Consider the following 56,029-nt stretch of genomic DNA (forward strand, 5'->3'; position numbering starts at 1 on the left):
TTCTGCATCGAACATTAGTAATTCAAATTTTTTTGTACTAGAAAGATTTAAAACTTATTTCTCTCACTCTTAACATTTTAGAAATACCAGGGTTGTCCCAATTCTGTTCAATTTGACCCAAGTAAATTGATTATAAATGTTGTGTGGTCACAGTTATTTCCTGAGACTCACACTCGCTTTTTGCATCGGAAGACAGTAATTCAAATTTTTGTGTACCGGAAAGTTTTCAAACTCATTTCTCTCGCTCTTAAAATATTAAAAACACCGGGGTTGTCTTAATTCTGTTCAGTTTGACCCAAGAAAATTGATGATAAAAGTTGTATGTTCAAGATTTCTTCTTGTTGGGACTCACACTCACTTTTTACAACGGACGATAGCAATTCGAATTTTTGTGTATTGAAAAGATTTCAAACTCATTTCTCTCGCTCTTAAAATATTAGAAACCCCGGGTTTGTCCGGATTCTATTCCGTTTCACCCAAGAAAATTGATGATAAAGGTTGGATGGTCACAGTTTCTTCCTATTGGGATTCACACTTTAATTCTGCATCAAACGTTAATAATTTGAATTTTTGTGAACCGAAAAGATTTCAAACTCGTTTATCTCGCTCTTAAAATATTAGAAACACTGTTGTTGTTCTCATTATGTTCCGTTTGACTGAATAAAATTGATGATAAAAGTTTTATGTTCGCTGTTTCTTTCGATTGGGACTCACACTCTTTTTTTGCATCGAACAATTGTAATGCGAATTGTTGTGTCCCAGAAAATTTTCAAACTCATTTCTCTCGCTCTTAAAATATTAGAAACTTTAGGGTTGTCCCTTTTCTATTCCGTTTGAATCATCAAAATTGATGATAAAAGTTGTATGTTCACGGTTTTTTCCTATTGGGACTCACACTCGCTTTTTGCATCAAATGATAGTAATTCGTATTTTTGTGTCCCAGAAAGTTTTCAAACTCATTTCTCTCGCTCTTAAAATATTAGAAACGCCGGGGTTGTCCCATTTCTATTCCGTTTAACCCAAGAAAAATGACGATAAAAGTTGTACAGTCACGGTTTGTTTCAATTGGGACTCACACTCGCTTTTTGCATCGGACGATAGTAATTCAAATTTTTGTGTCTCAAAAAGTTTTCAAACTTGTTTTCCCTACTCTTAAAATATTAGAAACGGCGGGGTTATCCATTTCTGTTCCGTTTGACCCAAGAAAATTGATGATAAAAGTTGTACATTCAAGGTTTCTTGCTATTGGGACACACACTCGCTTTTTGCATCAGACGGTAGTAATTCAAATTTTTGTGTACCGAAAAGATTTCAAACACATTTCTCTCGCTTTTAAAATATTAGAAACACCAGGGATGTCCCGATTCTATTCTGTTTGACCTAAGAAAATTGATGATACAAGTTATATGGTCACGGTTTCTTCCTATCGGGACTCACTTTAATTCTGCATTGAACGTTAGTAATTCGAATTTTTGTGTACCGAAAAGATTTCAAACTCATTTCTCTCGCTCTTAAAATGTTATAAATACCAGGGTTGTCCCGATTCTATTCCGTTTGACCCAAGTCAATTGATTATAAATGTTGTGTGATCACGATTACTTCCTATTGGGACTCACACTCGCTTTTTGCATCGGACGATAGTAATTTTAATTTTTATGTACCGAAAAAATTTCAAACTCATTTCTCTCGCTCTTAAAATATTAGAAACACCGTGTTTATCCCGATTCTGTTCCGTTTGACCCAAGAAAATGGATGATAAAAGTTGTATGGTCTCAGTTTCTTCCTATTAGGACTTACACTTTAATTCTGCATCGAACGTTAGTAATTCAAATTTTTGTGAACCGGAAAGATTTCATACTCATTTATCTCTCTCTTAAATTATTAGAAACACCGGTGTTGTTCCGATTCTGTTCCGTTTGACCCAAGAAAATTGATGACAAAAGTTTTATGTTCACGGTTTCTTCCTATTGGAACTCATGTTCGCTTTTTGCCTCTGACGACAGTAATTCAAATTTTTGTGTACCGGAAAAATTTCAAACTCATTTCTCTCACTTTTAAAATATTAGAAACACCAGGTTGTCCCAATTCTGTTCTGTTTGACCCTAGAAAATTTATGGTAAAAGTTATATGTTCAAGGTTTCTTCCTGTTGGGACTCACACTTGCTTTTTACATCGAACAATAATAATTCGAATTTTTGTATACCGGAAGGATTTCAAACTCATTTCTCTCGCTCTTAAAATATTAGAAACACTGAGGTTGTCCCGATTCTGTTCCGAAAATATACATTGAGCTCTAAAGTGATCACATATAAGACATTTTTAGCATCAAACCCATCTGCACCCCAAAACTAATGAAATCGGCCTGTTAACGTGCTTTAGGGTGTTTTTTTTTTTTTTTTTTGTTTAAAAATTCTTTTAAAATGTCTTCTTTTTTTTTTTTTAGTATTTTATGTTTTTGGTGTTTGTTAATTTTTTATTTAGAGAACAAAATACATGAATTTTAACAAAAGTGAATGCATTTTCTCTTGAATATAGAATGTTTTATGTACTAGAGGAGCCAAGTTGAACTTCCCACAAGATGAATAGTTCTTAAAGCAAAGCTTATTATTAGCATGATTTTGTTAAATTATCATTCATCTCTAAAGATTAAGCTACCAAAAAACAGTGAAATTAATTATAAATTTTTATGAGTCCTTAAGTGGACTGTAGGCCTCTCTCAACCTAATAATGGACTGAACTATGTTCTCAATGCAAGCACCAAGGTTTGCCCGGAAAGTGCAACGGCAGCCTATAATAGACGAAATTAAGGCCCACGCTATTCTCTTTTATCATGCATTATTAATCTGTAATTTTACTACTAATATGCTTGAATTATTCTTAGTGAATAATTTATCATGTATATATAGTTCTAAAAGAAACTGTTTCTTGTGCTGAAGAATTTAAATTCCTAAAAATTACACAAAATCTTTACAAATAAAAAATATTCTGAGATGATTGGGATCCATATCTTTCACTTTTTTCTTCTTCTTTTGTTTTTTTTTCAATTAAATAAAGGGTAAAGGGAACGGGGAAGATTACATGAAATACAAATAAACGGTGGGCAAGACAACAAAACCCCCAAAACAAGTTAAACAACCACTGCTGGTAATATAGAGATTTGTTGTAAATTGGGATTTCATAATGGTGTTTTGGTAGAAGAGGCTTTTTGTTTTCTGAAATTTTTTTGTTGTCGTTGGCTTTCTGGTTGTATATGGGCTAGCTAGTGTTTCTGATCTTTTTTTTTTTTGGCAGTTTAGTTTCCGTATTCTGATTTGTACTTATTTTGTTTAGGGGTTGTTGTTAGTGACACTATAGTGTTCGCTTCTCGTATTTGCTTGGTTGATATATACAAAGTTACTCATTCATCCAAAAACTAAAATAAAAAGAAAGAAAGAAGGTGATGTAACGCAGCTTGTTAACCGCTGCTTCTAACGAATCAAGTTACAAGTATTATAAGAGAAGTGAAAACTGAGATAGAATCGCCATGGTCGACCATCCCTATCAATCATGTCGATCATGGCTTAACTATAGGTAGTTAGATTTCTTTATTGAACCAAATTTCTTCTGTAGGAATAGGATGGAGATGGAAGAGATGTTCTCCTTAAAAGATTGCAAGATGCAAGTAGCAGAAGGCCTGAGGATGGGCGACTGGCCAAGGCACAGGGCTGAGATGGATAGGATGGCTATGGCTTCTTCCAGGTCATAGTCCCAAGCTAGCCGTGGATCCACCATTTCCGCCACCTCCCTAGCTCCCAATTCAGTGACGTTCCTCAGCTTGGGTCTCAGTATAGATGTCAAAAACTGCCCCCTTTCAGAGCAGAAGGCCTCCATCCCCGTGACTAGTTCCAGAAGGACGACACCAAAGCTGTAAACATCGTTCTTCTTTGAGGCTATTCCCGTTCTCAGGTAGTGGGGATCAGTGTAACCAGGGGAGCCCATCATCACTTGCTTTATCCTTAAGGGAGAGGAGGAAGAAGACGAAGAATATGGAGAAGATGAAGGCGGTTGTACAGTCGAAGCAAACCCCATCTTCGCAAACCCGAAATCGCAGAGCTTGCAGTTGAGATGCTCGTCCAGCAGGATGTTTGAAGCTTTGATGTCGCCGTGAACAATCTGGGGGGTGCATTTTTCATGCAAATATTCAAGTGCTTGCGCAAGCTGGAAGGCTACGGTCATGCGGCTTCTCCACGAAATCACTGGCGATTCCCTTTCTGCATCATGGAGCTTCTCTTGCAAGCTTCCTTTGGGAACATACTCGAATACCATGGCCCCTTGTTCTGAAATTATGCATTTCAGATCTCAAAACTTAAACAAAGGGAATTTATGAGAAATGATATACATATTAAAAAGAAAGGGGGAAGAACAGATTAAAACACAGACACCAACTCACTTCCGTCATCGCAGTAGCCAAGAAGCTTGACGATATTTTCATGGCGAAGACGGAGCAGGATGTCTAGTTCCTGCTTGAACAATTGGTTGAGACGCTCGCTGCCAGTGTGGATCTTGACTGCCCCCAGGCCCAGGGCCACACTGGAGCCCGGCAAGTTAGCCAGATAGACTGTGCTGAACCCTCCAGATCCAATCACCTTGGAGAAGTTCATAGTCACCCTCTCAACCTCGTCCCAGGTGAATTTCCTGACGGGACTGTTATCCCTCCGCTTCTGATCATCAAGCTCATGCCAATTACTGTCAGTGATTCCATTGCCAGACCGTTTCTCACCATGCTCCTGGTGATCGATAACAACACGCTTGGATCTGCGTCTAATTTTGAATGCAAGGCACTTGAGGAAGGCCATGGCAAAGTGGCAAAAGGGAAGGGAACTCCCAAGTGTCAATGACAAGGTCAACGTGCGTGGGTGGGTCTCTTGTCCTGTTCCTGTTGCTGTGATTTTTATAGGAAGATGTCGGTGGATGTAGAGTTGGTATAATTGGAACAAGGATAATGGTTGGCGTGGGCTGAGAAGCGACCGAGAAGGCGAGTTGAGAAAAGAAAAAGGAAAATGAAAGGGATGGACCAAATAACACCAACGCCCGCAGACAGATTCAGACCCCGTAGACTGTAGAGCGTGTGGATGAACCCTCCTACTCTTTTGCTCTAGATTTGTTTAAGTCCCCGCGGAGGCAGAATCCAACAGTGCCTCCATTCCGATCCAGACATGAAGAAATGAAGCTTCCAAGGCAGAGAGATCTAATGTTTGTTAAACTGTGAGAAGAAAAACGAATAACGGGAGAATTTCTACAAAATGGAACAATCAAATATGATTATCTCAAATCGTCATTTCCAAATATTCTTGCTTCCCAACCGCCGGTCTTTCGTTTTTTTTCTTTTTGTTCTTTTTCTTTTTGGGCCCTTTCTCAAAGTCAAATTAGGATTACCAGTCGTTCACTGAATCCCTCACTTTTTAAGTAACAAGAAGCATCGGCTTGTGGCCCACCAATAAAAACTCGATTTCCGTGTTGCTAACCACGTTTAAATTTATAAATTATTTTTCTTTTCCTCTACCTAATACCTTTGAAACTTTACTCTTTGGGATAGCAAAACGCACAGCTAACCACCAAGCCAAAGAACTCACAAAAAAGAAACCACCGAGCCAAAGGAGGACGGTCAAAGAATCAGTCTTCCTGCCTTTATTTATTTATTTATTTTTTTAACACAGAACCATTTCTTCATTATCATTCCAGAGAATACATCCCCAAAGGGGTACATAACCAGGAACATCGCCCAAAGGCAAGAAATCAAAGGCTGAAGGCCAGTCGCAGTGAACAGAAATAATGAATCTTTGCCCACAAAATCAGGAACACCTGATTTGAAGCAGCTACCAAACATAGCGGTAGACTGTGAGACAAAGATGGAATATACATAAAAACACAAACAGCAAACTCAAAATACCAACACCGGCAAGAAACGGCTGCCGGAGACGGCACGTGTAAAACACGCACCATCTCCGGGAACCTCCCTCACAACATACGACCTTCACAAGCAGAGATCGGCACCTTCCAAGACCGAAGAAAGCAGTTGTGGCCCACACACGCTAAAAACAGAACTGAAACGCCGGCGCGTGCAGGTCACGCCGACCGGAGACGAACAGCACAGCCTCAAAAGATAACCAAATCTGACCAGAAAAGGCCGACCACTGCACTCGCAAGTTCCTATTGGAGAAAGTCCAGTCGAGGCTGACAGATCTAGCGTTAAACAAAACTCCACCGGAACCCTCCAACACCTGCCGTTCTTCACGGGCCAACACCTGAAAATCACTGCTTGCAACAAGAAAAACAACAGAAAAAAGAAAAAACCCCAACAAACCTCCACCAGTTCAAGCACTGGGAGGAACAAAACTCCAACAGCCAGATGGCTTGGAGACAAAAAATCCTCGACCCAACGGCCAGGGGAAACACCAGCACCCCGGAGGGGGAGACACGGAGCCTCCCCCCCCCAGCGAACGAGCTCACAGGGTTTTCTCTCTCTCTAGAAATTACAGACCTTCTCTCTCAAGAAAGGGGAAAGAGTGGACGACTTATCACGACACGTCTCACTTGTGGAAAAAGAATGTAAGTCCAAGTTCCTGCCTTTATTATGGCGTCAAGATTTTGAGGAAGCAATGTGGTTTGTCTATTTTGAGGGCCGCATTGGGGCCTAAAATGCAGTACGATTTTCTCTCAATTGCGTTTTTGTCTGGGGTTGGATGAAACCATGATTCCAAGGGCCGCATATTGTTTTAGCATTTCAAGGTACCGAAGGGATGAGCCTGTTTGGTTGCATTTTTTGAATACAGGTTTTCTGTTTTCAAAATAACAAAACAAGTTTTATTTACTATTCTGAGATTTCTATTTGGGTAAAAATAAAGTTAAATATATTATGACCTGTGTGGTTTCAAATATTTATTTTTTACTCCATGTGTTTTCATTTTTATTACAAGTGATACATGTACCACGTGAAAAGATGGAGATGATACTTCCGTCAATTTTTTTGTTCAAAACTTACGTATTTTCACATCAGCGACACGTGACACCATTAAAATTGCGACACATGGCAGCCATATTTTTTTAATTTTTTAATTTTATTTTGTGGCTTTAAAAAATAAAAAATAAATAATCATGGTTTTTAATTTTAAGGCCTTTCTTTTTTTTAAAAAAAAAAAAATGTAGAGATGGCTTATCCCAAGGGCCAAAATGGGGTGGCCGAAACCACCCCGATTTGGTTGGGCCTTGGGAATGGCTTAGTCACCCCTAAATTTTTTATTTTAAGCCTTAAAATAAAATAATTTTTTTTTTAAAAAAAAAAAAAAAAAAGAAGAAGTGCAGCCACGAGTCGTAATTTTAATGGTACCACTTGTCGTTGACGTGGAAATCTGTCAATTTTGGATGAAAAAATAGATGAAGGTACCATCTCTGTCTTTTTTTTCTTCTTTTTTTTCTTCTTTTTTTTGATGAATTAAATCATTTTATAACCATCTCATCGTCTATACAACATTCCAGCAAACTAGAACTCCAACACTCAAGGCAGAGCCTTACACGCTGCAGAAAACATCAACACAATCACACCTAAAGCTAACTAACTCATCAACAATACAACATTGAAACAAACAATTACAGACAAGAGAAAAGATTCCACTTGGCTACAAGAGACATCTACAAGTTTGATTTCTGAAAATGACTCTGAGCCATAATCCTTGCTCTGACCCCCCAACATATCTGTGCCAATATATCTTCTTCCGAGCGAGGATTATTTCCATGCAAGGGAGTGTTTCATTGCTTCTAGAGGTGATACACAATTGCAGCAAAGCAAAGCCTACCCAAGCAGGTTTTCAAGCTTTTCCCCCACAACGTTTTAAGGCCCCAATCTTCAACTTCATCCCAATTAGTTAGCACAGCAAAAGAACAATCCCCCATGATAGCTTTTCAGATCCGACCACTAAAGCTACACCGAAAAAACATATGTTCTCTACTTTCCTACACAGCATAACAGAATAAGCATAGACACGGGCCCAAATACCCCTAGGCACTCATCTTATGCCAAGTGACAACCGCATCCCTAAACACCAGCCATAAGAAAAATGAATGTATCGGGATAGCCATAAAAAACCATACGGTCTTCCACCAAGGCACAACCTAATGTCTACTCCTTAGCTTCTCCCAAGTTTCTGGACAGGAGTATTTACCATTCTTAGACTCCCAAACAGGAAGATCATCTCCCCCCAGCTGAATATCCGAAAGGCTACCTTGGGTTTCAACAATAGCCTCAGATCTAAATGAAGGCCAAAACCATTCTCCATTCCTAATAATATTTGACAGCTTAGCATCAATGGAAAAACCAGAGTCATAGACAGCCCTATAGCCAAATCTATCAAACATGCAGCTAGCAGGATGCCAATTATCCAACCAAAGAAAGATCTTTATACCATCTCCAACTTTGAATCGAATTAAGCTCCTGGCAAGCTCACAGATCTTCAATAATTTCTTACAGCTCCAAGAGCACGAGGTAAGAATAGGAATTGTCCACAAGCTCCTACTCCTAAGTCAATTAGTCTCAGTCCAAGCAACCCAAAGAGGACTACCTCCGTCTTTTTTCCATAACACAAAAGGCAAAAAAATAAAAATAAAAGTACAGAAGATAAAAAATAAAAATTTAAAATCACGTGAGCCGTAACTTTTTTTTTTTTTTTTTTTTTTTTTATAAAAAAAAAAAAAAAAAAAAAAAAAAAAAAAAAAACTTGGTTAACAATAACGTAATCAAGAAGAGAGGTGACCAAAACCTGAGAGAGCCAGAACCAAAAAAAAAAGACCTTATTGTTTTTTAATATCTAATGACAAATCCTTTCTCAGAAAGGTTTAGATTTAATGCATTTTTCATGTGGTTGCATATTCTCTTAAAGCACGCCTCCTTAATTTTTTGGGCTTATTGGGGAGAATAATGATTGTTGTACACCAAGTGTACAACAATCATACAACACCCCTTCACAAGGGGTGGGTCCCACACACTACACTTGGTGTACAACAATCACTCCCCTTATTTTAAACAAGTCGATAGGATTGCTGACAATATAGATCCTGACCATTCGTTTGTACTAAACGGTCAGGAATATCATCATCATCAAAGTCTACAAAAAAAAAAAAAAAAAAAAAAAAGAAGAAAAGTGAAAAGCAAGTGCGACGGGCCACACCATTAAGTATTTGAGGTGTTCGGAGGTGACCGAACACCCATATCAAATGTCTTGAAGGTGAACGGATCACTGCAAAACTTATTTGCGGGGTGGTCGCCCCACCCCTATCACATCAACTGTTTTAGGATAGTCCGGCCACCCAATCAATTGTTTAAGGTGGCTGACAATTTTCAAACAATGCATCCAAGTGGTCGAAAACCCTTATCAATTGTTCTTAGGTTGTTCAATCATCCCATCAATTCCTTTGGGGGTGACCCAACTGTCAAAAAGAAGAGCAAAAAGAAGTGAAAAGAGAGGGGCAACTGACCATCCCAAAACAATATATGATTTTAAGGTTACAATTAGTGACAATTAGATCAAATAATTTTGAACCGTTTGATGCGTCCAAAATCATTATAAATACTATGATTTGGTCATATTCATAGACACAACAGTATTGGGTTGTTTGATAAAGATTGTTGAGTTGATTTTTTTATTTTTTATTTTTTTTTTATTATTATTATTTATTAGTAGTAAAATAGAAGAGCCAAAAAAAGTGATAAGAGAGGGGCAACCGACCATCCCCAAACAATATATGATTTTGTGGTTACAATTAGTGACAATTGGGTCAAATAATTTTGGGCCGTTAGATGTGTCCAAAATCACTATGAATATAATGATTTGGTCATATTCATAGACACAACACTATGTGAGTGTTTGGTAAAGATTGTTGAGTTAATTTTTTTTATTATTATTACTAGTAAAAAGCAATTGATGTGATATAAAGTAGAAAGAATTTGTATGAAAAAAGAAAAAAAAAATTGTAGTGTAGTAAATTTTTTTTATTTGAATAATAATAAAAAATTATTTATATGATATAAAAAGTAAAATTATTTATATGATATAAAAAGTAAAAAAAGTTAAAATGTTTTAGAAGTTGACTATTCTCTAATTTTGTCAAATCTTTTAGCATTCATAAAGGGGACAAAATATGTTATAAAGAAATCGTAGATGCGATCTAACCTTGAAGTCTTAATTTTATTTTTGCTTTCATATTTTTGCTTTCATATTTTTCCTTTTACAACTCATATTTTCTCAACAATTTTAGAACATAATTTGAGTTACGGAGGCAATGTCATCAATTCAAGTGATGAACCAAGACTTCGTTTGACTCTATCATTTTGACGGACAAAATTTCACTCGCGGGCAGCAGAAGATGTGTTGTTCCTACTCACCACATTGAATTTTAGATACATTCTGGATGATGATTTGGACCAAATTCTTGGTCCTACTCCAGAAGAAACTGACGAATTGAAGGAGAAGCGGTAGGAGGACGATTTCCTTTACAAGGGACACATCCTCGATCCACTGTCGAATTCCATCTATGATATGTACCGAAGATCTCAGATTCTCCATCGGCAAAATAAATTTGGAAAAGCTTGGAGACAGTAAAAAATTAGAAAAGGCAGGTATTTCACCTGCTACACAAAAATTTGACAGGATCGTGATGCACAAATTTTTTGACAATAAATTCCAGCAGGAAGAGGATAGCGACATGATGAGTGCATGAAAAGGAGCGGAGTATTTTCGCGAGGGATTTGATTGCTGCGTTATAGGGGTATAGCATGGTACAACACTCCTCCACACGAGAGCGAGACTCAATGTGGTGTGAGAAGGTATTGTATCTATGTTGTGCTCTTATAGTAAATCTAACGTTTTCCTTTTCGCTCCTCAAATGATTTCAAGGCCCAGGACAAGCAGGGGGAAAAAATGCGCAAAACAAAACGTTGGTTGAAAAGGACACGGACAAACAAAGCGCAACGCAGGGGATTTCAGATGGTGTAGAATGTACGTAGAGAGGCTCGCTTTAAATTTGAAAAATAAAAACTGAAAAAGCGAACAAAGACGTCAAAAATCAACATCACACAATCCGAGAGAGACTCCGTTTGAATATGATTTAACCAAGCCAAATCCCCCTTCCGCCTTCTGGAACCCAAAGTGAACTGACTTTGCTCTCCCAATTATTCTACAAATATTCTACAATTACAGACAAGAGAAAAGATTCCACTTGGCTACAAGAGCCATCTACAAGTTTGATTTCTGAAAATGACTCTGAGCCATAATCCTTGCTCTGACCCCCCAACATATCTGTGCCAATATATCTTCTTCCGAGCGAGGATTATTTCCATGCAAGGGAGTGTTTCATTGCTTCTAGAGGTGATACACAATTGCAGCAAAGCAAAGCCTACCCAAGCAGGTTTTCAAGCTTTTCCCCCACAACGTTTTAAGGCCCCAATCTTCAACTTCATCCCAATTAGTTAGCACAGCAAAAGAACAATCCCCCATGATAGCTTTTCAGATCCGACCACTAAAGCTACACCGAAAAAACATATGTTCTCTACTTTCCTACACAGCATAACAGAATAAGCATAGACACGGGCCCAAATACCCCTAGGCACTCATCTTATGCCAAGTGACAACCGCATCCCTAAACACCAGCCATAAGAAAAATGAATGTATCGGGATAGCCATAAAAAACCATACGGTCTTCCACCAAGGCACAACCTAATGTCTACTCCTTAGCTTCTCCCAAGTTTCTGGACAGGAGTATTTACCATTCTTAGACTCCCAAACAGGAAGATCATCTCCCCCCAGCTGAATATCCGAAAGGCTACCTTGGGTTTCAACAATAGCCTCAGATCTAAATGAAGGCCAAAACCATTCTCCATTCCTAATAATATTTGACAGCTTAGCATCAATGGAAAAACCAGAGTCATAGACAGCCCTATAGCCAAATCTATCAAACATGCAGCTAGCAGGATGCCAATTATCCAACCAAAGAAAGATCTTTATACCATCTCCAACTTTGAATCGAATTAAGCTCCTGGCAAGCTCACAGATCTTCAATAATTTCTTACAGCTCCAAGAGCACGAGGTAAGAATAGGAATTGTCCACAAGCTCCTACTCCTAAGTCAATTAGTCTCAGTCCAAGCAACCCAAAGAGGACTACCTCCGTCTTTTTTCCATAACACAAAAGGCAAAAAAATAAAAATAAAAGTACAGAAGATAAAAAATAAAAATTTAAAATCACGTGAGCCGTAACTTTTTTTTTTTTTTTTTTTTTTTTTATAAAAAAAAAAAAAAAAAAAAAAAAAAAAAAAAAAAAACTTGGTTAACAATAACGTAATCAAGAAGAGAGGTGACCAAAACCTGAGAGAGCCAGAACCAAAAAAAAAAGACCTTATTGTTTTTTAATATCTAATGACAAATCCTTTCTCAGAAAGGTTTAGATTTAATGCATTTTTCATGTGGTTGCATATTCTCTTAAAGCACGCCTCCTTAATTTTTTGGGCTTATTGGGGAGAATAATGATTGTTGTACACCAAGTGTACAACAATCATACAACACCCCTTCACAAGGGGTGGGTCCCACACACTATGGGACCCACCCCTTGTGAAGGGGTGTTGTATGATTGTTGTACACTTGGTGTACAACAATCACTCCCCTTATTTTAAACAAGTCGATAGGATTGCTGACAATATAGATCCTGACCATTCGTTTGTACTAAACGGTCAGGAATATCATCATCATCAAAGTCTACAAAAAAAAAAAAAAAAAAAAAAAAAGAAGAAAAGTGAAAAGCAAGTGCAACGGGCCACACCATTAAGTATTTGAGGTGTTCGGAGGTGACCGAACACCCATATCAAATGTCTTGAAGGTGAACGGATCACTGCAAAACTTATTTGCGGGGTGGTCGCCCCACCCCTATCACATCAACTGTTTTAGGATAGTCCGGCCACCCAATCAATTGTTTAAGGTGGCTGACAATTTTCAAACAATGCATCCAAGTGGTCGAAAACCCTTATCAATTGTTCTTAGGTTGTTCAATCATCCCATCAATTCCTTTGGGGGTGACCCAACTGTCAAAAAGAAGAGCAAAAAGAAGTGAAAAGAGAGGGGCAACTGACCATCCCAAAACAATATATGATTTTAAGGTTACAATTAGTGACAATTAGATCAAATAATTTTGAACCGTTTGATGCGTCCAAAATCATTATAAATACTATGATTTGGTCATATTCATAGACACAACAGTATTGGGTTGTTTGATAAAGATTGTTGAGTTGATTTTTTTATTTTTTATTTTTTTTTTATTATTATTATTTATTAGTAGTAAAATAGAAGAGCCAAAAAAAGTGATAAGAGAGGGGCAACCGACCATCCCCAAACAATATATGATTTTGTGGTTACAATTAGTGACAATTGGGTCAAATAATTTTGGGCCGTTAGATGTGTCCAAAATCACTATGAATATAAGGATTTGGTCATATTCATAGACACAACACTATGTGAGTGTTTGGTAAAGATTGTTGAGTTAATTTTTTTTATTATTATTACTAGTAAAAAGCAATTGATGTGATATAAAGTAGAAAGAATTTGTATGAAAAAAGAAAAAAAAAATTGTAGTGTAGTAAATTTTTTTTATTTGAATAATAATAAAAAATTATTTATATGATATAAAAAGTAAAATTATTTATATGATATAAAAAGTAAAAAAAGTTAAAATGTTTTAGAAGTTGACTATTCTCTAATTTTGTCAAATCTTTTAGCATTCATAAAGGGGACAAAATATGTTATAAAGAAATCGTAGATGCGATCTAACCTTGAAGTCTTAATTTTATTTTTGCTTTCATATTTTTGCTTTCATATTTTTCCTTTTACAACTCATATTTTCTCAACAATTTTAGAACATAATTTGAGTTACGGAGGCAATGTCATCAATTCAAGTGATGAACCAAGACTTCGTTTGACTCTATCATTTTGACGGACAAAATTTCACTCGCGGGCAGCAGAAGATGTGTTGTTCCTACTCACCACATTGAATTTTAGATACATTCTGGATGATGATTTGGACCAAATTCTTGGTCCTACTCCAGAAGAAACTGACGAATTGAAGGAGAAGCGGTAGGAGGACGATTTCCTTTACAAGGGACACATCCTCGATCCACTGTCGAATTCCATCTATGATATGTACCGAAGATCTCAGATTCTCCATCGGCAAAATAAATTTGGAAAAGCTTGGAGACAGTAAAAAATTAGAAAAGGCAGGTATTTCACCTGCTACACAAAAATTTGACAGGATCGTGATGCACAAATTTTTTGACAATAAATTCCAGCAGGAAGAGGATAGCGACATGATGAGTGCATGAAAAGGAGCGGAGTATTTTCGCGAGGGATTTGATTGCTGCGTTATAGGGGTATAGCATGGTACAACACTCCTCCACACGAGAGCGAGACTCAATGTGGTGTGAGAAGGTATTGTATCTATGTTGTGCTCTTATAGTAAATCTAACGTTTTCCTTTTCGCTCCTCAAATGATTTCAAGGCCCAGGACAAGCAGGGGGAAAAAATGCGCAAAACAAAACGTTGGTTGAAAAGGACACGGACAAACAAAGCGCAACGCAGGGGATTTCAGATGGTGTAGAATGTACGTAGAGAGGCTCGCTTTAAATTTGAAAAATAAAAACTGAAAAAGCGAACAAAGACGTCAAAAATCAACATCACACAATCCGAGAGAGACTCCGTTTGAATATGATTTAACCAAGCCAAATCCCCCTTCCGCCTTCTGGAACCCAAAGTGAACTGACTTTGCTCTCCCAATCCCCCAATTTCCTGCCCTGATTACTCCCTCAACTCTGTCTTGATATTGTTGGTGGCGAGCGGTGGAAATGAACGTTGGGGGCGATGATGGTGACGAAGATGAACAAGAAATTGACGACGACAACGACGACGATGCCCTACCATCCTGACCTCCACAAGAATCGCTGTCGTAGCCAAAGCCGTCCATGTCGTCAGAGCCGCACGGGCACTGCCGTCGTGGCCGTGGCGGCACTCCTCCTCTCCACAGCAGCCTGGCTCTCTCTTGTCTTCTCCGGGACCACCACCCACTGCTGGCAGCGTTTCAAGCATTGGGAAGGCAGCCCCCATTCTCTACCCTGGACCGGGAGGAATCGTCGTCGTTCCGATCTGCTTTCGTCATCGGCGTCCTCCTCGCCTCCGCCTTTTCCCACTCACAGTGGCAGCCTTCCGGCGGAGTTGTCGCTGGAGCACATCGTGTTTGGCATTGCCGGATCCTCGCAGCTCTGGAAACGGCGCAAGGAATTCGTGAAGCTTTGGTGGCGTCCCGATGACATGCGCGGCCATGTCTGGTTGGAGGAGCCAGTGCCTCGCGAGGATGGCGATGATTCCTTACCGGCTGTCATGGTTTCCGAGGACATCTCCCGCTTCCGCTACACCAATCCCACCGGTCACCCTTCTGGACTCCGTATCTCTCGCATTATCACTGAGTGCTTCCGACTGGGTCAACCGGATGTACGCTGGTTCGTTCTGGGTGACGATGACACCATCTTCAATGCCGATAATCTGGTGGCTGTTCTCCGAAATTACGATCCGTCCGAGATGATTTACATTGGGAGCCCCTCCGAGAGCCATTCTGCCAATACCTATTTCAGCCACTCCATGGCTTTTGGCGGTGGTGGGATCGCTATTAGTCGCCCACTGGCCGAGGCACTCTCCAAGATTCAGGATGACTGCCTCGACAGGTATCCCAAGCTCTACGGAAGTGATGATCGCCTCCATGCCTGCATTTCCGAACTTGGCGTTCCATTAACCAGGGAACATGGCTTCCACCAGGTCTGATTCTTCTTCCATTCTTTCAGAAATAACTTCTTTCTGCATTTGATGCGCTAATCTCAAGAAACATTTTGGGAAAAATTCTGTTCTTTGTTGCAGTGGGATATTAGGGGTGACGCACACGGTCTTCTGTCCTCTCACCCCATTGCCCCCTTTGTTTCAATTCACCATGTCGATGCTGTTGATCCTTTTTATCCGGGCTTGAGCTCTCTGGAGAGCTTGAAACTCTTTACGAAGGCCATGAGACTCGACCCCAGGAGCTTCTTGCAGCGATCAATATGTTATGACCGAGCACGACACCTCACTTTTTCAGTCTCACTTGGTTATGTTGTTCAGGTTTTCCCAAACGTCGTGCTTCCCCGTGAGCTGGAACGCTCAGAGGTCACCTACTCTGCTTGGAACAGAATACGTCACAGGAGTGAATTCGACTTCGACACCAGGGATCCTTACACATCTGTTTGTAAAAAACCTATCCTTTTTTTCTTGAAAGACGTAGCCGGACAAGGAAATGCTACATTGGGTTCATATGCGCGGGCCAGAGGAAGAGAAGATTTGAAAAGAAAAGTTCTCTGCTTCCCACGTTCTCCTCCTCTGCGCTATGTGAAACATATTGAGGTCTTGGGTTTTCCACTCAGCAAGAATTGGCAATTGGTGTGTCTTTTCCCTTATTCTTTAATGTTACAATCTCTTTTTCTATTTCTACTGAATTTTCTGGATTTGGCCGTTTCAGTTTTTATAATGTCTTGAATGTCCTTGGACAGGCGCCACGTCGGTTATGTTGCAACCTAAACCAAACGAGTGAAGAAGGTCTTAGATTAACAGTTGGTCAGTGCGGGAAGGCAGCTTTCAGTTCTGTCACTGATTTTGTCTGACTATTGGCTGGGAGAGGGTATTTCGGTCGACTATTCTATTTATTGGGATATATGAATACCACCTAAAAGGAGTGTCTCCACCATCGTGTGCTTTATACTGTTGGGGCACATTAACTCTACGTCTCTACTCCTGCCTTTCAACGATCATGGGCCAACTGAGATCCGGCATTTGAAAATCCGTCTTGCAGAGTGTGCACGCTTCAGCTCGGGTATTACATTGATTGCCTTCGTTTTTGTTCAGAAGGTATTTTAATCACAAACTAAGATCTAAAATTTGGAAATTACTGATGATGTGAGAACAAATAGTAGTTATACGATGTGAATCCTAAATTAGTGATGACTTTCTTGATCCTCTGGTCTTCGTTTGTTGTTTCCGAGTTTTGTTTAAAGTGGTGGAATTACCTTCATTTAAGGCTGCACTTCCAATTAAATTCTAGTGAAGATAGGAGCTTCTTTTTTGACTTTCCAGACAAAGAAAGAAAATTAGTTATGGAAAAAACCTCCTTCAAAAATAATTTGGGGAGTGGAGTTCCATCCCTAGTTTTAATGCTTTTATATGATAACTAGATTTAGATGTAATTATTTAATTATATTAATTAGGATACTTATGTTTGGTCATGGAACTTCATCATTTTCCCCATGCCATTGCATCCTGCACAAAGTTGAATCCTTGATTAGGGAACTTTCTGATCCTAAAGTTATAATCTTTCTCTTTTTTAACTTGTGTATAACTAATGACAGTAATTACTTAAATACTTAGGATTTATGATTTCACTTGCAATATCAAGTCTCCCAACTCTATTTTTCATTGTAAACTAATAAGATATAAGGTGTCTTGAATACTTTGTGATGAAGAGTTTGAGTGTACCCTTCAGGAGGGGTGCGATTATGTTTCATTGATGTAATTGTTCCACAAGAAAAGAAAGAGAACTAACCCATACTTTGTTCTCAAGTTCTCCCTTGGTATGACTTAGAGCACTAGCAGCAAACATCCAACCATTTTCCTTATATTTAGGGAACAAAACTACTTTTTGTTTTCCTATATAAAAACACTCCACAATAGATTTTTTTAATTTTTCCTATATCAATTAAATATTCTTTTTTATTCTTTTTTCTCTTTCCTATTTTTTTTTATTCATTCTTTTCTTCTCTCTCTTGCTCTCTCGTCTTCTCCGTCACACTCACATAGAAGCAAAAATGCCAAAAACCCAAGAAAACTGCATCTTTCCATCCCCAGTAAATACTTCTGTTACATTCTGAATCCATTCCCGAATCGCCGTTGCATCCATCCATTCCCGAAATTTTTTTGTTCTTTTTCTCTTTTGGAAGGCTGTGGAATGGGTCTATGTCTTCTCTTTTGGAGCACTGTCTCGTCTTCGTCTCTCTCTCCCTCTCATCTTTTGGAGCACTGCGTCGTCTTTGTCTTCTATTTAGTGGATTTTGGGATGAAGTTTTTTCGTTTGTACCTCTGTTTTTGATGAAAATGGGAGAGAGAGAGAGAGAGAGAGAGAGAGAGAGAGAGAGAGAGGCATGAGAGATTTTTGGGGGTTTGGAGTTGTGGAGTTTGATCGAGTGTGTGAATTTTTATCAGTGGGTGGAAGAGGAGAGAGAGAGAGAGAGAGAGAGAGAGGCATGAATGGTAGAGGGGGAGATGGGGGGCTAACTCTGCAAAAGAAAGAAGAAGAAGAGAGGCATCAGAGATTTTTGGGGGTTTGGAGTTGTGGAGTTTGATCGAGTGTGTGAATTTTTATCAGTGGGTGGAAGAGGAGAGAGAGAGAGAGAGAGAGAGAGAGAGGCGTGAATGGGAGATGGGGGGCTAGCTCTGCAAAAGAAAGAAGAAGAAGAGAGGCATGAGAGATTTTTGGGGGTTTGGAGTTGTGGAGTTTGATCAAGTGTGTGAATTTTTATCAGTGGGCGGAAGAGGAGAGAATGTGTGTGTGTGTGAGAGAGAGAGAGAGAGAGAGAGAGAGAGAGAGAGAGAGAGAGAGAGAGAGAGAGGCGTGAATGGGAGAGGGGGAGATGGGGGGCTAGCTCTGCAAAAGAAAGAAGAAGAGAGATAGATAGAGAAGGTGTGTTGGAGGAGAGATGAAAGTTTGTATGAATTATTCGATTGGGAAGCTACAGTGCTACCCAACCAAAACACGTAAATTTGGGGTATCTATTGTAGGGTGATTTTTCTGAGTTTTTGTGAAATTTTCCCTATATTTAGGAAATGGAACCAATATAGGGAGACTGTTGCTAGTGCTCTTAGCATTCCTTTTATGTTGCTAGTCTATACATTTTGTGAGAAAATAAGATGAACTCCATTGATAGTTTGAAGGGTGTGTCACTATAAGTGGAGGGAAATTATCCTGACCTATGTAGGGCTAAATTGACATTTTAATGCTTTTAGTTGCTTTCTTTTGGAGTTTGTATGTCTTTGTGTTTTTTATCCTTCATAGTCTGAAAAGTTTTAGAAGTTAAAATTCTGTTAGGTGGAAGCACTTCTTAAGGACATAAGTTTCCTGCCCATTTGTTTATTACTAGGTCTTGGATTGTCCACATTATAGACAAGAAACTTAAAATTTGATGAATCATGTAAGTTAAGATGATGTAGGAGAATAGGGAAAAAACTTGGGAAAAGTCTACATAACCCCCCCCCCCCCCGGCCTCCTAAACTATCACTCAATTGACAATATTCTCCTAAACTTTCAATTAAGACAATGTCTCCCTTCAAACTACCAAAAAATTGTCAATGTCCTCCAAGGCTAGCAAAAGACAAAAATGACGCTAAAGATTTTTCAATAAGACAAAAATACCCCTATAAATTAAAAATAAAAATAAAAATAAATAAAAAAAAACAAAAGAAAAGAAAAACAAAATTTAAAACAAAAAACATTTAAAAAAAAAAATTAAAAATCTTCCACATCATCAACGATGTCATAGGCTTCGTGGTTTACATGCACCAGCAGATTCCCTTGTAAGTCCACCCAATTTTGTACAAACATTTCATGTCTCATATGAGTTTGTGTTCTGACGTGATAAATCATGTCAGTTTTTCAATAAATTTCACCACATTGTGGAATCTGAATCTCTCCCCAATTTGCCTATTTCTTATTGAAATTAGGCTCCCAAAATTGAGTAGATGATCTGAATCTTGCACCAAATTTGCATGCTTTCTTCCATTGTCGCTTCAATTTAGTAGTCCAAATTTGGCCTCAGGTTTTCTTAATTTTCTTTTTTTTTTTTTAAAAAAAAAAAATTATTTTATTTAATTTAGGGTATTTTTGTCATTTGAGGGACATTGACAAGTTTTTGGTAGTTTAACGGGAACATTGTCCCAATTGAAATTTTTTTTTTTTTGGGAACATTATTAATTGGGTGGTAGTTTGAGGGAGGTACGTAGACTGACCTAAAAAAACTTTAAATAGAAACAAAAATAGTTTTTATTTTATTTTTTATTTTTTTTAAAGGTTTAATGGCTGTCCAATGTTTGGAAATGTTTTTGTGGGTTTAATGTTTGTGATTGGTTCATTCCAAAGTTTTCGAATGATAGTTGATGAAAAGATGACTGAGGAGTTAGAATTTTTTTAAGGTAGAAGTTTTAAGGGTTGTAAAGAATGATCAACAAGTTCTTGCTGACGATTTAGGGTTGATTAGAGGATTTTCTGGGTTCAAACATCGAGAAAAGGAGATCGGTTGCAATATATTTGAATAACAAAATAATTCAAGCAGGAAGCATTATAAGTGCTGACAGAGAAGTGTCTCACTGCAACGAGGGCCGTAGCAAATAGTTTTCTACTTTGGTTGAAATGAAATGTGTGTATAGATATGTTTCAAAAATGAGCAAAGTTAGGGGTCTAAGTGGGTTTACAAGTTACAAGCTAGTTCGATGGCATGCAAATGGGTGTCAATGTAGGAGAGAATTGTTTGATATCATGCTACTCTGTTGCAAGAGGCACTTTTGGAAAAATGTGGGATCAAAGTGGCCAATACAAGCATCCTTGGCTCTTGTATATAGGCGCAACTTATAATATCATGTGTAGGACTAGTTGAATAATTGACTCATTTTTTTTAGACTGATTTGCATGGTGTTAGGACTAGTTTAACGTAAAATCGATTAATTAATTAGACTGGAAGTAGCTAACAATTGACTGTTGCCTTCTTATTTTTCTGCAACAGTATTTCTGTGGAGATCTTTCTTATTTTCTTCTTCTTTTTTTTTTTCTTTTTTTTTTTTTTTGATGAATAAGTAAGCCATATTATTACCAACAACAAACAAAGAACAAACAAAGTGCACCAAAACAACCAGAGCTCATACACAGAGCAAAACAAAACTCAGCAAACTACAACACTACAGAACAAACTACAGTTGAACCAAAATCGAACTATCAATGTTCCAGTTTTGACGTCTAGTTATATTCTCCTTAGTCTTCACAAATTTGCCTTTTCCTGAAATCCGGTACCTAACTTCCCAGAAGATCATCCGAAGAATCTGCTCCTCTGTTCTCGGCAACCCATGCTGTTTTATCTCATTCCTTTCTCTCCATAAGTTGTACACAGTAGAGCTCAAAACCAAACAGCAAAGTATACCCCACATTTTCTTTGTTTTCCACTGCCTGCACCCTTCATCCATCATTTGCTGCCAATCATGGAGAGGGTTAGTAACATTACACTGCTGCATGCAAGTTCTCCATATCCGAGAACTAAAACTGCACATGAAGAAAATATGATCCCGGCTTTCCATACCATTTCTGCAAAGCATTCACTGTGTATCCCCTGTATACCCCCAAGCCGCAAGACGATCACCTGTTGTTAGTCTATTCTGAACAGCCAACAACAACAAAAAAAACTTGTTTTGGAATAGCATAGGGGAACCATACCATAGACCACCACTCTACCACCGGCCTCTTCTTCCTTAGAAAATCCCATGTATCTGCACTTACATACACACCCTTACGTGCAATAGTCCAGACCGGTTTATCACAAACACCTAAATGGACTTCCGAAAGTTTACTTTGAATGTCTACTAACTCTTCAGACCAATCAGGTTTCCAATTCCAAACCCCATTCCTTAGGACAAGCTATTTCTTATTTCTTCTGTTCATGTCTTGTCAATATTCCATCTGTATATCTATGAACTTCCAACTAGAACAAGCTATTTGGAGTCTGTGGGTTTTGATTGTATATTGAACTCAACAATGGGATGTTCTAACCGTATGAAGTTGACTACTTCCAGTATATCGCACATGCTATAGATAGACATGAAGGTGTGTTGTGATGGACTGCATTCTATAATTGTGAATATGGGTATAGATGGTTATGTGCTATTCTCTCTGGTTTTTTGAGTCACAGCGTGTCACTGTTGGGGTTATTAGTTCAAAGCATTAATTAATCAACGTGGCCCCCAGTGTATGTACTGCTTGGCTTCATCTATTTATTGAATCTGATAACACGTGTTTATTGGAAGATGAATGAAATTTTTATATTGTTAAGAAAATAGAATATAGAGTTAATTGGCTCCCATTGTGATAATAATCATCTGTGAGTTTTACGCCTAACCCATATTCCACTCGTTCAGCTCGCGATGAGTTGTGAATTTCCTAAGGTGTGCTTGCTTTCTCCTACTTGCTATTATATGTAACATGGCAAAGATGAAGTGGTCATTTGAGTTCAGATAAAAGAGATGACTTCTGTTGACAGATTCGGCCCTTGTACTTTATGGACCTTGGTTAGAGTGTGATGAGGGAACCAAGCAGATCTTAGAAATTTGGAACCACTTGGAACGGTGTAGGGTATATGGGAACACCGATTTTTGACTCTCAAATAGTATTTGTCATCCTCTGTCAGATTCCTTGTTGCATTGTCTGTCTTGATGTTGAATTCCTTAGGGGCGGCAGTGGTGGTGGTGGTAAGGGAAAGAGGCCTTAGAAACGATTTGACGCACAGGTATGCATGAGTGAATATTGAGGAAGTATTTTGTCTGTCTTCATTGCTGGTACTCGTCAGTCTTTATGTTTTTGGGCAATCATGTGCAAACTCTCTCTCTCTCTCTCACGGACACACACACACTCCCAAGCACACGTGATTGTGGTTGTAAAGTGATCTTTCAACGTTGCCTTAAGAGATACACGGCTCAAAGTTGAATCAAGTCCAAGCTCAACTCATTGTTAAGCCTAAAACAAGTGCTAGTATCTGAGGTGTGTTAAATTTGATGTTAGTGCCGGGATGCATAGTCATACAAGTAAATGGAGCTTTGAGTTGCTCAGGAAGAGAGGAGGTAAGGATGTTCAGGTTTTGAGTATAACTACATTAATAATTCAGTATGTTATTTATTTTATGCCAAAGTGTTGCCCCTTGCTTAAAGTGGAGACAGTCTACCCACACCCTGTCAAATTTTCATACTGCAGGGTCAAGATCGAGGGGAAGAGGGACTATTATTATGACTTTGTTTAGTAATAATGTGTAACCGTGTTCAAATAGGTGCATTGGGGGCCCAAAAGCTTGGCCGAATGGGATTATGATCGCTTCGTTATGTAACTTGCGGATTAGTTAGTTAACTAACTCTTTTGTGTCGGTTTCTTTACCTTCATCCAACCAAATAGCTTTAAGAGGGTTGTTATTCTGGATCCTCGAACCGAAGAAATATGGGATTGGGACTCTGAAGACTTGTAATCGTTAAGTTAGAATGATAGATACGGAATAGAAGACAGTTAAATCCTATATATAATATCAATAATAATAAGAACAATGATTTAGTATTTGAGCATTTGTTCTAAAGCCAATTGATTAATTATTCATTATCACCAAATCTTGCAAAACAGACAATAGTGATTGGGTCCTGTGTAAGATTAAATTGGGTCGTCCGTAGGTTTATCAATTTTGCTAAAACCTAATAACTGACTGTAAGCCCAACAGTAGGTTTTATTAGAAAGTCTAAGGTCCTGTGTAAAAAGCCCGTTGTTGGCCAGCCCGTTGTATGCTTTAGAAGAGCAAGGCCCATTGTCAGTCAGTCCTCTTGCTGTGAGTAAGTTTCTATAAATTAATAAAGAAGTGGGGAAGGAGGTAAAAGAAGTAAGAAATATAGAAGAGAGGGTCGCACGTAAAATTCATGCGAAATAAAAAAGAAAAAGAAAAAGGATAAGGAGTAAAAATGGGGAAGCAAGGGGCATGTGCACTGATCTGGGCATGGGGATAGATGCCTGGCAGTTGGGGGTTTCACAAATCCGGAAGAAACGCCACGCACGTTCTTAGCACCACCTCATGAAGTGGGCCCCCACCCATCCCTCCTACAGCTGTAGCAATCTGTTCTTGTCTGCCTCCATCCTCCCTACTCCCTCGATGGGATTGGGGGCTTCTACCCTTTTTCCTCCCATTCATTATGCATTCGCTTATCCGCGTTTCTGCTTTCTCTCTCTTTTGTTTACCCTTAATTAATTTGACTTTACAGTATTGTGAGGTCGTTTTTAACTGATAGATAGGCCGTATGGTCCTCGTATTGTTTGTCCAGATTCAGTTTCTTTTTTCTTTTTTCTTTTTTTTTTTTTTTTTTTTTTTTTGTGGTTTCGGACAACTCTTTCAAGGGTCCGATAACACTGTTGGATACATATACCAACAACAAATTATAAATTTTTTTTTTCCCATTATCTAATATTCTTTCAAAATTCATCAAAATAAAACCAGTTTTGATGATTGAGTTTTGCTTAATACTTGCACCCTAATTCGTAAACTTTGATAATTGATTTATTTTCTTTTTAAATTTTTACTTGAGAATATTTAAATCTAACACTTATTTGTACCGGCCATGTTTTATTCCTTATCACTTGATCCAAGACCTGAGGACCAATAAGAAAAACTTGCTTATGGAATATAAATTATATATATATAAATTAATGCGGTAAAAATAAAACTTGATAGACAATTCATGTTTGATTCTGAGAAAAAGTGACTTTAGTGGAAAGAGAGTACTGAATGCAGAGTAATAAAATGAGTGATTCGTACGAAAGACACCCACAAAGGCCGATTCATAGGGGCAGTTCTAGAGTTCTGTGTTCTAGTTAGTAGGAGCAGATGATTATTCGTTTTGCTCAGAAGAAAGAAAAAAAAAAAGATAATTATTCGTTTTTTTTTTTTTTTTTTTTTTTTTTTCGGTTAGCATTAAAGAAAACCAAACACAAGTCGGAATAGAATACAACTCAGAAACATGAAAAGCAAGTAAAGAAACAACATCAACAGGTGGCATTTTATTCCATATCAGGTCCTGAATGAGGTTGCAGCCCTCTTTTTTAGCCAATGTATCGGCGACTTGGTTGGGTTCCTGATTATACGTTTTCCAAATTGGGTTGCCTGGAAGCGCCTCATCAAGACAAACAAGGGGACTCTTTAACATTATTCGTTTACCTCGGCGTGAAGAGGTAATACGGAATCTAAGACGCCCCAATCACATGGAACTTATTTAAGCATGTCAGGTGGAGATGGGGCCGACAACTCAACTTTGTTAAAACTAAAGTCATCTGACACGAGCACTGATCCCGCAGGCTAAGGCCTCAAAGGGGCTTCTTCAAGCTTCAAGCTAACTGGCTGCAACATGTGGGATCCGAATCCCCCATTTTAAGTCTTTATTTATTTATTTATTTATTTATTATTATTATTGTTTTTTTAATCATTTTCATGAGTTTTCAATTCGTGTGTTGCGTGTTTTTGTAGTATAAATTATCCAAAATAGTGATTGTAGTACATCTTAGCATGTGGTTTGATTTGGGTTACATTATAACCCTGGTTAAGTTGGAGCGCGCGTAGATATTCTGATTCCTGTGCCTCCAAGTTCATTAATCTTCCAGTTTGTTCCAACTGAAGAAATACAAGTTAAACAATCACTGTAATAATCTATCTTAGAGAATTAATTGGCTAACCCAAACAGACCGTAAATAAAAATAAAATGTGTCCAAGGTATGGAACAAAGCCATCAAGAGATTGAGATCCTCACCCTATATATCCTGTGTATTGCATTGCATTGCATTGCATAGGGTTAAAAAATTTAAAAAAAAAAAAAAAAAAAGTTGAACATTCACTGATATTAAATAAATAAGAAAAAATTTAATGTCGAAGTTTGAACTAGAAAAAGATATAAAAGAGAAAAGAATCTGTTATGGCCCTTGTGGGAAGAGGGGGGCAAAGCTTTGCTGCTGTGAGTTCTTCATAAAGTTAAAACAAAGTCCAATTATGAAACGCCACGTATACCGAGAATTGGAGTGTTTGGTCAATTTAGTAGAACAAATGATTGGATTAGGAAGCAATGGGATTTTCATTGCGAAGGATGATGGATGGAATACTTGTGAGTGTGCGCGACGGAGTGTTTGCCATTTCCTCTAAAAATATTGGTTTTTTATTGTTTGAAAAGTAGTACAATATTGTGGGTAAATGGGTTTTAACAATTATTAGCTGCAAAGTGAGAGCTGCTGACAACACAGCATCCCGTTTGTTTTATCATCTCTCTCGCTTTCTCTCTCTCTCTCTCTCTTAATCATCATAATCCTCATAATCGTCATCGCCATTCATTTCTCTCTCTCTCTACATTTATCTCCTTCCCCACAGCCCATTTCTCTCTCTTTTTCTCTGAGTCATTTTTGCAGGTCTGGGCAGGCAGGCAGGCCAGTGCAGTGCAATTGATGATGATGATTATGCTCGTCTGCTTATCCTCTCTTTCTTCTTTACTGCTTGCTTTTCCTTGAATCTTATTTTATTTTAGCTTTTGGTTTCAAATTAGAGTTATAAACAAAGGAATAAAGATCAAATCTGAAGGCTAGCACTAACTCATAGAAATTTACTTTCTGGCTTTCTTCTTTCCAGTTGTCGATGGTCCTCTTTATTTCCATTCTTCACATCCCATAACCCTCACCTTTCACCACAACTTCTCTTTGCTCTCTCTCTCTCTCTCTCTCGATATTCTGACCACCACCTCCACGAGCAGAACAGAAGCCACGTCCGCCTCCTCTCATCACGAGTGAGTGATTGAGTGAACGAGGGAGGAAGGAAGGTGAGAGAAATCAAGTGAATTGTATAGAAGAAGATGAAGAAGATCCGGTGGATCATTTGCCGCTACTTCTAGCGCTAGAACAATCTATATTAAAGAATTCGGAAATCTAGGCACAAGTGGAGGGTATTCGATTGAGAAATTAAAGATGCAACAAGGAGGAGGGTCTAAATCCGAGATGAGTGCTCCTGCCTTGGCTGCTGCTACTGCAACCGGTCAGCCGATGGGTACGGAAAGCGGACAAGTTCAGCTAGTAGAAGAGGCCTCGCCCATCAGCAGCCGGCCTCCTGCCTCGGCCGCTGTGAATTTGGATGAACTGATGCCTCTACAGGGCGGGAGTGCAGATGAGGATGCACTTGCTGCCGCTGCGGGGGATGGAGGAGTTGTCGGCGGCGGGAACCGCTGGCCTCGTCAAGAGACTCTAGCTCTTCTCAGAATTAGGTCCGAGATGGACGCTGTCTTCCGTGACGCCACCCTCAAAGGTCCCCTCTGGGAAAATGTTTCTAGGTAATAATAATTCAACCCCTTCCTTACTTCCTTTCATTTCCAGAAGAATTCTACAATAATTAAAGAAAAAAAAAAAAAAAAAAAGGAAAAAAGAAAACTCCTTTTTCTTTATTAGAACGCATTGTCCTCCAAGATCATGGAATGGACTGATGGGCAGGCTAGCAGAAATTCCCTCTCAAGATCTCTCTCACGCACGCACTCTCATTCCCCGCACAAAAACGCACATGGGTTCTTATCTCTTTGCCCTCACGGTTCACGAGCTAGCTGGGCATCCCCTCTCTCTCTCTCTCTCTTTTCTTCTTTTTATGTTTTTCAGAACGGCCCAGATCCGCTGCATGTCTTCCAGCCAATCCCCTTATACACAGAAACAGTGAACTTTCCTTTTATCCCACCCTAGAGAGAAAGAACAATCAATTGATATTAATATATTCAATCCCGAGAAGAATTCTTCTTTTATATATTTTTAGTTTTTTTTTTTTTTTTTTTTTTTTAAAGGAGAAACACAACTTTTCTCTCTCTCCCTCTCTCTCTTCCATCTTTCTCTATGTAGCACTTTTTTTGTTAATTTCCTGAACCCGACGAGAGATGATTTTTTTTTTTTTTTTTTTTTAAACAATTTGAATTGTGATAGTATTGAGTGAATCTATTTATGCAAGTAAAATTCGGGGTGGTGGCAGGAAGCTAGCGGAGTTGGGATTCAAACGGAGTGCCAAGAAATGCAAGGAAAAATTTGAGAACGTCCACAAGTACTACAAGCGAACAAAGGAAGGCCGAGCTGGTCGTCAAGATGGGAAGAGCTACAAATTCTTCAGCGAGCTTGAGGCTCTCCATAGCTCAGCTGCCAGTAGCAGCGCCACCGGCAATAACGCCTCAGCTTCCTTCGTACTGCCGCCCGCGACAACTACTGCCACTACCATCAACCCAGTGATTTCTCCTGTTTCCACTGGGATCGGCATCGGCATCGGGATCGGCGGTCTGATCAGCAACCCTATGCCAATCTCCTCCATCAGAGTTCCCCAAGCCCCTCCAGGTGTCGGAATGTTTCCTCCCGATCCGAGTGCGGCAGTGATTGCACCAGCTGCCGTGTCTGGATCCGCCACAACTCCTGCAGCAGCAGCGGCACCCCCGCCAATAGGTATCAGCTTCTCATCGAATAGCTCCTCGTCTTCTCCGGGCTCCGATGATGAGGACGACGAGGAGGAAGAGAGCCTAGAAGGGGAGCCATCTAACGTCGGTAGCAGCCGCAAGCGTAAACGGGGATCATCAAGAGCGGGCAGTAGTTCTGGAACCCGTAGGATGATGGAGTTTTTCGAGAATCTAATGAAACAGGTAATGCACAAACAAGAAGTCATGCAGCAAAGATTTCTAGAGGTAATAGAGAAGAGAGACCAAGACAGGATGATAAGAGAAGAAGCTTGGAAGAGGCAAGAGATGGCTAGGCTGGCCCGCGAGCACGAGCTCATGGCTCAGGACCGGGCCATCTCTGCTTCTAGGGATGCCGCTATAGTTGCTTTTCTACAAAACATTACTGGCCAAACTGTCCAATTACCTACACCTACTGTAAGCAATATTCCTGCTGCCCCACCCCCGCCTGTGTCAGCGGCCCCTGTCCCCACGCCAAGGCCAACGCCAACACCAACGCCAACGCCAACGCCGCCACCACCATCACAACAACAACAACATCATCATCAACAGCAACAACAGCAACAATTTCACCAACGTTCTCCTCAAAATGCCCAAGTAGTGATGGCCATCCCAGAACAACAGGTGCCCCCACAGGATATGAGTGGTGGAGGAGGGATCTTTGAAGCAACTTCCTCGAGATGGCCCAAGGCAGAGGTTCTTGCACTCATAAGGTTGAGGAGTGGGCTTGAACCGAGGTACCAAGAGGCAGGGCCCAAGGGCCCACTTTGGGAAGAAATTTCCGCAGGGATGCTGCGGATGGGCTACAAGAGGAGTGCCAAGAGATGCAAGGAAAAATGGGAGAACATCAATAAGTACTACAAGAAGGTAAAGGAAAGCAACAAGAAACGCCCCGAAGATGCCAAAACCTGCCCTTATTTTCACCAACTGGATGCTCTTTATCAGAAAAAAATACTTGGCGCGTCTAGCAGTGGTGGAAGCGTCAGCGGCAATAACAGTACTTCTTTTAACCAGAATCGGCCAGAAGAGCAACAAGAGAACATCAAATTGGATCCACACGATGCCCCAGCAATTATGCCAATACCAGAACCGCAAGAAGCACTTGCTAGTACTGAATTAGAAAACAAAAACAAAGCTAGTACAGATTCACAGGCCCAGGCAAGCAACATTGGTTTGCCAGCAAGCCTCCTTGGAGAAGGAATTGGAGGGGCACCCAAGAAGGTAAACTCAATCCCTGTAGTTTAATATATACTTACTATTGCCATGAGGGATCTCACGTACTCGATCACTTAATTAATTACCACTGTATGTGCGCCAAGAGAAATATGTGTATATATATATATATATGCTGATTCTTGTTTTCCTACTTGAAGCCAGAAGACATTGTGAAGGAGTTAATGGAGCACCAGGAGCATCGACGTCAACAACAATTAATAGTAGATGACTATGATAAAATTGAGGAAGCTGATAGTGACATTAATATTGATCAAGAGGATGATCAGGAAGATGAAGATGAGGACGAGGACGAGGATGACGAATTAGAAGAGGAGAGGAAGATGGCTTATAAGATAGAATTTCAGAGACAGAACGCAGGGCAGCCTAATGGGGGAGGAAATGGGGCACCGGCCTCCTTTTTGGCCGTGGTTCAGTAGTACGTCTTGGTAGGCTGGTAGCAATGCTTTCGTAGCCGGTCATGAGGTCCTCCTCGCCAAAAGTGTACCATATATGGACGTATCTATGGGTTCAGAAGCATAAGAAGATAACGATGACGTCCGAGTTGAAAACCTGATAATTTTAATTCTTTCTAACTTCCATCACCATCATCTTCTTGTACTTGTCGGTACTCTGTAGAATAGCTTCGTTAAGTTGGGAATTGGGAAATCTTGGATGACGCAGTGATCAGTACTTGTACCAAATTTTTCTAATTTATTGATTTGTTGGCGAATAAACCGTTTCAAAGGCACAACGGGAGAAGTATTTGGATTGAGACAGACAAATAAGCTTGCCAAGCAGCAGCAGCAGCAACAACATCATAATCGTCATCGACGAGATACACGAGCATGGAGAGTAAGAGAGTCAAAAGCAGATAGTTTTGAAAGCTGAAGCAGATGTTTAAGTTCTCGTTTTTAATTTCTATTTTTTTTTCTTTTAAATTAAGCTTTGCTTCCTTTCTTCCTTGCTTTGTTTGGATGAAGACAGTACTGGGTATCCAGAAATTCATATTCTTGCTATTCAAATTGTAATAACTCTAATTACCTAATTTCTTTTTCTACAATGTTTGTCATGTTGTTGTCTTCTCCTCACTTCCCATTGCCATTGCCATAGTAGGATTACGCCAGACCAAAAATACAAAAAAATAAAAAAATAAAAAAAGAGAGGAGGAAAACTACTCTTTACCCCCAATGTTTCATATCTTTTTTAATCTTGCTTTAAAAGTGAAAAAAATTGCAATGCACTTTAACAAAGTTTTAAAAAATTTCAATGTGCCCATACGTTACTTAAGTCCATTTTTGACAGAAATAGACCCACTTGCAACACATGTGGGTTTTTAAGAACAATTATTCTCGAAATATCCCTAAAAAAAAAACGATTAAAAAAACAAAAAAAATGGGAGGTGGCCGAAGCCACCCCATGGACCATTAATTTGGGGGTGGCTAGCCACCTCCATTTAGCCCGACTATGGGGTGGCAAACTACCCCAATGGCCCATGGGAGTGGTTCGGCCACCCCAAACCCTTAGGCAGTGGTTTGCCACCTCCCATGTAGGGGAGAGCATGGGGCGGGGAGGGGCCGTTTTCCCCCCTTTTTGGCCCTACCCGGCACCCCTGCGGGTTGCGAAAATCACACCTGCAAACCGCACAAAAAAGGGAGAATTCGTGCTGTGTGGGGTGAGCAGGGCAGGGTGATGCAGATCGGGGGGTGTAGGTTGTACGGGGCAGGGCGGGTTTAAAACCTTGATCTAGAAACATGAGAAACCAAACCAAAGCTAGATTTTCTAAGGAACCAAACAAGAAAATCAGATTCGAACAAATCACAAAAAAAAAAAAAAAAAAAAAATGAGGAAAAAATGAGGATAATTAATTGTAAATGTGATAAAAGTTCAAGGAGATTAAGTGAAAATATCAGATTTTGCACCTTTATTTGCTAAGAATATTGATAGACAAGAACTTGAACGAATTGAGTTGGAGTATATAGGCGTTTTGTTGGGTAATGTTGGGGGCAAGAAGTAGTTGTTAATGTAATCATTACTTCACATTCCAACTGAATATAAGCACTTGTTAAGGTACCAAATGCAGGGCGGGGATCCGGGGAAAAAAATAACTTAAACTCGCAACTCGCGTCGCCTCACACAGGTTGGTTAAAATCCAACTCGTACCCCTAAAAAAAAAACTAAATACCGTGTTTTTAAGGGCGGGGCGGGTGCGGGGGTTTTTGCTCACCCCTACTCTCATTTGGCCACGTGGCGGTGGTTCGCCACCTCAGACCAGCCGAATAGGGGTGGCCAAAGCCAACCCCCAAAGGGTTAGAAGCCACCCCCACTTGGGCACATGGGGGTGGCCGAATATCAGATAGGCTATATTGCAAAATTAAGAAATTTTGTTGGGGTCTATTGCAAATTTTTCACTTTGGAGGTAAGATTGAAAAATGCGTGAAACATTAAGGAGGTAAAGTGTAGTTCTCCCCCCACCCCCCCCCCCCCCCCCAAAAAAAAAAAAGTTCCAAAGAAAACGGACATATATAAAAAACAATACAAAGAAGGGGATTCTTATTCTCCAGCAATTCATTGGAATTGTAGGGGTTGCAATTCTTTGGATCCAGGTCGCACGTTAGATTGTGTTACATCAACCTTGAAAAAATAAAAGAAGCAAATGAACGACTAGCCACTCCTTGAATAACATTTGAGGAGTGACCGACCACTATTTTACCTTATAAGAATAATGACCACTATTCGATTGATCACATTTTAGTTCGATTGAACAGTCTGATAAGTCCAATCTCAATCATCTGATCTCACATACTAAATTTGTGTGATCCTACCACTTGGAGATGTCATTCTCAATCTATTGGAATTAATCTTCGATGGATCAAACTAACCCAAATCCAACTATAGTCGCTCGATCTCACTAACCCATCTACATGATCCTACCACGTCAAGAATTCATTTTTGATTGATGAAACCCAACCTTCGATCAATCAAAATCGCCTATACTTGTTTTATTAAACAGAAAACGAGCATTCAGTGTCTCCTATCCACTAGCCAAACACTCACATTCCCAAATCTTCGTTATTCCACTACCAAAAAAAAAAAAAGATGAATTATTGACTTTTTTTGTAGACGGTTTCTAAAACCGTCTAGAATTAAATTTTTAGAGACGGTTTTTTTAGAACCGTTCATAAAATTCTAGACAATTTGTACAAAACCGTCTGGAAATGTAAATTTCCGGACGGTTTTATTCAAACCGTCTATAAATTTATAGACGGTCTGGACCAAACCGTCCAAAAATTTACATTTCCAGACGGTTCCAAAATTTTATGGACAGGTTGGAACAAAACAAATTTCCAGACGGTTTGAAAAAACCGTCTGTAAATGTTCCAGACGGTTTGGTCCCAAACTGTCTATAATATACTTAGAAATTTTGTGAATGCGCGCATGTAATTGAACGCCTGCTTCTTTATTCTTTCTCCCTTTCTTTTTTTTTTTTTTTTTTTCTCTCATCTTTTCTCCCATCTTTCCTTCTTCTTCGTTCTTTTCATTTTTTTTTTTTCGACTGAAACACAAAGAGAGAGAGAGAGAGAGAGAGAGAGAGAGAGAGAGAGAGAGAGAGAGAGAGAGAGAGAGAGAGAGAGAGAGAGAGAGAGAGAGAGAGAGAGAGAGAGAGAGAGAGAGCGATTGAAAAATGTGGGTTTCTTCAAGGTATATTTTATCCCTCTTTAGCCCTTGGTTCTTAATTTTTTGTTTACATTTGTGTTGTTTGAAGCTAAACCAAATTGGCAATGTGATTTCTGGGTTTGACAGAGAGAGATCCGGCCGGTGTGCGTGGATTTCTGGCCGGATCTCTCTTCCTCTCTCTTTCTCTGTTGCCAGTCGGTGTGCGTGGGTACCAGATCTCTCTTCCTCTCTCTTTCTCTGTCGTCGGCCAGTGTGCATGGGTTGGCGTGGGTTGATAGATTTTCGGCCTTTGTGCGTGGATTTTTGGCCGGATCTCTCTTCCTCTCTTTCTCTATCGCTGGCCGGTGTGCGTGGGTTGACAGATTTCCAACCGGATCTAATTTCCTCTCTCTTTCTCTGTCGCAAGCCGATGTATATTGTTGTAGATCTGCTTTGTTTGATGTTGTTCTCAATAGTCTTTGTCCATTATTGTAGATCTGCTTTGTTGCTGTTGTTCTGAATGTTGTGGGTTTTGAATATTGTTTATTGTCGTTCAGAGAGGGAAAAAGGTTTGGGTATTTATGATTTTTGTTCATTTTGTTCTAGTTAATTGGTTTGAATTGTTTGCAATTTGTTGTCGGTGCAGAGTGAGGCTGAGCAAGAATGTGGTTCATCAAAGGGGCAAGAAATCGTTCTGCGTACTGAGAGAAAGAGAGAGAGATTGTGGAACTGAATATGGGGCTTGCGAACTGAGAGAAAGAGAGAGATTATTAATTCTGGACTAAAATGAATATAATACCATTATATCATTAATTAAAATACTACAAAAAAAAAATTAATTAATTAATTATTAATTCTGGACTGTTTGGGCAAAACCGTCCAGAATCCGAATTCTGGACGAAAAATTGTGGACGGTTTTAAACCGTCCATGAAAAATCGTCTAGACTTTATTCCAGACGGTTTTTTACCATTTATGGACGGTTTAAAACTGTCTAGAAATGGTGATTTTTTTGTAGTGTTCGCACATACCACAGACTCATTTTATTATTGATTATATTTTTTAACACCTAAAATCTCTATAATTTATTTTATTTATGTATTTTTCTTAATCGGAGTATTACAGTCTTATAGATCACCCGCTCACCTTCGAAGGGGGTGCCAGCCCACCCCAACCACACCTTTGGGCGGCGGACTAGCCCCTTTAAGGGTAAAGGGGTGGTCTGGCCACCTATTACTTTCTTTTGTTCTTGTTTTTTCATTATTTTATTACTTGTGTTGCTTTCCAGGCGGTTCATTCAAAATGAACGGCCTAGATCCTTATAATTGAGATCCTTACAATTCCAAGAAATTGCAAAGGATCTAAATCCCAAGGGGACTTGTGCAGTAGTTTTTAAGTCCACTTAAAAACTAAGATTATTTTAAAATGACAAATGTTAGAGGTACCAAATCTTTTATCAAAAGATTGATACTAAGATGATGTGGAGCTTATTCATTGGTACCCATAACATATTTCTTTTTATTAATTGTTATTATCATCTCCAATAAATAAACTCAACATCATCTAAGTACATATCTCTCTTGGTAAAAATTAAATTTGGTACACCCCTAGGATTTCTCTTTTAAAATACATTACTAACAATTAATTTAACACTTTAAACTACATAGCTCCAATGACCACATGCCACGTAACATGTAACACCAATATTGGCATGTTAATTATAATATGGATTTAATTAGAAATAACTGAGAAATTATAATAATAACAATAATAAGGATGACGATGAAAAGGAAATATGATCGAAGAAGTAGAAGAAAATATTAGCATATTCCTTCTAATTAAATCCCGTTAAGAAATCAAAGAGATATATTTGAATTAAAATTATGAGCATGCGTATAGAACAATTGAACAAAGCATGCAAGCAAATATAAATTCCATGTAAACTTGAGAACTCTTTTCCTTCTTGCTTGTGGCTAGCTTGAAACTCGTTATAACTACTTTTCTGTTATGTTGTTGTACTTATCTTCCGCAAAAACATGTCTTACATGAGTCTTAAATTTCTAAATCATCTCATTTTAAAACTCATGGAGAAATGCCAAGGGTACTTAAACTTTTACAAAGAGATCTTTACATACTGACGTGGCACATACTTAAAAACGAAAATGCCCTTGTAACAAAATCCATTATTTCAAGACCACTCGTGGCCGGACGACTCGCCGGACGGAAGACCCCCTTAATCTGTGGCCGGACGACTCGCCGGACAGAAGACCACCTTGTTCCGTAGCCAAACATCTCGCCGGACTGCCGGTTCGGAGTTTCCGGCTTGTTCCGTGATTTCTCCATCACGGCCAGTGGCGCTGGGCGTCATCCAGCCACTCTGGATCCCGGCCAAACTGGCGGGATCCAGCCCATCCCCGGTTGGATCTCGGCCGGGATTTGGCTATTCGCCGACCAAAAGCGTGGTCGGGGTTTCGGCTTGCTCCGTGATTTCTCCAATCACGACCAGTGGCGCTGGGCGTCATCCAGCCACGCCCGGATCTCGGTCGGGATTTGGCTCTTCGCCGACCAAGAGCATGGTCGGGGTCGTGGTCGAGCCCTAGATTGTTTAGGATGCTGTGTTTTTTTCCAGTGGGTCAGGGTGCTGGGTTTCTGGTGGTCGGGGTCGAAGACGTGGTGGCCGGCGTGTTGAATTTCCGGTGGTCTAATGGTTTCCGAGGGTGGGTTGAACAGGAGATGAAGGGGTATTTTTGTCTATGTATTAAAATTTGTTTTAACTTGATTTAATTATTAATCTGATGTGGAGCCTCAAGAGAGGCTCCACGTCAGTTTGTAAGCTTTCTTTTGTAAAAGTTTAAGTACACCTAGCATTTCTTAAACTCATGATCGACTGTAGATTTTCTAGTCCAAATTAAATGAAGTTATGAACTTCAAAATTTGTGGTTCAAATTTATTTTTCACCCTTTATAAGATAATTAAGGTATAAGTGTGTACCTATATTTGGTGAAAGTGGTGATCATAATTAATATACTTTCCCATGAAAATAGAAGAACAAATGCAACATATTAGAACGACCAACGGAAATGTAATAAGGGCTTTGCATTTCGGCAAGATAGCAGCAGCGTGGGTTACTATATAACAAAGAAATGCTTTAAGGTCAATTTTTGTTGGGCTTGCTTTCCGGCTAAGTCCTAACAAAGAAATGCTTTTAAGGTTAATGATTTGTTCGCGTAACACCTCCAAAATTAAATAATTAAATTTACTTAACTTAGAGTGTTACTCATAGTTCATTCAAACTAATTATATAGTTGGTAATTAGTTGAATTCACTATGTCTAACTAATAATCAGAGTATACTAGAGCGGAAAACAGAAAGAAACAAAAATGATCTAAGACAACTAATCGTATAACCTTAAGCAAAATCATGTATCATCAATATAGACTTAGATATTCCAAACAAACATTACTAAAATGTTAATAACTAACATCTATTTAAGCAAACCTGAAAATGCGAGTCATTCGCTCGACAACATGCTAAACTGCGAGAAAAAAAGAAAAGAAAAGAAGAAGAGGTGTTTCACGTACAAGTGGAAGAAAATAACTAACTCCATGACTTAATAAATAAATTATTATGGAACTTGTTTATGTAAAGAGCCTCTAAGAACATTCACATTCTCAAAATTAGTAACTAGAAAACGTCATGGTACTTTTTTCAAAATATTCGGTGTTGCCTTCACTCCTCTACAAGACTTCGAAAAGGTACTTTTGGAATACCAATAAGCATTAAAAAAAAAAAAAAAAAAATAGAAGAAGAAGAAGAAGAGAGAAAGAAAAAGAAGAAGAAGAATTACGTACATATCTTACTTTGATATATGCTTATATAAAGGGATTGGTTTATTTTGAAATAAGGTATGCGTAATCCCATAGACAATTCACTTATTTTAATGAAGAAAAATTATGCAGTATATATATTAAAATATAAGTACTCATAATTTTCCTCCATATGGTATACTCGGGCCCTTAACTCCTTCCTGCTCGGGTTAGTGTTGTCCTGAAGGACCTGTAATACAATACCGGTACGTACCCTAGATATTGCTGCATACTGTTATATACTAGTAGCCTGACTGAATTTCACCTCAGGTAGCCTACGCTATTAGCAAAGCCATGCATCATGGTGACCTATTCATACATGGTGCATCCATTACAAATAAAGACGATTAGATCCAAGGTCAAGAATAAAAGTAAATCTCTTTGACCATAAGGTCAAATCCATATAATGGTAAGCTCATGGTCGTTATTCTGCATAATACAGTATGTCATGTCATACAATGAAATTATTGTTCACTTATTAGAAAACGTATACAAATATCTATTTAAAGTAGTTATAAATATGTTATAATAATTAGTAGGCTCATGACATATTATTTTGAAAAGTAAAGCATGCAGTTCATTAACATATCGCATGTTCAGAAAATACAGTTTTGTAAACATTTACTTATCTCAGGCGATTCTCCTCACTCTCGGATATCTTATTACCAAATCACTGTAAATCATAATCTAATATTAAACACGCTAAGAAACCTAATATACACACGAAAAAGCCTAATTAAGCAGTCGAAACCCTTATCCGTAATTAAAACCCTAATTATCCATTCTCTGGTGACTGGTGTCATTGATCGTTCTCTCCTCGAGGGTCGAACGTTCTTCCTTCTAGGGCCGAACGATCGTTCTTCAAGGGTAGAATGTTTGTTCCCTTAGGCCAGGAACTAAAAACTTTAAAATCAACCTTAAGTCCTATTTTATGCAATAACCTAACTTCTTCATAACACAACAGTCCACAAACTCATAAACATGCACATAACCATTGGATCCGAACTCACGCATCGCTTAAAATGTATAAAGGTTGTGACTTTTATGCACCATAATTTAACCCCTTGTTTAAATTAGCTAAGCATAAGCAAATATGCTTGAAAAATAAAATATTAAAGGTATAGATTAAGCTTCTCATGTCAAAGTAGAAGGTCCCCAAGCTTTGAGGATGAAATCTCTCTCTCTCTCTCTCTCTCGGTTTGGGGTTTTTTTTTCTGGATTGTAGGAGTGAAAATGAGGTTTAATGGACGTAATGTCCTTTATGTAGGCGAGCTGGAAGGATAAGGATGGATGTGGCGTCCTTTTTTAAGAAAAAACAAAAATTGTCTGAATAGATCGAACATTATTTGAAAACTTTGATCATTGTAGTACGATCGTTCGAATCCAACTTTGATCGTTTGAAGACAATTGTTCAAATACTACAAGTTTGAAATAGATTTTAATAATGAAAAAATTCTTTTAAAATTCCTTTTGAAGATATTTTAGTAGTGTATTCGTAATACTAAAATGTGCAAGAGGTTAAATAGTAGGTTACCATCATTGCTTTATTTTTTCATTCAAATATGAGTATTAATTATACGAGGCATTATAGTTGGACTCTCTCTACAATGCCTCAATCTCCATATCTTCGATAAGGAGGAGGGAAGGGCTTCGCATTTCTGCTCTTCCCTTCTCCGATTCCCTCCTCCGATCCCCTCCTCCCTCGCACCCTAATGTACTCCCCTCTCCCACCATTTCTCAATTTCCCTTTCCCCCTTTAGTGTTTTTAGTATTTTTACTCCTAAGTTGTGGTACTGGAAGTCAAATTTGCCACACTCCCTCATCTTTCCCCACCCACGCTTTCCTCTACCAGTTCCTGCCTCTGCGCATGCTCCCCACGTGTCGTTGCCATTTTTGCTATTATATATGCAGCCAATCTCAACTTCCTCCAACTTAGTGCCTCTGGATCTACATGTGGCGTCCACTTTTGGTGTTTAGAGGCTTCCAGATCTAGATTTGGGCCACACAATATATCCTGCCCTTAGTGTTTTTTGTCTTTCAGCTCTTGTACGAGACCCTATTATTATTAAGTCTTTCTTAGTCTTATCAAATCCTCCATAAGTTAGCCATAAACCAAGATGTATATGAGTGTCTTTAGCCGCACTTACAACCCCACCAATAGGACCACTACAACTAGCTTTACTAGTACGTAGCATTCCCTTTCACCTAGCATTCCCTTTCACCTACTCCACCGCGAGGATCCTTTTCTTTTTTTTTTTTCTTTTTTTTTTTTTTCAATGTACGAGGATCTTTTTGGGCTGTGGATATAAGCAGTCACACCAATTACCCAACCATTTTTTCTAACTTTAGGGAATAAAATTACATTTTGCTTCTCTATAAAAAAATATTTAACAATAAATTCTCTGATCTTTCCCTATATTAATTAAATACTATTTTTTATTTTTATTTTATACTTTTTTCTCTTTTCTACTTTTATTTTTTTATTCATTTATTTTCTTCTCTCTCTTGCTCTCTCGTCTTCTCTGTCACACTCCACCAGCGGCCCAAATCGTCTTCTCCGTCCATTTCTCCAACCAAATTGTCTTCTCCATCCATTTCTCGTCTTCTCCGTCACACTCGATCCACCAGTAGCCCAAATCGTTTTCTCCGTCCATTTCTTCTCTGAAACGAAGGATAAAAGCTAGGAAAGAACACCAGAACGATCTGTCTACTCTCCGCCTTCTGCTATCGAAGAAATCCGGAAAAGATTGGCTCGCCTCCTCCTTAATCCCCAGTTTAGAAACCTGCTCGGCACGAAAATGATGGATTTGATTCGGAGACTTCTATTGTGGAGTGCCCACCACAGTCCACGCCCATCATCAATCATACTTCTATTGTAGTTACTTTTTTTTTTTTACTTAAAACTTTGCCGTCGTTCCACGTCCGGCCAACATCAATCATACATCGAAAACCATTGAATGCCCTTTCTTCCACCGAGAAAGGTTCATTCAAAATCACAAGAGAAATTTTTCTTTTTCATTTTTTATTTCATTTTTATTTTCGTTAAGGTAATGCAATGCAAGAGGTCTCGAAAATCTGGTTGTTTCTGAATGGAGGAGCAAGGAAGTTCTAGAACGTTTAAGCTAGTTCAGCTGGTTGTGAGATAGAAGGTGCGAAGGAGAGAGTCAGAGAGGAGAGAGCCAGAGAGAGAGAGAGAGAGATATTTTTTTTATTAAAATAAGGTATTGAGTAGTTATAGTGCTACCCAATACATAAGGAATTACTGTAGCTACCTAAGGCCCACATGTATATTTAGGACATCTGCTGTGGAAGCTATTTTGTGGTTTTTTCTAAAATTTTTTCTAAATATAAGAAAGGGAATCATTATAAGGTAACTGTTACTAGTGCTCTAATATTGCTAACGACAATATACTCGTTTTTGGTATGTTACTTGTTTTGTTTACTTATTTCCCTGTATTTCTACTGTTCTAGTTACTCTATACTGTTTCTGGTTAGTTTGTACAGCTGGTTGTATGTTCCTTGTTTCATCTTTAAAAACACATACACGTGTACACAAAGAAATGCTTTCAATTAATTATACGTATATCATTTTTGAATCTCCCTACATTCATTCATATTGGACTATATATATCTTTTCCAGGTGTGGATCGATGCCTCGATGGTGTGGGAACCACCACCCCCTCCTACCATTTTCTTCAGTAAAAAAGAAACAAATCATCTTTGCCAACTTGTAGCAACATGGGTTTATGGATCCTTGTCTGCAAATGCAACCCTTAATTATCACAATAATGATCCAACTCGGGTCGACCCCTAAGTGCTCTACCATGTGCATGCTTATATATATATATATATATATTAACCGTCCCTTGGCTGCCTTTCCTTTTCATGCTCGCCACTTCTTTTTTACTACAATCTTTAAGGACTTCCAGAACTCTCCTAATTCATTCTTGTCCAATTATGTACATATGCTTATATATCTATTTATGGGCATTTTCATTGTATGAATGATGGGGTAGCTGCTCTAAAAAGAATATTAATTTAATACATCAAGCTAATAAAGTACATAAAAAAGAATATTAATTTAATAGGTGCAGTCTCCAGCACATGGAAGAAGGCAGATTGGTTGGTGTAATCGGCTGGATTTCCACATAATTAAGGATCGTCCCAGCCCGTACTTTTTTAGTCTGTATCAAGCATTTCAAGTGATAAAAGGAAACAAAGTGGGGTTAAGGAAGGATGAACGAAAGGCTAGAAAGCCATGTGAGTATGTGATTCTCTCTCTCTCTCTCTCTCTCTGTGCGCTTTAGTTTTGAGTCAACAAATACTTAATATTTGGAAGACGCGAACAGTGGAAGGCCATGTGAATAGACAAGTCTCCTTTTACATCATCTTATTCATAAGCATTACCTGAGGTCTTGGCGCTCCAGAAACCAAAATTCACATCCGAGTTTCATACCTTTATAGACTCATCACCTCTCTTTCTTTCGAAACAAAGTAACGACTGTCATCATCTCATCCGATATATGTGTCCTTTATTCCCATTTTTCATCTCTCTCTCTCTCTCTCTCTCTCTCTCTTTATTTTTCTTTTTTAAGCAAGATTAGATATCATTACAACAAATTACATAAACAACACAAGCAAGGTTCAAGAGAATAGATACAAAGCCAGCAAAAGCAAGAGTGGGCTTAACACAAAGGACCCAACCCAACCGGTATAAGGCAAATTAAGACAAAACATAAATAAATAAATAAATAAAACTGGAAATTGGCTCAACCCCAGTCCATAAACTTTTTGGCTTAAAGGCTAAGAAATGGGCCACCATGGATGGTGGTTTTTGCACTGCAACTGAACAAGTAGAGGACTCTGAGAGGCTGCAAGAGATGGGCCCGCTACGGCTGACCACAGAGGCAAGGCTGCGACAGAGAGATGTGCACTCATACTGGTTAGTTGAGAAGCAGTACGTGGGAGAGGCCTCCACGATGAAGCCCAAAAAAGGCTGATCTCGTCAACGTAAAGGGCTTCACAAGATCTGGCATCCAAAAGAAAAAATAGGAAACCCATGTACCCTCTAGCTCTATGCTCACCTGACGGTGGAGTGGGGTGATGGAGGAAAGGACTTAGGCAAAAGGGGTCATCGCACGGAGGGGAGGTGAGGACAGAGAGGGGCAACGGTAAGGTAAACGAGGGAATTAAGGAGAGGGGAGAGAGAAAAAAGAGGACATGTGAGGGGTGATGAGGATTTGGGGGGACGCGTGGCACACATCGAAAGGGTTTAGGGACATTAGGTGGGGTGCATAGAAGCAAGAGCCACGCGCGGGGGGGGGGGGGGGGGGGGGATCATGCGTCGGTCGGGGGAAAAAGGAAGATGGAAGGCGGGATTGCTATTTGCTGGCCGGTGACTGAGAGCTGTGACAAGCACTTGTGCTAAGAGTCTATTCTAAAACCAGAATATTATATATTAATGAATTTGTAGACAGATTGAGATCGCGTCCAACGGATCTAATTTGAAAATGAATACTTAATCAAGCTCAATTTTCATTTTCTAGCTATATATCCACATACCAAATTCTGAGTTTAGTATGCGCGGCAGATCGAATAAATGTCGAGAAACTTTGAAGACATTTCTCGGTGTTTTTATATATGCTGAAAAATTTATCAGCGTTTGCTAAATAAGTAAAAATGCTGAGAAATTTGCATTTAAATTTAGAAGTGTTTTTTGAAAACACTGTTAATTGTATTAATATTAATTAAAAACGTTTGGTTATACTATAATTCTAGTATAAACAATTTTTTCTTTTTAACCTGTTAATAAACCCAAATCACTAATTCAATCCAATGCAATAAAACAAACATCTTCATGCATGTTTATTGTCAACCCATAGAAACACTACAGTTATTAAGTTATACGTACATGAAACATTATCCCAACGCAATAAATCATTTTTTTTTTTTTTTGACTGAAAAGATAAATCTTTCATTAATCAAAAGAAGGGTATATAACAAACCACCATATAGGTGTACACAAGACACCTCCAAACAGGTGTATACCCCACCTGAGCCAAAAGACTCAGACAATTACAGACAGAAATGCTACAAATAAGACCTAGCCAACTAGAATGATGCCTCTACAGTGACATTAACCTTTACTTGAAGAGGGAGTCGGTCACACATTCTGGACTAAAAGTAATGACAAGATTGATCCACACAAAGTAAACTGCCAAAAAGCACACCAACAACCAACCCCACCGGATCGACACCAAGGAGACAACAACTCCACAAAACCCTAAGGGTTGGGAGACTTTAACCTTCACTGAAAAACCAGGAATGACCAAAACCACCATTAGCTCAAATGGCTAAGGGGAAACAACAATAAGACACAAACAAAGAATTAAAACAAAGGTTCAAAAGCTCCAGCTAATCCAAACAGTTGAAGACCCCTGTTTACACTACAAAAAAACATGAATTTCGCCACTTGCAGTTCGTCGCGTGTACGGTCACTGTACACGTGGCTAACTGTTGGCCGCGTGTAAGTAGCCGCGTACATACACGCGGCGAACCTGGGGAACGCTAAATGCACAATTGGCCGCGTGTATTTTAATACACGCGGCCAATTTGCCGCGTGTACATTAATACACGCGGCCAAATATATATATATATATATATATATATATATATATATATTTACTAAAATTCTCCAAATTTATTTTATCCAAAAATATCACAAAATTAAATTGCACAAATTAATCAAAACAACAATATTTAAAAATTCGAATACCATGTACTAATAAATATATTCATTACTAACAATAACTACTTACACAACAATATCAACAAATTTGAAAATCTTGATTTAATAAAGTTATTCGTTACTAACAAAAAAATTTTTTTACAAAATATCTACAAATCTGGAGGACGTCGCTGCGGATCACGAGGTGCAGTCCCAGGCGTGACCTCGCCAACTGTCGATTGTCCCGCAAGAGATGGTGTAACGGGCGATGGAGTCCCGAGAGGGGATTGTTGGCTCAGCAATTGTCCAGAAGGTGACAACGGACCAACCGTTGTCGCATTACCTGCAAGTAATAAAAATAATTAACCTATATAATATTATATGCAAATTTAAACAAGTAATGAGAACAAATTAAAAATAAACCTAAATGTATACATAATATGAACCATACCTGCAGGCGCACTACTAACAGATGACGTACTACCTACGTGTGCAGGTGAAGACTGCTGAGCACCAGGGCATACGAACGATAATCCTGTAGAGGACATGAAGGCCTCAAAATGTCGCATGCGTTGCTCCATGCTGTCAGCCCGCTCTCTCTCGGCCCGCACTATGCCCTCCAACTCCCCAATTTTCTGAGCAGCCCAATCCTGAGACGTGCCCTCGGCAGGTCCCCCCCGTGTGCGGGCCCTATACGAGAAACAAGTCCCGCGAACAGGAGTAACGTTCGGCCCAACCTGCCGAACCCTACCCGCATACTCGGGTCGCCCAACCGCTTGCTCGTACGCGTCGCCAGGTGCCCAACGCACCATATATGATGAGACGGGGTCCGAGGCAGCAGGATCAGTGGACAAACTCTGTGTCATCCGTTCATGTACGTCGTCAACATACAAAACACTGGTAATTAATAAATACTTTATCACACGCATACCTAATAATAATCGATAACCTATAACAGTAGCATACGCATAGGTCCCGTGTCCGCTCGTTAAGGTAAGTGCCGTCTTTCCTTGTGTGCGTCTTCACAAACGACTCGGCGCGAGTGGGGGGCGTGCCAGATATAGATGCCTGTCGCCATACAGTATAAATATATAACAAACATTGGATATTCATTTAATGTTAAGAAAGAACAATTATGCACAAATAAGAATTAGGGTTTTTACATATTGTTCCATACCTCATCGTGATTAAATCTGGCATAACTTTTGGACCCCAGACTATGGGGGATGTCATTCTGCTCCCGCAGCCGCTTCATTCGTTCAGACCTCGCCTTTACATTGAACATTCCCAAAAAAATGTAAGAATTGATACACTTAATTACTTATGTGCTATGATTGAATGAACTGTTTATTAAAAAAACACAACATTTTAGTAATACATTGAAAGACCTACATACCACATTTATTTTTGTGCACCACTCGTGCAGTACGTCCTCCACATCCGTTCGGTCATACTTATCAAAAAACGTATCTGGCATTCTCGCACGTATTGTCAATGGCGTGTCACCGTCTCGAATATTTAGCTGGGTCCTCAACTTCGACTTCCACGAACGGTGCTTACGGCCCATATCACCCCAGAATTCATTCTGTGCCAGGCATTGGTCGACGGATACAGGTACATAAAATTCTTGCTGCACATTCAATCTAATGATTAATTTTAGCAGTTCAATAAAAACATCATCTTAACTTTAATTTCACAAAATACATATATTAGTTTCATACACATACCATTATGGCATCCCACATCGCCTGCTTAATCTGTTTATCTACCTTTTCCCATTTGTCCCGCAAGTGAATGTGGGACCCGCTCCGTAACATCTTGCCCGCAGCCCGTCTATAACGATTGCATGCTCGTCTCACGGGTTGTGTTGCAGCATTGTACTGCAACACAACTTTCTTACCCCTCGGGAGCACTCAATTTCTCTCTGGGTCCTTAATTACCTCAAAATAGATGCTCCCGTCTGGGTTATACCCTAGTCAATAAATATAAAACGTTAATATAGTAACACTAAATAACTTAATTATATTAATAAATTAAGAATTCAATTTAAATATTATACGAACTTACTAAATTAAGATATAATGATGTATAAAAATGTACTTACCCATCAGCCGAATATGGTCGAACGCTATGTGCCCGGTCGCTGGGTCACCAGCATGCTCCTCGCCTACCTCATCCTCTGGGTGATGCTCATCATCATGATCGTCATCCGAAGGCATATCCTGGGGGACATCATGGGCTAACTGATCAAGACCCAACATCACATCGTCCCCCTCGCGGGGCAGCTGGCTCTCCCCCACATCTGGGTCCTGACTCTCCCCAGGAAGCGGCAACTGGCTCTGTCCATAAACAGGCATCAGGCTCTCCCCAGGTGCCGGGCCCTGGCCCCCCGCCGGTGCCGACAGCTGTCCCGACCGCATACCCGGCATAGGCATCCCCCCCCGCTGTGGCAGCGGGAATCTGTCATCCTGAGTCTCACTATCAGGGTTGACTGGCATAGGTGGTGTAAGGGTGTGTGGATAGTACAACGGAAATCTGCTCAGATCATGACACTCTCGCGCCCACCATCGATCAATATGACCCGGTGAGGTCAGCCCCAACTGCGACAACGTCGTGTATGGAGAAGGAGAATATCCAGCTGAGCTCGTCTGGCCGGGATCTGACCTGCTCATCCCCGCCGTACCCGGGGGCAATGGTCTATACACGGCGTCCGGGTGGTGTGGCCACGGTGTAGTATGTAGTGCCGCTGACATCGCTGGTGTGGACGTAGGCGGGTATAGAGAAGGAGAATATCCAGCTGTGCTCGTCTGCCCGGGATCTGACCTGCTCATCCCCGCCATACCCGGGGGCAATGGTCTGTAAACGGCGTCCGGGTGGTGTGGCCACGGTGTGGTATGTAGTGCCGCTGACATCGCCGGTGTGGATGTAGTCGTGCAAGGCACGGGTAGGCGTGGTGCACGATGTGTGCAAGTAGGGGGTCTCTGGTCCATCGAAACCTGCGAACAAATGTGAGACAAATTATTTGAAATTCGTTTTAATTTTAATATTAAAAAAGAATATGCATAATATACAATGAGTTCTATGCAAACTAAGAAAGTACTTTGAGTTTAAGGAAATTGTACCAATAATAAATATAGCAATCATTGTATAACAGGAACTTCAATTGGATCAATGTCGGGCCTGTCGTGATCGAATTCATCATTCATATCATGCAGGTCATCAGTGGGTAATATGATCGGTACACACTCGTGATATGCATTATCTGCATCACTACTCCCTTCCCCCTGACCAACATCGTACACGTTGCGCGGTTTAGTCCTCACGGCACAAACCCAGTTTGGGTTCCTTTCATCCTCGACATAAAACACTTGGTCTACCTGAGATGTAAGCATGTAAGGCTCGTCAGTAAGCAGTTCTCCCCTGTGGACGAGGTGAGTGAAGTTGACAAACGCTAAACCATAATGGTCGACTCTAAATCCTCTGTCCATCGTGGGGTCTGCCCAATTGCACTTAAATAGGACGTACGTAGTCCTATCGTAGTACTCGACCTCAACCACATCGGTTAACTGCCCGTAGTAGGTTTCACCTTCAACGGTTGGCACACATACGCCGCTGTTCTGAGTCCTCCTTCCCACATCATGGGCTAGCGTGCGGAACAGTTTCCCGTTTACCACGTACCTGTTATACTTCACTACCGTCTCCTTCAACCCTCTACTGCACATAACCAATTGCAGCCCCAATTCCTCCCTACCTTGATCGTCAAGGCCATCAACCTATGTTATCATTTCATATATTAAAAGAATACATCGGTTAATACCGGCATATTGTCGAACCCTATCTTAAATTGACACTGAAAATAAGTAAATATTATATACGAAAATACCACTATTTCCTTACATATGCGCGGTACTACTCGCAGAACTGCTCGTGATGTTGGGCTTCAATCAGAGCGTCTGTGATGCGACCCCTAACGCATGATCGTCTAATAGCGTCTTTGTGCATCCTACATTCAGCGGATATAATTAAAAAACTAGTTATTATCAATTATATCATTTGAATCCGATTCAATATGTAAACACTACTTACATCCGCAAATTGAGAAACTCTTCAGAGTTGAACACAATATAACGATGAATCTGATTCATCGTCAACCGGTTCAAACTAACTCGCGTTCCCGGCCCCTTGGAACCATCAGGGTTTCTCAAAGGTCTGTTGTGGAAGGTTGGTGCATTTTCTAGATATCTCGAACAAAATGTTACTAGCTCGGTCGCTATGTAACCTTCCGCAATGCACCCCTCAGGAGCCGCTTTGTTGCGCACATTCGATTTGAAACCCCCAAGACTCCTGGTGCACACACAAACATTAAGGGCTTGTCCCCGTTTAATGCCACGAGTTACATGAAAAATAAAAAATAAAATATATATATATTCTGCTGTATTTTACCTCTCTGCCGGGTACATCCACCTATATTGCACGGGTCCGCCGAGTCTACACTCGCGCACAAGATACACGACCAAGTGGACCATGCTAGTAAAAAACCCAGGAGGAAATACCTGTTCCAGCTTGCACAGTGTGATACAGACGTCACCCTGCAATCGGTCCATCTCAGCTTGGGTTAGCTTGGTTGAGCATATGCCTCTGAAAAATGCTGACATCTCAACGATAGGTCTGACCACTTTGTCTGGCAATGACTGACGCAATGCAATTGGTAGAAGCTGCTGCATCAGTATGTGGCTGTCATGACTTTTTAACCCTGAAATTGTACGGTCCTTCATCCGAACACACCGTGAAATGTTCGACGCATATCCGTCTGGAACTCTCACATTTCGAAGCACCTTTAAAAAGCTTTCTTTATCCTCCCTAGACATCGTGTGACAAGCCGCGGGTATAAATATTTTACCATTTGTGGCGGTGAACGGATGCAATTTAGGTCTCAACCCCATCTCCTGCAAATCCAGCCGAGCTACCAAGTTGTCCTTCGTTTTCCCTTTGATGTCCAAAATAGTGCCAAGTATATTGTCCATGACATTTTTCTCTATGTGCATGACATCAAGATTGTGCCAAAGCAAATTGTCCTTCCAGTACGGCAGTCTGAAGAAAATACTTTTCTTCTTCCACACAACATCATCAACACCCCGTGCACCCGTCTTCCGCTTCTTCCGTCTCGTCTTACCCGCGTTCTCATCCCCAAACGCAACTCCGTCCAACTGTTGGAGGATCTCGTCCCCGCAAGGCACATCAGGAGCACATTCTAACTCCTCAGTCCCATCAAACGTTCTTCTGTTCAGCCGCCACAGATGTTCGGTTGGCAAGTACTTCCTGTGTCCCATGTAACAAAATTTACAACCGTTCTTCAGATGTTTAGAACGTGTCGAATGCATGCAACAAGGACATGCCTTCACACCTTTGCTAGGCCAACCGGATAAATCTGCATACGCCGGGAAGTCGTTTATTGTCCACATCAACTGAGCACGCATATTGAAATTCTCCATCTTCGCAGCATCTAGTGTTCGTACCCCTACATCCCACAGCTCCAACAGCTCATCAATCAGTGGCTGAAGGTAGATGTCGATATCCATACCAGGTGAGCTCGGTCCGGGGATAACCAGTGACAGGATGAACGACGTCTGTTTCATGCACATCCAAGGAGGCAAATTGTACGATACAAGCAATACGGGCCATGTGCTGTGGGATGTACTCATGTTCCCAAATGGATTGAATCCATCTGCTGTCAGTCCAAGCCGCACGTTCCTACTGTCAGCCATAAAATCCGGATGTAGAGAGTCGAACGATCTCCATGCCTCACCGTCCGCGGGGTGCCTCAATACGCCGTCCCTAGTGCGGCCTTCTGCATGCCATCTCATATTGTGCGCCGTGTGCTCCGACATGAATAACCTCTGTAACCGTGGGATGAGTGGAAACCATCTCAACACCTTCACTGGACGTTTTTTCCTCGACGATATTACCTCACCATCCTGATCGAAATGTATATTAGCCATCCACTTAGATTCTCCACATACGGTGCAGGTATCTAGATCTTTATTGTCTTTCCAGAATAGCATACAGTCATTACGGCACGCCGGAATCTTCTCATACCCGAGACCCATGGAACTGAGGAATTTCTTCGCCTCGTACGTATTCACCGGCAATGCCTCATCGTAAGGAGGCAATAACTGACTGACAAGCTCAAGAATATCAGAAAAAATCTTGTTACTAATACCTCCAATGCACTTCAAGTTGTAGAAATATACAGTAGCACTCAATTTACTGTGCTTTGTACCGGGGTGAAGTGGCTTGTCGGCAGTCTTCAAAAACTCAAGGTACTTCAATGTGTCCCTCGCAGAGGTTCCTTCATTTACTTCTCCGGGCTGGCCAACATGATCGGTGTCACCTACTTCGTGCACGCCGAAGGTGTCATGCAACATGGCGTGCATGTCACCACCTTGTTCCAGGTCTCCGCCTTGTTCTGTGACTTCTACATGTTCAATGCCACATGCAGCCATATCTGTGACACTGGGATGGTCGTGACCCCGAACAGGAACAGCAGGGTTTAGGGTTGTCTCACCGTGCATATACCAGAAACCGTATCCCGTGCACATTCCCTTCCCCCCTGTCAGGTGGGCAAGAACGTAATCTGGGGGGTGCCGCTGGTTATTCCTGCAGTACTTACATGGGCAGTAAATTTTGCCATCAGCAGACCTACAGTTACAAACGGCGAATGCCACGAACGCTCTACACCGGTCGTTATACTGTGTCGTACCTCTAGGTGCTGACATCCACGACTTGTCCATATTCCTCTGTACGCGAGTTAACAGTCTGAAACGAAATATATTATTTGATTACAGCAAATAAAGTGCTTGTTTGTTTAATGTTTGTTTTAAACAGTTAACTCAAAGTATCATTTTTTCATACTTTTTTTAGGGGTTAGGGTTTTTTCTTTTTAGGTTTTAAGGTTAGGGTTTAGGTTTTTAAGGGTTTAGTTTTTAGGATTAGGGTTTAGGGTTTAGGTTTTAATATTTGTAGGGTTTAGGGTTTTTTAGGGTGTAGGGTTTTAGGGTTTAGGGTTTAACTAAAATGAAATAGTAATAAAAAAAAAAAATAAAAAAAAAAAAAAAAAAAAGAGATCTCGAACCTTTTTCTTTTCTATTTTTTAATATTCTTCTTTCTTTTTTTAGGGTTTAGGGTTTTGTTTTTTTTTTTTTTAGGGTTTAGGGTTTTAGGTTTTTAGGGTTTAGTTTGTAGGGTTAGGGTTTGGGTTTACCTCACCATAAAAAAGTAATTAAAAAAAAAAGAGATCTCTCCCATTTTTAAATTTTTTTTTTTTTTTAATATTCTTCTTTCTTTATTTATGGTTTAGAGTTTTAAGGTTTCTTTTTTTAGGGTTTAGGGTTAAAAAGGTTAGGGTTTAGGTTTTTAGGGTTCTAGTTTTTAGGGTTTGGGTTTAAAGGTTAGGGCTTAGGTTGTTAGGGTTTAGTTTTTAGGGTTAGGGTTAAAAAGGTTAGAGTTTAGGTTTTAAGGGTTTAGTTTTTAGGGTTAGGGTTTTAAGGGTTTAGTTTTTAAGGTTAGGGTTTAGGTTTTTAGGGTTCTAGTTTTTAGGGTTTCGGTTTAAAGGTTAGGGCTTAGGTTGTTAGGGTTTAGTTTTTAGGGTTAGGGTTAAAAAGGTTAGGGTTTAGGTTTTAAGGGTTTAGTTTTTAGGGTTTCGGTTTTAAGGGTTTAGTTTTTAAGGTTAGGGTTTAGGTTTTTAGGGTTTAGTTTTTAGGGTTTGGGTTTTAAGTTTAGGTTTTAATATTTGTAGGGTTTAGGGTTTTTAGGGTGTAGGGTTTTAGGGTTTAGGGTTTAACTAAAATAAAATAGTAATAAAAAAAAAAATAGATCTCGAACCTTTTTCTTTTATATTTTTTAATATTCTTCTTTCTGTTTTTAGGGTTTAAGGTTTTTTATTTTTTTTTTTGTAGGGTTTAGGGTTTTAGGTGTTTAGGGTTTAGTTTGTAGGGTTAGGGTTTGGGTTTACCTCACCATAAAAAGTAATTAAAAAAAAAAAAGAGATCTCTCCATTTTTTAATTTTTTCTTTTTTAATATTCTTCTTTCTTTATTTATGGTTTAGAGTTTTAAGGTTTCTTTTTTTAGGGTTTAGGGTTAAAAAGGTTAGGGTTTAGGTTTTTAGTATTCTAGTTTTAAGGGTTTGGGTTTTAAGGTTAGGGTTTAGGTTGTTAGGATTTGGTTTTTAGGGTTAGGGTTAAAAAGGATAGGGTTTAGGTTTTAAGGGTAAATGTTTTTAGGGTTAGGGTTTTAAGGTGAGGATTTAGGGTTTACCTCACCATAAAAAAGTTAAAAAAAAAAAAAAACAGATCGGTCTCTTTTTTCTTTTATGTTTTTTGTTATTCTTCTTTCTATTTTTAGGGTTTAGGGTTTTAAGGTTAGGGTTTAGGTTGTTAGGGTTTAGTTTTTAGGTTGTTAGGGTTTTAAGGTTAGGGTTTAGGTTGTTAGGGTTTAGTTTTTAGGGTTAGGGTTAAAAAGGTTAGGGTTTAGGTTTTAAGGGTTTAGTTTTTAGGGTTTCGGTTTTAAGGGTTTAGTTTTTAAGGTTAGGGTTTAGGTTTAGGGTTTAGGGTTTAGGGTTTAGGGTTTAGTTTTTAAGGTTAGGGTTTAGGTTTTTAGGGTTAGGGTTTAGGGTTTAGGTTTTAATATTTGTAGGGTTTAGGGTTTTAGGTGTTTAGGGTTTAGTTTGTAGGGTTAGGGTTTGGGTTTACCTCACCATAAAAAGTAATTAAAAAAAAAAAGAGATCTCTCCCTTTTTTAATTTTTTCTTTTTTAATATTCTTCTTTCTTTATTTATGGTTTAGAGTTTTAAGGTTTCTTTTTTTAGGGTTAGGGTTAAAAAGGTTAGAGTTTAGTTTTTAGGGTTAGGGTTTAGGGTTGTTAGGGTTTTAAGGTTATGGTTTAGGTTTTTAGGGTTTAGTTTTTAGGGTTAGGGTTTAGGTTTTGAAGGTTTAGTTTTTAGGGTTAGGGTTTTAAGGTTAGGGTTTAGGTTTTAGGGTTTAGGGTTTAGGGTTTAGCTTGTTAGGGTTTAGTTTTTAGGGTTAGGGTTTAGGTTTTGAAGGTTTAGTTTTTAGGGTTAGGGTTAAAAAGGTTAGGGTTTAGGTTTTTAGGGTTAGGGTTTTAAGGTTAGGGTTTAGGGTTTAGGTTTTTAGGGTTTAGTTTTTAGGGTTAGGGTTTTAAGGTTAGGGTTTAGGGTTTAACTAAAATAAAAAAAGTAATGAAAAAATTTCACTCTTTTGTAGGGTTTAGGGTTTTTAGGGTGAACGGTATTTTGGGCTAGGGTTTATGGTTTATGGTTTTTGCTTGTTTTTTAGAGTATAAAGCTTAGGGGTTTGGTTTTGAGATTTGATCATAGGGATTTTTATATTGGTTTTGATTTAGGGTTTAGGGTTTATTGTTTACACCTTTGTTATAAATTGAATAATAAAAAGAATTATTATAAATGGTAGACGGTGGCCAAATTTAATTTTATGTATCTATCCAATAATCGTTGGATACGATCATTTTATTATAAAATGATGGCGAGTTTACTTTGAAATGTTTTTTTTTTGTTTGTAAAAAAATTACCTGAAAATGAACAATTAAACTTTTTTTCTTTGTTCTTAAAAAACCCAAAAATTGTTGAAATAGTACCGCATACTTATTTATATTTTATTGGTTTGGATCATTGATTTTATGATGAAGTTAATAAAATAATTACCACAAATAATAATCCACACACCAATTCGTAGTACAGTAAAACATATTACAAAAAAAAAAAAAAAAATACCACAACTGTACGAATATTTTTTCATGCATAACGACCAACCACATCAAAACACATAAAATTACACAACAATAGATATTCAAACCCAACAAAATTAACAGCATTGCATAGACCATTATTAATTGCTAAATCCACAATTATTATATGAAACTATTAAAACAATTAGAAACAGATTTTAAACAAATTAATTTAAATGCACCAAGTTTATTATAGCCAAAAATAAAGAAAAAAAATTAATGCTAAAATTACTCACAAATATTTTTTTTTGAGTGATTTGTATGCTCCTTAGCCAAAATGTACCTGCATTAAAACATATTAGTCCCAAAATAATAATCACGTACAAGGCAGAGAGAGAGAGAGAGAGAGAGAGACCGGGAGAGGTTTCAGAGAGAGAGAGAGATGTAGAGAGAGATAGAGTCAGAGAGATGGGTGTAGAGAGAGAGAGGTCCGGACCTAGGGTTAGGGTTCCTACTGTGGTTCGGTTAGAGAGAGAGAGAGAGAGCTAGAGAGAGACAGAGAGATAGAGAGAGAGAGACAGAGAGAAAGAGAGAGAGAGAGAGAGAGAGAGAGAGAGAGGGAGATGTAGAGAAAGATAGGACCTGGTTCGGTTAGAGAGAGAGAGATAAAGAGAGAGAGAGAGATAGAGAGAGAGAGAGAGAGAGAGAGAGAGAGAGAGAGAGAGAGAGAGCATGCACCTATTGGGCCCACACGCGTGGTGCAGTGACGACCGGAGAGGGAGCTGGCTGGAGAAGACACCGGAGGGCGGTGGTCGGTGGTCGGTGGACGGAGAGGGAGAGAGAGAGAGAGCCGAGTGAGAGAGAGAGAGGTGAGGGAGAGAAATGAGTGGATCGCAAGGTAGCTTCCTCTGGAAGCTACCCTTTTTTTTTTTTTTAAATTAATTAAAATTGAGGCCAGGTGGCGCGCGGGAATTGTCCAGCGCAGGTCACCTGGCCAAAAATTGGCCGCGTAGCGTAATGCCACGCGGCCAATTAGAGACGTGTATAATAATACACGTCTCTATCTGTTTTTTAATTTTTTTTTTTTTGAAAAACGAAAAATTATATATATATATATAAACACAAACCCTAATCCGACCCTAAGTGTATGTAATATATATAGTGTTAAGGTTTACGTAAACTCTAACCCATAAAACTAAACCCTAAACGATAACCCTAAAACTAATTCTTAAACCCTAAGTCTGTGTTAAGTTTCATATATATATATATAGGTCCTATATATATATAGGGTTGAGAAATGCTTGGTTGTACACTCTCATCCCACTCCTATCCCACCTTTGCCTACTTGGACCAATAATATTGTTAAAAAAAATGGGTCCCACTACACTCTCTCCACTATTTCTTACATTATTGGTCCAAATAGACAAGAGTGGGATAGAAGTGGGATGAGAGTGTACAACCAAGCATTTCTCATATAGGGTTAGGGTTTTATTAGATTAGTATTCCATTAACGTAAATCCTAATTAGAGTTAGGGTTTACTTATAAGTATACCATATATATGTAAAGTACTCAACACATAAAACGTAAATATACTATAAACATATTGCACGTAGCCCATAACCCCTAACCCTATGTCTATATACTATATATAGTCATAAACCCTAACCCTAAGTGTATGTACTTTGTTATGTTGCATATTGTTTTTTTATTCCTCGCCGTATAATTATGCATATATATATAGCACAAATTTGGGTTAATTATGCATTTAGTACTCTATATAAACATAAACCTTAACACTAAGTGTATATACAACGTTATTATATATATCTATAAACCCTAACCCTAAGTGTATATATATACTATATATAGCTATACTGTATATAGCTATATAAGTATACTATATATATATATATATATATAGCCATAAACACCAATGTTAGGGTATATACAAGTAACTATAAAGGTATATAGTTTCGGCACGCCGTTTACATGCATGCATGCATATATTATATATATGTATAAACATAATATGACAAGATAGATTTGAAATACAAATACAAATACAAATACAAATACAAACACAAACACATGCAACCCTAAGTGTATGTACTGTACAAATTGTTAAACCCTAAGTGTATGTACTGTAGAAATTGCTAAACCCTAAGCCATAAAACTAAACCGTAAACTATAAATTAAAACTAAATCCTAACCCTAAGTATATATATATATATATATATATATATATATATATATATATATATACTATACTAAATCCTGACCATAAAATTGAACCCTAAAACCCATAATCTTAACCCTAATATTAAGTGTATGTACCATATATATGTAAGCCATAAACCCTAACCTTAACCCTAATATTAAGTGTATGTACTATATGTAAGCC

The 56,029-nt window shown here is 39.2% G+C and overlaps 3 protein-coding genes across 4 annotated transcripts; 2 read left to right on the top strand and 1 right to left on the bottom strand.

Annotated features, from left to right (window-relative positions):
* Window positions 1-3,437: 3,437 nt before the first annotated feature.
* Window positions 3,438-5,340, bottom strand: LOC133855050 (probable receptor-like protein kinase At1g33260). The gene is made up of 2 exons (XM_062291342.1): window positions 4,430-5,340; window positions 3,438-4,316 (listed from the first exon to the last, which is right to left on the bottom strand). The coding sequence occupies exons 1-2, from the start codon at window positions 4,833-4,835 to the stop codon at window positions 3,565-3,567; spliced, it is 1,158 nt and encodes a 385-aa protein (XP_062147326.1). The 5' UTR covers window positions 4,836-5,340; the 3' UTR covers window positions 3,438-3,564.
* A 9,206-nt stretch (window positions 5,341-14,546) lies between these two features.
* Window positions 14,547-17,094, top strand: LOC133855037 (uncharacterized). The gene is made up of 3 exons (XM_062291331.1): window positions 14,547-15,873; window positions 15,973-16,524; window positions 16,635-17,094. Exons 1-3 carry the CDS (start codon window positions 14,926-14,928, stop codon window positions 16,743-16,745), a joined length of 1,611 nt encoding a protein of 536 aa, XP_062147315.1. The 5' UTR covers window positions 14,547-14,925; the 3' UTR covers window positions 16,746-17,094.
* Window positions 17,095-26,232: 9,138 nt separating this feature from the next.
* Window positions 26,233-30,691, top strand: LOC133854047 (trihelix transcription factor GTL1). Of its 2 annotated transcripts, none has more exons than XM_062290076.1 (3): window positions 26,233-27,264; window positions 27,942-29,628; window positions 29,785-29,941. In XM_062290076.1, the coding sequence occupies exons 1-3, from the start codon at window positions 26,906-26,908 to the stop codon at window positions 29,794-29,796; spliced, it is 2,058 nt and encodes a 685-aa protein (XP_062146060.1). In that variant the 5' UTR covers window positions 26,233-26,905; the 3' UTR covers window positions 29,797-29,941. The 2 variants fall into 2 exon arrangements, with proteins under 2 accessions (XP_062146060.1, XP_062146059.1); XM_062290075.1 differs by having other exon boundaries at window positions 26,238-27,264; window positions 29,781-30,691.
* The last annotated feature ends 25,338 nt before the right edge of the window (window positions 30,692-56,029 follow it).

The sequence above is a fragment of the Alnus glutinosa genome, chromosome 13 (assembly GCF_958979055.1).
Source record: "Alnus glutinosa chromosome 13, dhAlnGlut1.1, whole genome shotgun sequence".
NCBI lineage: Eukaryota > Viridiplantae > Streptophyta > Magnoliopsida > Fagales > Betulaceae > Alnus > Alnus glutinosa.

Coding starts and splice junctions, on each gene's coding strand:
- LOC133854047 (XM_062290075.1), top strand. CDS start 26,906: ATGCAACAAGGAGGAGGGTCTAAATCCGAGATGAGTGCTCCTGCCTTG. Junction 27,265..27,941: donor CTCTGGGAAAATGTTTCTAG/GTAATAATAATT, acceptor GGGTGGTGGCAG/GAAGCTAGCGGAGTTGGGAT. Junction 29,629..29,780: donor TTGGAGGGGCACCCAAGAAG/GTAAACTCAATC, acceptor TCCTACTTGAAG/CCAGAAGACATTGTGAAGGA.
- LOC133855037 (XM_062291331.1), top strand. CDS start 14,926: ATGATGGTGACGAAGATGAACAAGAAATTGACGACGACAACGACGACG. Junction 15,874..15,972: donor GGGAACATGGCTTCCACCAG/GTCTGATTCTTC, acceptor TCTTTGTTGCAG/TGGGATATTAGGGGTGACGC. Junction 16,525..16,634: donor TCAGCAAGAATTGGCAATTG/GTGTGTCTTTTC, acceptor GTCCTTGGACAG/GCGCCACGTCGGTTATGTTG.
- LOC133855050 (XM_062291342.1), bottom strand. CDS start 4,835: ATGGCCTTCCTCAAGTGCCTTGCATTCAAAATTAGACGCAGATCCAAG. Junction 4,317..4,429: donor TGGCTACTGCGATGACGGAA/GTGAGTTGGTGT, acceptor GCATAATTTCAG/AACAAGGGGCCATGGTATTC.